Below are 72,089 nucleotides of genomic sequence, written 5' to 3' on the forward strand. Positions count from 1 at the left end.
ATGTGAGAAACCAAGACTGTCCCGCCGGAATCGGGACGGTTAGGAGGTATGCGTACAGTATAAACACTGTAGACGATAATTCACAGGGTTCCATTATGTCCTTTTAGCCTCCGTCAGGCTGGTAGACGTCGGTTTTATGCCGGAGTCCCCAGGCAGAACATTACAAGGTCTCTACCCGTGGACTTTGTCCCTGGGGAAGCTCCTGACATAACTGTCTATATATGTAAAGTGACATCAGGGGATTCTCCAGGGCCGGAATCCCTGGCCAGACGTTGCCGACGCTCCGGCCGTGTACTCAGGCTTTGCAAAGCTTCGGACGTCACTTTACGTATATGGACATCTGGAACAGAGCCATAGTCCCTGGGCAGAGCGCTAGTAGACGGCTCCAGCCCTGTTCATTGACAGCGACTTCAGGAGTTTCCCCTGGGCCATTCCCCGGGCGATGTATCCCACTCCATGCCATACAGTCGGATAAGTTTTGGCTAAATAGATCAAAGTCCAGAGCATTAACCGGTCACTGCCGGCTCCATGGTTTCCTTCACTGTAATTGACATCAGCACCAAAATCAGTGCCACACTTTCCATTGCCCACCCCCGGTAATGGAGGGGGAGGGCCCAGACATCTTGGCTATATGGGGCCCAGAAATTCCTGATGGCGGCGCTGGGCAACGGTATTTGTTTTTCTATATTGCTGTCTTAGACAAAATATATTGGTTTTATTTTAAAGCGATGGATTTGGGCTTCTCTAAGGGGCGGACCCTGGGAAGCGTGGTGCTTTATCATACCCGTGGTGATGCCGCTGTAGCGTATATGGTCACAGCTCGTGGTTTAAGGGTATTGCTTTATTTATGTTTTGGAGGTTGTCAAGGACTTAGCCACATAATGTTAATATGTTTATAATATGTTTATACTTGTTTTTATATATTCTTAGGTTCTGTAAAATAAAACATCTAATAAAGCTGTGACAAGCACCTTCCCATTTTAATTGTGTCGTTGTATATTTATTAGATAGGAGGGTGTTTGTGTGGCCCCCTTGTCGCACTTGTACCGTCATGTTCTGGAGCCCACAGGATTATAGTTACCCCCCATATCCGCAGACTACTCAACCTTACACACAGATCTCTATATGTGGATGGCTGGTTACACACACAGATACCTCCTTATAACACAATCGTCCTCCATCTCTTCTCAGATCGATGACTACACTCTACACTAGGTCAGAAAAACGAAGCCAGATCACAATCAGATCAATCGATCATTAACACATCGATTCAGATTGATCGTGATCTGATCGGTCAGAGATCTGTGTATATAGTTGCATCCAGAGCTCCTGATTGGTTTATAATCCAATAATAATAGATACAAAACAACATTGTTTGACAATTATTTTATTTTCATTTGACACGTCTATATATAAATGGACGAGGTCACTTTAAGTTTTGGGGCAGTCCTGAGGAAGGACACATCTCTCGCTGCCACTTAGTCGCACATATCCGGGTTTACATCGGCAGCCGATAATGCATATTTCGGGACACACTTTATTAGGTTTGAACACGGCCGCGCAGGATTGGTTGCAGTCAGTGTAACAGTTGGCATATGTGGTGTTTCCAATTCTGCTGCAGGATTTGCAGTTTTTGTTTGTCACACATTCACCATAACCATTGTCTATAGTGCCCTCCTTGCAGAAACATCCCCTAACACACATGTCAATGCAAGCACGTTCCGGGCAGTTGCAGGTCGGTGGACAGGCGCTACCACATTCGTTATATACTTTGCCGTCTTCACAAGATTCAGCGTCATAGCCGACTGAAAACAAACCAAAAAATTAAGAAGAAGGTTATTTCAGGCGAGGATTTCTGGGACATCATTTTCTCAGGTGGACGCCTCTTGATATCACACTATTGACTGCTGTGTCTAAGTTTCAGGATGACGTCACCTGGAGAAGTTGGGTGACAACCAATACTGCCGCCATTACATCTCCTATAGGGGTTGTCACCCAGCTTTCCCAGGCTGCTGAGTACAATCCTGTTAACGCTCTTCCATATCGCTTGGTACAGTGGCGTAGCTATAGGGGTCGCAGCGGTGGCAATTGCGACTTGGCCCCTAAGTCTGGGGGGCCATGGGGGCCCGTTTCCACACAGCGCGCTAATAACTAAATACTCGCCGGCACTTCCTGGTTATGGGCCGGGCTCCTTAGACGTCACGGACACATGGTACACTCAATATACCATGTGACCGTGATGTCATGTGAGGTGCGTTCCAGCCATGGTGGAGACCCGGTGCGGAAGGTCCCGGTTCCTGTCTAATTCAATGCTGGAGCAAGGAGCTGACGACTCCTTCCTCCAGCATTCACTGAGCCATGAGATGCTCGACGCAGACAGGCGCGATGTAGTGATGTCATCACACCAGTCTGTGCCGAGTCACTCATATCACAGGGCAAAGGAGGAGAAGGATCCTCCACCCGGCGTGGGAGCGGGGATAGGTAAGTTATTGTATTATTTTTCTGTTATGCACAAGTGGGGGCATTATACTGTATGGGGGGATGATATGTGGGGGGGCATTATACTGTATGGGGGGCTGATATGGGGGCATTATACTGTATGGGGGGCTGATATGGGGGCATTATACTGTGTGGTGCTACCCACAAGTGGCTGTGTGGCGCTACTTACAAGGGTCTGTGTGGCACTACCTACAGGGAGAATCTGTGAGTGGGGAGGCTAATGGTCATATTACTGTGAGTGGGGGGGCTGATAGTTATTTTTCTGTGAGTGGGGGACTGATGGTTATATTACTGTGAGTGGGGGGCTGATGATCATATTACTGTGAGTGGGGGGCTGATGGTCATATTACTGTGAGTGGGGGGCTGATGATCATATTACTGTGAGTGGGGGGCTGATGGTCATATTACTGTGAGTGGGGGGCTGATGGTCATATTACTGTGAGTGAGGGAAGGGAAGTGACGACTATTCTGAGCTCATTTTGTGGTCTGACCATCAGGGGTCTCCCGGGCCCATTGGGCTGGTACCTGGGGGTATGAAGACTCCTGTGTATAAATGCTCCATATGGAATAGAACAAATCAGACACTTATATAGTAACAGTCACCATACAATCTAGAAATATCACACAGACGAACCATGAAATACAATGAACACATCTTTATGGTGTCAAATAATTACCTCCTTGCACAGGTATCAGCATGAGGAGCACACCTGCAAAACAAAAATATGAATATGTATAGAGAAAAATGTACAGAATATATAGAATGAGAGGGGCTGTAAATAGTGACCTGGTAAAGTGTAATAATAGAAGATATAATGGAGGGCGGCAAGATGAAAGCCATGAGAGGGACTACTGAGGACGCGGCTGTAGTATCTGCTATGGGGATGACCCAAATGTAACCAATTACAATAATATGTCACCATTTTCTACACTCACCCAAACCCTCCTCACCAACCGAAACCTCCAATATTAATATTAATATTGACATGTCATTCTCCTACCAGACCACCAGAGATGAGACCACTGAGTATTTACAATGCCAACTGTAGACCAAACGTTGGCTGTACCAAAAACCTTAAAGGAACTGTACAGGATTAGAAAAATATCAGTACTTTTTTCCAAAACAGCACCACACCTGTCCACAGGTTGTTTGAGATATTGCAGATCATAGTCATCCACTTCAAGGGAACTGCAATACCCAACAATGCGGTCAGGTTCACCTATCTGTCATGACTTTGTGGCAGGTCCTAGCTAGCACTAAGAAGGATTCCCCAACTTTATAAACATGAAGAGAAGAGAAACCGGTTAAATGCAGCTGATTGGCTGGATGTGGTTTAGCTGTCTATTGGTGAATGAGATCGTGCTGAGACTTCCTGCTGTGAAAGGGGGGGAGAGAGCTGCTGAAGTCTGGAATCTAGACTGTTCACTTTGCTGCTGCAGAGCCCTCACTTACTATGGAATTCTAGTAAAGTAAAAATTGATGGTTTTTCACGGATATTTATTAACATATGTCATACATTAATTTTTTATTTCCTTTTTCTCGCGGAACATTCAACATATTTACAGCACATTTAAATGAATACGTTCAATAAAGTGCAACATATGTAACAACTCTTTCATTTGTAGATATATATATATTACAGTAGAACACAATAGTATACAAATAAATGCTACTCACTCAGGAATGACAGCAGCACAATAGATGCTCGCGCCATATTTAGCTATGAGGTCAACTTTTTCCTGTAAATTATGAATAAATTGGATTGGAGTGATTTTTTTGATCATAGATCAAGAATCATAATCACTGATATCAAGCTTTGTCTATTCTTATATCAAGTTGCATCCCGACCATTAGGGTACAATGAGTTAATTTATTGGCATGTTTGAGGTATGACCTAAAGGGATTGTTTCATCTAAGCAACCCCCTATCAGAAAAAAAAGCTGCTCCATATCACCTACTCAGTACGGGTCTCTAATCCCTGCGATCAGCATTTATCTCTTGGGGAAGATCTGTGTGTTTACTGAATTTCCCTGCAGTGGCCACTGTAGGAGAAATGTGGTATTACATGCTAGCCATTCAAATACATAGTCACATGGAGTCTACCAGAGACCCTATCAGCAGTGCTTCTCTGCTCTCGCTGTGACCTACATTTGGGTTATGATGTGTCACGTGAATAACCAGGGAATATGCAATAAGTGGATGTGTTAATCTCAAACCAGAAAAAACAACAATAAATGTAATTCTGTTTAGAACAATTATAAACTGGAAAGATGCTGGAACTTTATGCAAATACCTTTATTCCTGGATTCCTCTAAAATTAATGAGATTGTCTCATTATAACAGCAACCTCTGTCCTATCAGGACATATGTCATAGGAAGGGGTCCCACTTCTTGTAATTACATGTGTCCTATCTTATAATATTACATCGTAGGGAATATCCCCCTTATAAAAGCGGCAAATGACTCATGTGGAAAACAAGTGTTACTACTTGTAGTTTGGGGCAGCACCATTTTTAAAGGTGGGCAACCGGGGCATCCTCTTGGAGTGCCACTTTATTACCTTAGGGGGGCACCTGAGCAGAACTGTATTCTGCCTTTCTGTGTGAATATTTAGGGCTCAGACTGGGGGTTGTCAACCCAAAGATCCAGCAGAAGACAACCCCATACGGAGGTGACATTGTAGTAAATCACCTGCCACTAGGGTCTATTTCTTATGGGATAACTCACAAATATCCTATTAGACCTCATTGCGGATATGTCCTGTGTGTACAATGGTAACAGCAAAGTATAATCCACAATAATTACCATATATTATCATTCCTTACATTATAGTTACATCTACGGACACTCCGCACCCTCACCTCTCTATCTCCCCTCATTGTCTTCTCCGGCTTAAGCAAGTGCCCCAAGGAAGTTCTCCCAAATAAGTTCCCCCTCTTGAGCCCTACCTGGGTCTTTTCTACCCCTTGGGTGCCTACAGTTATCTGATCTCCTCCTGCTTGGAGACCCCCAGTCTTACCTTCAAGATCCAAGAAACTTTTGCTGATCAGTTTGGTCTTCCCTCACGCACAACATACAAAGGACGAATGATGGTGCCGACTTTTTAACATATCACTCAAGGATCTTTTAATTTGAGAATCCGGGTAAACAATGGGCATTGTACATGCTGATAATGTATATCTCATTCAGACATGTCACCAAACCCATGACTCTCCACCTTTACTCCACCCACATGAACCACCCGAGATTTATCATCCTATAAGGCTTTTTTTTATTGTCCTAAGTTCCATATTTCATATACTATGAAGGGAAATTTATAGAACGGCCGTGCCCCACATGGACTTTCCTTGGTCAAATAAATTTGACAATTGTAATGTTCACTTCCAATTCTGTGACTATTCTCAATATTAGAGCCATGTACAGACTTGTTGAAGAGACCTTCACTCATTTTCTGAGAGGAGACCACCAAAAACATTTCCGTCACATCCCAATCAATAGAATTGTTAAAAGGGTATTCGCAATACAGAAAGTGACCGCTAGTATAAGTCACATCTTTCTGATCACTGGGTTCCCGACTCATGGGACCCGCACTGATCCTGAGAATACCCCATTTAATGGTTTTCCTTGCACATAGGCGCTCTTGGCCAGTGGCTGTGCCGGGCTACAGCTAAAAAAACTTTGAAGGGGATGCAAGGGATACATGATTAAGGGCCATATGAGCCTAGAGCTGAAGGTTATGAGGGGCATATTGTGTGTAGTGCCGTGCCATGGGGAGAGGGGGTTTGAGTATTCTTGTGCCAGCGTGGCCAGAACCATGGGAGGGCATTGTTGTAAATTATAATGTAAGTTTGGGTGTTATCATTCTCCTTGTCAAAGGCTGTGCCCCTACAGTGTACAAATGTCAGGTCCGTATTTCACACCGAATAACCACCTCTGTAAATTGAAAGCTGAAGGCATGCCTGGAGAGAAGTACACCACACATATGTCTGAGGTACAGCTTCAATGTCAGCCAGGAGGAACTGCACTTTATTCAGAACAAAGAAACACACACAGAGAAGACACATGCCCCTCCCTATAAGTTTTCCTATACATTCTTCTGCACACTCCTCTTTGCATTCCAGGGGGCGGTGTCTTCCATAGGTGTGTCCGACATGAACAAAGAACTTGTTATATATATCAGTATATTACACAAAGAACTGAAATGTATATACATATGTGTGAGGATAATATTTTTCAGACAATATACATAGTAATGATCCTTGACAGTCCCCCCTAAAAATATTATTCTATCCCTGAGTCTTGCCTAGCAACCTACCACTGACCACTCGAACCAGGCGGGTAGGGGTTTTGGATTTCTTCACCAGCTTGAGACGAGCTACTCCTGATGAGTAACCCCCCTTTGTACCTGGACTTCCAAGGTGTCGGAGTGGTCCTAACTTTCCCTATTCTCCTCTGGATACAGGATGGTTGTCTTGATATAATCTACAAACCACTGCTGGTTGTAATATATATATATATTAATCCGGTCTACATTTTTATTAACAATAATAATTGTCGCACTGTCACTTACTGTCCTAATGGGACTTTACCCCTGCAGATATGACAGGTCATGGGCAGCACAGTGACCTTCACCTCACACCTTCACATAAAACTCCTCAGATTGTAATTTGCAGCACCGTGGCATATTTACACACATTATAATTATAAACCTCAGACATTATAAACAATAGGGTCTCAACTAATAATCATAATGCTATCACCCTCAGGTTTCGGGTCCCATCAGTTCATTGCCAGTCCTGTACACCATCGTCTTCTTCTTCTCCTGTCTTCTGCTCTTCACTGACTGTCACCCTCAGGGTAACCCACACAATTGTGGAGTCAGACTACGTTGGTGTCCAGTGGGGGAGTTATTATTACCCCCTCCTAGTCACTTACTTATCAAAACACTTGATCCTGCTGACGGATTCACTCAGGTCTTTGGTCTTTACTTTGATCTTTGCTGACGTCATCAGGACTTGGTTTGGTCCTTCTCATCTGTCCGACACCGTCTCCTTTAGTTTACGTCATCAGGCTGTACATAGCACCTCATGTTGTGAGCCTGGGGTGAGATCCCACGTAGGCGGATTAGTGGAGTTATATTGTGACTATCAAACCCTCCGCATCTGTACTCTTCCTCTGGCAAGTTACTTGTCTGGGCGGCCGCTTAGAATTGTGACACTGCCGTCAGTTCATGATAAACGCGTTGTAGTGGCTCAGGCTGCGCCTGCCGCATCTCAGTGCAGTGATGGAGTTCATCGTGTTAAAAGTCTTTTAGTTCATATTTACTGGCACTTGCTGGGGAACCCCAACTCTTGTCAATTGTTAAAATAAATACTAATCTGGTGATAACATCATCCGCATACATTATAAACGTTGTTCTAAGTACATACAATAATGTCAGGCCCTTAAACGACATCAAACACCTTTATATATATATATATATATATAAGGAAAAACTTCTCTGTTACAATGGACAGGGCACCTAGAAGATGTGTGATTACTGGGTACATTTCATTTGCACTTGGTGATACTCTTTCAGCAGGATTTGTACCTTGATCTCAGCTGATCGCCTAGAACATCTCCACCTCACAGAAACATACACAGATTCCACATGTTTATCTGACAAGTGTCTCAAACCAATTTTTCTTACTCTAATCTGGTTTGTTCTGCCTGGGAAGGCCTCTCAAGGTCTGTTCTCTTCGTGGGAGGCGGGTATGATAAGGTTGGCACCGGTCTGCCAGGACTGTTCTGTAGGCAAATCAAACAGCTCTAACAGAATTTAGCAGCGACAGCTGTAAAACCTGGGACATACCAATTAGATCTTACCAAATCGATCCTTGCAGTCTTGGGGCATATGTGAGGTCATGCACCATCAATGCAAGTGCCATCAAGAGTGCCTTGGGTGTTACTGGTTCATTTTCCCTTATCCGTCCACATTCTGTTAGAATCTGGTTCTCACGCCTTCCGCTCCCAGTTGGACTCTTCCTGTGAAGAACAAGCTTTTCATAGCCTAATCAGTAATTGATCTTAATCAGATAATTAACTTGAAGGAGAACATTAACAATGACAGATTTATTTTAAACGTTCACACTGGTCAGTAACTAAAACTTACAAACTGATTCTTCTTCTTTATATACATATCTATACTTACACATATACACTGCACAGAATTCTCTGCTCTAAAATTTCCCTTTCACAACAAAAATAAACAAATAAAAATGTTTTCTAATGGGAATATTCCGCTTCTGTACCTTTTATCTGACGCATGACTCTAATAGTCCAATTCTAAGGCTGGTCTAGAACTTTACATGAAACTTAAAGGGAATGTGTTGCCAGCAAAACATGATTTTTTTTTTTTTAGTTAAACAATTAGTGTGTAGGTGATTAAACATTGTTCTAATTTTTTTTTTTTTTTCACGAGTCAGGAAATATTATAAATTGGATTCAATTGGATTCTAATTTATAATATTTCCCATTGCTGGTCACTAGATGGAGCCATTCCCAAAATTGCAGCATTGCATGTGGTAAAGCAACCACATTGCTTTATGCTGCAAAATTGGGTAAAAAGCCCTCGCTCTAGTGAGCTCTCAGCATCCCCCCCCCCTCCTTTATCCTGGCTAGTGCCGGGAGAAACGAGGGGTTTGAACGGTCTAACCTCCTACACTGTGTGTCGCCATTTTTTGAGCTAACACACAGTGTAGAAGGTTTACATACAGTAGTAAACACACACTGAACACAAACATACATAGAAATCCCTTACCTGCTCCAGTCGCCGCCGCTCCCTCCGGTCCATCCGCTCCGTCTGCTGCCGCTGCTCCATGTGCACAAGTCCGGAAGCCGCGACCGGAAGTAGTAATCTTACTGTCCGGCCGCGACTTCCGGTCCACAGGAAAATGGCGCCGGACGGCGCGCATTTCAAATTGAACTGTGTGGGAGCGGCGCATGCGCCGTTCCCACACAGCGGCGTACATGTTAGTGGATGGAACGGGCCCCGTTCGCAGTCCCTATGGGACTGGAGCTGCCGTATTCCATGTCTGTATGTGTCGTTAATCGACACATACAGAAATGGAAAAAAAATGGCAGCCCCCATAGGGAAGAAGTGTAAAAATAAGAAAAAGTAACACACAAACACACAAATTAATCCAAACGTTTTTAATAAAGTACTAACATCTTTAACATATTAAAAAAAAATTTGTGGTAACACTGTTCCTTTAACTTCAGAATTTAATATTCCCACAACACTTCTTAAATACAATTATTAAACAAACTAACTTTGGGACAATGTCTAGGGAACTGCTGACATCTTATAATTGTACAAACACCAGTTCAATACTTGGGATAACATTGTTCCCCTGTCATTTACACACAACGTCTGCAGTGGGGAAAATACAGGCCGGGCTTCAGGCCCCCCCTGAGAACAGGTCTACACACACGAGCACATTGTCATACACGTCTACTACCTCGGGTAGTTGTATGTTCTGCAGTCGCTGGGACTGGTAATCTGGCCGGGCTGCACTTTTCACAGGTACCTTTGCAGTTTTACCTATGTCATGCCGTGCGCACATCACTCCGGCTGCTACAAACCTAGTGGTGGCATTATTGTATCCAGGGACAAGCCAATTTACTGATACCTGGCCGCACATTCCCTTGTTGTCAGTTCTGTCTTCTCTCGCTCTCTCAATTGGCTTACCCGATGATCCAATAAAGTTCCTACTACCAATGGGCCCATAATTGTGGGCGATGCCAAAAGCGTACCTAGAGCCAGTGTAGATGTCGGTCGTCTTACCTTCTGCCAGGTTACAGCCTCAGCGAGCACCTCCAGCTCCGCTCCTTGAGATGAACAGGAAGGTGAGAGTGGTTTCTGGATGATTTACCTGGTGCCTCGTGTCCTGTCTTGTACATATTGTATAATAAAATATCTCTTTATTACAAATTTACATTAAAAACCCATGTCACATATAGATAGAACATCTCAAAGGGGTGGCGTCTTCATTCTCTAAAATAAAACCAAATGTTATACACTTCTCAACACTCATCTGATAATCCAGAATACTTTGAGAATCTCACTTTTATCAGATTCTGCAAATACTTGATTAATACAAAAACAAATAAAAATAAAACATTCCTAAAAATGTTACATCAAATTAACAATGTCCAGACAATTTTTGTTTTGCCTTCTCCCTCATCTAAATCCATAAAGACTCGTGTGAGTGATGTCACCTCTGCCTCCTGTGTAACTTTCCTGGAGGGGGATGGTCTGTTACACATAAACCAAAATTGTACCTGATCAGTTCCTTCACCCTTCCCCCCTTTGTGGACTCTGCGAGAGTAATGTAGCAGAGTTCAAAACTACATCTCAACATAACACTAGTTTAACCCCCTGTAATGTACAACAGCCTGAAACAAAAATGACTTTTTCCTGACAAATACATTTGATCTTTACAATGATATAATTTATAAGTGAAATCAAAAATAAAACAATTGTAGTTAGTTATTCAATAAAAACAGAAAATATTATATCTGATAACATTAATTACTGCAAACCAATAAACTGTATATAAAAATAGGGAACGGTGGGGGCACATACATTTTCAAAACCCTGTGTCTCACAGTATCTGTAGTTTAATACATCTGAATTAACATCAAAACACATGAAATCTGATCACATCATAACACATAAATATCGTAACTTTTATAAACAACAGCGCATGCGCAAAAGAGAAGAAATTTATTTAGGTTTGTAGACATTACTGATATATATATCTAAAAGCAGTGCATATTGAAATCCTTTGCCTCATCAGCCCTGCAGACTGCACCCAGTCAGCCCCCCCCCCTGCTCCTCCTCCCAAACACAGCACACTACAGGGGGGAGGGTGGGGGGTCACACACTCATCTCTCACAGCTTCTAGTCTCACAATCTTAACACTTTCAATGCCGGCAAAACAACATACGTATCTGCAATCATTCATCACACCATTGTAAAGGAATTATCTAAACATCAAACACATAATCTTTAACAGTACAATCTGTCGGCCACCATCTCTATATTATGATGACGTGTTGTTTCATCAGTGAACTAGACTGGAACTTCTGTAAATAGAAAAAAAACACTACAAATGACAAAATTAACAAGGCGATTATTTCATACTGATTTGGTTGGGCCGGGCGTGGCCACATCAGGGGTGGGTGGTGGGGGCAGCCTCTCCCATTGGAAACACAGTGTGCAGCTGTGAAGGGGGGGTGGTTTCCCACCCACAATGAGGACACGCTCAACATGAGGTACGGACACCATTACCGGGCGTCGGCTGGTCCTGTGTTGTCTAATACATATAACATACAATACCCTTCTTATTCCTAACTTCCATTCACTTCACCAAATCATGAATAGGATCGGGTGATCCTGATGATTTGAATATGGACCGTAAACCATCCATTCTAACAGTCTATATTATACACGTAATCTATATAACAATTTTCGATCTGCAACTCTTGGTCTGGCAGGAAATATTATAATTTCACAGTCTGCAACACTAAGTCTAGCCGAAATAGTATCATCTCTAGTCTGCAATGTAATTTATTACGTCTCGCTAGGATAGAAAAATCTTTAATTAGACTCTCTGGCCTCGCTGGAAATATTAAAATTCCACAGTCTGCAGCTCTCTGGTCGGTTATATAATCTTTTATTTCGACTCTAACTACCCAGAGGATGGTTAGTCGGGCGCGACTAAGGTCTCACAGGTTTTCAACCTCACAGCGGAAAATATCACCTCTGTCGCCTGAGATAATCCAGGAAATCAACAAAAGGTTTCTACAGATCGCCACAAGACTGTCCACTAACACAGATAAGACGAAGATTTATAAAATCAATTCGCTTACCGTGTTATTGCGGAGGTGATCAAATTCCTTCAGTGGGCAACCTTGAGTTATCTGTTTCACCCTGTGATTGTCGATTGTCCGGATTTTGATATTTCCTCGAGTGAGGTCCCATCTGGGGTGCCAAATGTCAGGTCCATATTTCACACCGAATAACCACCTCTGTAAATTGAAAGCTGAAGGCATGCCTGGAGTGAAGTACACCACACATATGTCTGAGGTACAGCTTCAATGTCAGCCAGGAGGAACTGCACTTTATTCAGAACAAAGAAACACACACAGAGAAGACACATGCCCCTCCCTATAAGTTTTCCTATACATTCTTCTGCACACTCCTCTTTGCATTCCAGGGGGCGGTGTCTTCCATAGGTGTGTCCGACATGAACAAAGAACTTGTTATATATATCAGTATATTACACAAAGAACTGAAATGTATATACATATGTGTGAGGATAATATTTTTCAGACAATATACATAGTAATGATCCCTGACATAATCATCTGACAGTATCTCACTGTGTGGGCGCACATCATATTGACAAGGGGAATGGTAACACTCAGTTGTCAATGACCCCTTTATGCCCCCACATTACAGTAATGTTCATCAATATGCCCAGAACAAAGTAACTGTGACACCCATGGCCGCGGACCGTCATGATTACTCACCACCCGATAGCCACAGCCATGGATCAGTGAGTGCTGGCCCGCATCTCCTCCTCATGAGACACCAGCGCTCACTTCTGCTTCACTCTGCTGTGTCCCGTAGGGTGCTCGCCCACGCTCGTGCCCTGCCTTAAAGGGCCAGCGCACGCATCGGAATATTATATCAAATTAGCCTATGCTCACCTTGGACTATAGGAAGGGCCCTTTGTTTCGTCCTGCACGGCTAACAAGGTTGCTCACTCCAAACCTGCTCCAGCTTCTGCCTGTGCCCAATTCTCCCTGGCAGCATGTAGCAATGGCCTTTGTTATGGACCTGCCTCCCTTCTGGATGCAGTGTGGTCTGGGTAGTGGTGGACCAATTTTCGAATATGGCTCATTTCGTTCGGCTGGCTGGTCTACCTTCTGTTTCTCGAATGGCCAACCTCCTCATTCAGCACATCTTCCGCCTGCACGGCTTACCCCAGCATATAATGTCTGATCAGGGGGTTCAGTTCACCTAAAAGTTCTGGAGAGCCCTCTGTAAACTCCTCGATGTAAAGTTGGACTTTTCCTCAGCCTACCATCCTCAGTCCAATGGTCAAGTCGCGAGGATCAATCAGATCATGGGGAACTACCTACGACACTTCATCTCCAGGCAGCATGATGACTGGGTGCAGCTTCTTCCTTGGGCCGAGTTCTCGTCTAATAACCATAAAAGCGAGTCCACAAGAACCACACCAGTCTTCATCGTCTACGGCCAACACCCACAAATTCCTCTCCCCGTCCCCGTTACATCCAAGGTGCCCGCAGCTGATTCTGCTTTTAGGGACTTCCTGCAGATCTGGAAGCAATCGATCCTCCATTCTGATGGCGGTCAACCACATGAAATGAAAGGCAGACACAAGGAGAAGAGAACCTCCCAGGTTTCTTCCATGTACCAAGGTCTGGCTGTCCCCCAGTGTGCCATCATACAAGTTTGCTCCCAGGTTCCTCGGACCCTTTGAGATCTTCCAACAGATCAATCCTGTCTCCTACACGCTTCGGCTGCCTCCTACCCTCAAGATTCCAACTCCTTCCATGTCTCCCTCCTGAAGCCTGTGGTCCTAAACCGCTTTACCAAGATTCCTAGTCCTGCAGTTGTCCCCAGCGGTTCATCAGATACTTTCGAGGTTAAGAAGATCCTGGACACCAAGAGAGTAGGAGGAAGAACTTTTTATTTGGTGGATTGGAGGGGGTTTGGTCCAGAATAGAGTTCCTAGGAGCCAGCGGAGAACCTCAATGCTTCTACATTCCTGAAGAAGTTTCTCTCCCGCTCTGGTTCCAAGAGGAGAAGGCGTAAGAGGGGGATACTGTAACACCCATGGCCGCGGACCGTCGGGATTACTCACCCCCTGCCGGCCACCACTTTCTGTTTTGGGAATAACCCTTTAATGTACAAGGCAACTTTACATTTTATCAAAAAGGCTCAGAAAAAAATTGTCCAATTATTGGATATGCTTTTAGGGCCATCCTGCGCAAGGAAACATTCACAACGCCGTGGATTCATCTGTTTATGACACAGCCCCCGGCATGATGACTGTAATCTGCACATCCAGCCAAGTTCCTGCTCCTGAGTATTTGCTTAGTATCTGAGTCGTTCCTGTTCCCGTACCGTGACCATGTTTCCTCATAGCGATATGTACATGATTGCCTCTTATGTTGTTAAATATTTCCCATATCTGGCTGCTTCCTTAAATGGGTATTCCCCCCGGATATGCCATAAATGTCTCTCTAGGACCCACCCCTATCTGAAGAATGGGTGTCCCCCGACCGCCCTGGTGAAGTAAACAAGTGCTGGGCTGTTTCCATAACTCCCATAGAAGTTAATATAGAGAGCAGAACATGTGCACGGCAACCTCTCGATTCACCTGCATGGTGAGGCCGGACATTGGTAAGGGGATCCCCATTCTTCAGATAGATGCAAATCCCACCTGTATGGCTATGCCGTAAATGTCAAAGGTGGTTTCATTATATTACCATGATGCCTGACCATTTGCCAACAACTCCCCGGTGCCTGTCCTCTGCCACTAGCGCTCATCCCATCTATAGACGACTGCAGGGCCGGACTATGCACACTCGGAGATTTATTATGACGCTCCCAAAGACCCCCCCAAGCCTATTTTGGCTTTAAAGAGATTTTCTGGAGAGAGAAAATCGAAGGACTATCCTCATGATATGTAATCAATATCTGATTTTGTCCCTGGGGAAGCTCCTGACATCACTGTCCATATATATAAAGTGACATCAGGGGATTCTCCGGGGCCGGAATCCCTGGCCAGACGTTGCCGACGCTCCGGCCGTGTACTCAGGCTTTGCAAAGCTTCGGACGTCACTTTACGTATATGAACATCTGGAACAGCGCCCTAGTCCCTGGGCAGAACGCTGGTAGACGGCTCCAGCCCTGTTCATGGACAGTGACTCCAGGAGTTTCCCCAGGGCCATTCCCCAGGCGACGTATCCCACTCCATGCGATACAGTCGGATACGTTTTGGCTAAATAGATCAAAATCCAGAGCATTAACCGGTCACTGCCGGCTCCATGGTTTCCTTCACTGTAATTGACATCAGCACCAAAATCAGTGCCACACTTTCCGTTGCCCTACCCCGGTAATGGAGGGGGAGGGCTCAGACATCTTGGCTATATGGGGCCCAGAAATTCCTGATGGCGGCGCTGGGCAACGGTATTTATGTTTTTCTATATTGCTGTCTCAGACAAAATATATTGGTTTTATTTTAAAGCGATGGATTTGGGATTCTCTAAGGGGTGGACCCTGGGAAGCGCGGTGCTTTATCATACCCGTGGTGACGCCGCTGTAGATTATATGGTCACGGCTCGTGGTTTATCCCCTTCCCTCCGCAGCCATTTTTCGGATTTTTACTTTTGTTTTTTCCTCCCCACCTTCCAAAAGTCATAGCTGTTTTATTTTTCCATCAATATTGGCGTATGAGGGCTTGTTTTTTGCGGGATGAGTTGTAGATTTTCACAGTACCATTTTTTGTACCATATAATGTATTGGGAAACGAGAAAAAAAATATATGTGGTGTGGAATAGGAAATAAACTGCGATTCTTCAACATTTTGGGTGGTTTTGTTTTTACGGCGTTCATAGTACGGTAAAAATGACATGTTAACTTTATTCTGCGGGTCAATACGATTACAGCGATACCAAATTTATATTGTTTACTTTATGTTTTACTACTTTTACAAGGAAAAAACTGATTGTTAAAAATAAAATTTTAGTTTTGTGGCCACATTCTGAGAGCCAGAACGTTTTTATTTTTCTGTCGCTATTGGTACCATTTTGGTGTACGTGAGAGTTTTGATCACTTTTTATTTCATTTTTTGTGGGAGAAGAAGGGACCAAAAAAACAGCAATTCTGATGTTTTTAATTTAAAAATTTTTACGGCGTTCACCGTGCGGACTAAATAATGATATATTGTAATAGTTCAGGATTTTACGGACGCGTCGATCCCAGTTAGGTTCGCTTTTTATTTTTTTTACAATGGGAAAAGAGGGTTTTTTTAGAGCTTTTAATTTATTTTATTTTTTATATATGTTAAAAAAACTTTATTTGACTGTTTTTTACTTTTTTTACTTGTCCCCCTAGGGGACTTTAACCAGCGACCGTTAGATCGCTTACACGATATACTGCAATACTAATGCAGTATATCACGATTCTGGCAGTCTCCTATGAAGCCCTGCCGGAGGCCCCCAGGCAGCCGTGCCAACCAACGATCTCGCTGCGGGGGGGGCTGTTGGGACGTTACAGGGGGTCGCCCCTCGGTTTTTAGTCATTTAAATGCTGCGATCACTATTGAACGCGGTATTTAACGGGTTAAACAAGCGGGATCGCGCTCGAACTGGATCTTGCTCGTTACCCGGAATTGTCGGCTGTAACACACAGTCGACACACTCACTCTATGGAGCGGTCTCAGCCCGTGAGCCCGCTACATATTCCCCCACCCGGCGTGTGCCGTATATATACGGCGGATGTCGGGAAGGGCTTAAGGGTATTGCTTTATTTATGTTTTGGAGGTTGTCAAGGACTTAGCCACATAATGTTAATATGTTCATTATGTTTATAATATGTTTATACTTGTTTTTATATATTCTTAGGTTCTGTAAAAGAAAACATCTAATAAAGCTGTGACAAGCCCCTCCCAATTTTAATTGTGTCTTTGTATATTTATTAGATAGGAGGGTGTTTGTGTGGCCCCCTTGTCGCACTTGTACCGTCATGTCCTGGAGCCCACAGGATTATAGTTACCCCCCATATCCGCCTTTGTTTGGAGTAGTGATCCCACAAGTCAGACTACTCAACCTTACACACCAATCGCTATATGTGGATGGCTGGTTACACGCACAGATACCTCCTTATAACACAGTCGTCCTCCATCTCTTCTCAGATCGATGACTACACTCTACACCAGGTCAGAAAAACTAAGACAGATCACAATCAGATCAATCGATCATTAACACATCGATTCAGATTGATCATGATCTGATCGGTCAGAGATCTGTGTATATAGTTGCAGCCAGAGCTCCTGATTGGTTTATAATCCAATAATAATAGATAAAAACAACATTGCTTGCCAATTATTTTATTTTCATTTGACACGTCTATACATAAATGGACGAGGTCACTTTAAGTTTTGGGGCAGTCCTTAGGAAGGACACAGCTCCTGCTGCCACTTAGTCGCACGTATCCGGGTTTACATCGGCAGCCCTTAGAACAAGCCGTTTCACACAAATTAGGTTTGGACAATGTCGGGCAGGATTGGTTGCAGTCAGTGTAACACTTGGCATATGTGGTGTTTCCAATTCCGCTGCAGGATTTGCAGTTTTCGATTGTCACACATTCACCATAACCATTGTCTATAGTGCCCTCCTTGCAGAAACATCCCCTAACACACATTAGAATGCAAGGACGTGGCGGGCAGTTGCAGGTCGGTGGACAGGCGCTACCACATTCGTTATATACTTTGTCGTCTTCACAAGTTTCAGCGTCATAGCCGACTGAAAACAAACAAAAAAATTAAGAAGAAGGTTATTCCAGGCGAGGATTTCTGGGACATCATATTCTCAGGGTGATCGCCTCTTGATATCACACTATTGGCTGCTGTGTCTAAGTTTCAGGATGACGTCACCTGGAGAAGTTGGGTGACAACCAATACTGTCGCCATTACATCTCCTATAGGGGTTGTCATCCAGCTTTCCCAGGCTGCTGAGTACAATCCTGTTAACGCTCTTCCATATCGCTTGGTACAGTGGCGTAGCTATAGGGGTCGCAGCGGTGGCAATTGCCTGGGGAGCCATGGGGGCCCGTTTCCACACAGCGCGCTAATAATTAAATACTCGCCGGCACTTCCTGGTTATGGGCCGGGCTCCTTAGACGTCACAGACACATGGTATACTCAGAGTACCATGTGACCGTGATGTCATGTGAGGTGCGTTCCAGCCATGGTGGAGACCCGGTGCGGAAGATCCTGGAAGACGCCAGGTGAGCTGCAGCGGGGGCCCGTAATGTATTGTATTGTGCTGCTTGTGTTTGTGGTGGAGAGAGGAGAGCGGTGCCGTTAAATTACAGCCCCCCTCCTCTCTCCACTGCAAACTGCACAATACAATACACTACAAAACTGTGGGGGGTCGCAAGTCACTCACCGAGGTCCCGATTCTGGTTTAATTCAATGCTGGAGCAAGGAGCTGACGGCTCCTTCCTCCAGCATTCACTGAGCCATGAGTGGCTCGACGCAGACAGACGTGATGTAGTGATGTCATCACACCAGTCTGTGCTGAGTCACTCATATCACAGGGCAAAGGAGGAGAAGGATCCTCCACCCAGCGTGGGAACGGGGATAGGTAAGTAATTTTATTATTTTTCTGTTATGCACGTGTGGGGGCATTATACTGTATGGGGGCTGATATGGGGGCATTATACTGTGTGGGGGGCTGATATGGGGGCATTATACTGTATGGGGGGCTGATATGGGGGGCATTATACTGTATGGGGGCTGATATGGGGGCATTATACTGTATGGGGGGCTGATATGGGGGCATTATACTGTGTGGGGGGCTGATATGGGGGGCATTATACTGTATGGGGGCTGATATGGGGGCGTTATACTGTATGGGGGGCTGATATGGGGGGCGTTATACTGTATGGCTGGCTGATATGGGGGGCATTATACTGTATGGGGGGCTGATATGGGGGGCATTATACTTTATGGGGGGCTGATATGGGGGGCATTATACTGTATGGGGGCTGATATGGGGGCGTTATACTGTATGGGGGGCTGATATGGGGGGCATTATACTGTATGGGGGGCTGATATGGGGGGCATTATACTGTATGGGGGGCTGATATAGCGGCATTATACTGTATGGGGGCTGATATGGGGGCATTATACTGTATGGGGGGCTGATATGGGGAATTATACTGTATGGGGGGCTGATATGGGGGCGTTATACTGTATGGGGGGCTGATATGGGGGGCATTATACTGTATGGGGGGCTGATATGGGGGGCATTATACTGTATGGGGGGCTGATATTGGGGGCATTATACTGTATGGGGGGCTGATATGGGGGGAATTATACTGTATGGGGGGCTGATATGGGGGGCATTATACTGTATGGGGGGCTGATATGGGGGGCATTATACTGTATGAGGGTCTGATATGGGGGGCATTATACTGTATGGGGGGCTGATATGGGGGGCATTATACTGTATGGGGGGCTGATATGGGGGCATTATACTGTATGGGGGCTGATATGGGGGCATTATACTGTATGGGGGGCTGATATGGGGAATTATACTGTATGGGGGGCTGACATGGGGGACATTATACTGTATGGGGGGCTGATATGGGGGCATTATACTGTATGGGGGGCTGATATGGGGGGCATTATACTGTATGGGGGGCTGATATGGGGGGCATTATACTGTATGGGGGGCTGATATGGGGGGCATTATACTGTATGGGGGGCTGATATGGGGGGAATTATACTGTATGGGGGGCTGATATGGTGGGCATTATACTGTATGGGGGGCTGATATGGGGGGCATTATACTGTATAGGGGGCTGATATGGGGGCATTATACTGTATGGGGGGCTGATATGGGGGCATTATACTGTATGGGGGGCTGATATGGGGAATTATACTGTATGGGGGGCTGATATGGGGGCGTTATACTGTATGGGGGGCTGATATGGGGGGGCGTTATACTGTATGGGGGGCTGATATGGGGGGCATTATACTGTATGGGGGGCTGATATGGGGGGCATTATACTGTATGGGGGGCTGATATGGGGGGAATTATACTGTATGGGGGCTGATATGGGGGGCATTATACTGTATGGGGGGCTGATATGGGGGCATTATACTGTATGGGGGGCTGATATGGGGGGCATTATACTGTATGAGGGGCTGATATGGGGGGCATTATACTGTATGGGGGGCTGATATGGGGGCATTATACTGTATGGGGGGCTGATATGGGGGGAATTATACTGTATGGGGGCTGATATGGGGGGCATTATACTGTATGGGGGGCTGATATGGGGGGCATTATACTGTATGGGGGGCTGATATGGGGGGAATTATACTGTATGGGGGCTGATATGGGGGCGTTATACTGTATGGGGGGCTGATATGGGGGGAATTATACTGTATGGGGGCTGATATGGGGGCGTTATACTGTATGGGGGGCTGATATGGGGGGCCTTATACTGTATGGGGGGCTGATATGGGGGGCATTATACTGTATGGGGGGCTGATATGGGGGGCATTATACTGTATGGGGGGCTGATATAGCGGCATTATACTGTATGGGGGCTGATATGGGGGCATTATACTGTATGGGGGGCTGATATGGGGAATTATACTGTATGGGGGGCTGATATGGGGGCGTTATACTGTATGGGGGGCTGATATGGGGGGCATTATACTGTATGGGGGGCTGATATGGGGGGCATTATACTGTATGGGGGGCTGATATTGGGGGCATTATACTGTATGGGGGGCTGATATGGGGGGAATTATACTGTATGGGGGGCTGATATGGGGGGCATTATACTGTATGGGGGGCTGATATGGGGGGCATTATACTGTATGAGGGTCTGATATGGGGGGCATTATACTGTATGGGGGGCTGATATGGGGGGCATTATACTGTATGGGGGGCTGATATGGGGGCATTATACTGTATGGGGGCTGATATGGGGGCATTATACTGTATGGGGGGCTGATATGGGGAATTATACTGTATGGGGGGCTGACATGGGGGACATTATACTGTATGGGGGGCTGATATGGGGGCATTATACTGTATGGGGGGCTGATATGGGGGGCATTATACTGTATGGGGGGCTGATATGGGGGGCATTATACTGTATGGGGGGCTGATATGGGGGGCATTATACTGTATGGGGGGCTGATATGGGGGGAATTATACTGTATGGGGGGCTGATATGGTGGGCATTATACTGTATGGGGGGCTGATATGGGGGGCATTATACTGTATAGGGGGCTGATATGGGGGCATTATACTGTATGGGGGGCTGATATGGGGGCATTATACTGTATGGGGGGCTGATATGGGGAATTATACTGTATGGGGGGCTGATATGGGGGCGTTATACTGTATGGGGGGCTGATATGGGGGGGCGTTATACTGTATGGGGGGCTGATATGGGGGGCATTATACTGTATGGGGGGCTGATATGGGGGGCATTATACTGTATGGGGGGCTGATATGGGGGGAATTATACTGTATGGGGGCTGATATGGGGGGCATTATACTGTATGGGGGGCTGATATGGGGGCATTATACTGTATGGGGGGCTGATATGGGGGGCATTATACTGTATGAGGGGCTGATATGGGGGGCATTATACTGTATGGGGGGCTGATATGGGGGCATTATACTGTATGGGGGGCTGATATGGGGGGAATTATACTGTATGGGGGCTGATATGGGGGGCATTATACTGTATGGGGGGCTGATATGGGGGCATTATACTGTATGAGGGGCTGATATGGGGGGCATTATACTGTATGGGGGGCTGATATGGGGGACATTATACTGTATGGGGGGCTGATATGGGGGCATTATACTGTATGGGGGGCTGATATGGGGGCATTATACTGTACGGGGGGCTGATATGGGGAATTATACTGTATGGGGGGCTGATATGGGGGACATTATACTGTATGGGGGGCTGATATGGGGGCATTATACTGTATGGGGGGCTGATATGGGGGGCATTATACTGTATGGGGGGCTGATATGGGGGGAATTATACTGTATGGGGGGCTGATATGGGGGGCATTATACTGTATGGGGGGCTGATATGGGGGGCATTATACTGTATGAGGGGCTGATATGGGGGGCATTATACTGTATGGGGGGCTGATATGGGGGGCATTATACTGTATGGGGGGCTGATATGGGGGCATTATACTGTATGGGGGCTGATATGGGGGCATTATACTGTATGGGGGGCTGATATGGGGAATTATACTGTATGGGGGGCTGATATGGGGGGCATTATACTGTATGGGGGCTGATATGGGGGCATTATACTGTATGGGGGGCTGATATGGGGGGCATTATACTGTATGGGGGCTGATATGGGGGCATTATACTGTATGGGGGGCCGATATGGGGGCATTATACTGTATGGGGGGCTAATATGGGGGGCATTATACTATATGGGGGGCTGATATGGGGGGCATTATACTGTATGGGGGGCCGATATGGGGGCATTATACTGTATGGGGGGCTGATATGGGGGGCATTATACTGTATGGGGGGCTGATATTGGGGGCATTATACTGTATGGGGGCTGATATGGGGGGCATTATACTGTATGGGGGGCTGATATGGGGGCATTATACTGTATGGGGGCTGATATGGGGGCATTATACTGTATGGGGGGCTGATATGGGGAATTATACTGTATGGGGGGCTGATATGGTGGGCATTATACTGTATGGGGGGCTGATATGGGGGGCATTATACTGTATAGGGGGCTGATATGGGGGCATTATACTGTATGGGGGCTGATATGGGGGCATTATACTGTATGGGGGGCTGATATGGGGAATTATACTGTATGGGGGGCTGATATGGGGGCGTTATACTGTATGGGGGGCTGATATGGGGGGGCGTTATACTGTATGGGGGGCTGATATGGGGGGCATTATACTGTATGGGGGGCTGATATGGGGGGCATTATACTGTATGGGGGGCTGATATGGGGGGAATTATACTGTATGGGGGCTGATATGGGGGGCATTATACTGTATGGGGGGCTGATATGGGGGGCATTATACTGTATGAGGGGCTGATATGGGGGGCATTATACTGTATGGGGGGCTGATATGGGGGCATTATACTGTATGGGGGGCTGATATGGGGGGAATTATACTGTATGGGGGCTGATATGGGGGGCATTATACTGTATGGGGGGCTGATATGGGGGCATTATACTGTATGAGGGGCTGATATGGGGGGCATTATACTGTATGGGGGGCTGATATGGGGGACATTATACTGTATGGGGGGCTGATATGGGGGCATTATACTGTATGGGGGGCTGATATGGGGGCATTATACTGTATGGGGGGCTGATATGGGGAATTATACTGTATGGGGGGCTGATATGGGGGACATTATACTGTATGGGGGCTGATATGGGGGCATTATACTGTATGGGGGGCTGATATGGGGGGCATTATACTGTATGGGGGGCTGATATGGGGGGAATTATACTGTATGGGGGGCTGATATGGGGGGCATTATACTGTATGGGGGGCTGATATGGGGGGCATTATACTGTATGAGGGGCTGATATGGGGGGCATTATACTGTATGGGGGGCTGATATGGGGGGCATTATACTGTATGGGGGGCTGATATGGGGGCATTATACTGTATGGGGGCTGATATGGGGGCATTATACTGTATGGGGGGCTGATATGGGGAATTATACTGTATGGGGGGCTGATATGGGGGGCATTATACTGTATGGGGGCTGATATGGGGGCATTATACTGTATGGGGGGCTGATATGGGGGGCATTATACTGTATGGGGGCTGATATGGGGGCATTATACTGTATGGGGGGCCGATATGGGGGCATTATACTGTATGGGGGGCTAATATGGGGGGCATTATACTGTATGGGGGGCTGATATGGGGGGCATTATACTGTATGGGGGGCCGATATGGGGGCATTATACTGTATGGGGGGCTGATATGGGGGGCATTATACTGTATGGGGGGCTGATATTGGGGGCATTATACTGTATGGGGGCTGATATGGGGGGCATTATACTGTATGGGGGGCTGATATGGGGGCATTATACTGTATGGGGGCTGATATGGGGGCATTATACTGTATGGGGGGCTGATATGGGGAATTATACTGTATGGGGGGCTGATATGGGGGGCATTATACTGTATGGGGGGCTGATATGGGGGCTTTATACTGTATGGGGGGCTGATATGGGGGGGCAATATACTGTATGGGGGGCTGATATGGGGGGCATTATACTGTATGAGGGGCTGATATGGGGGCATTATACTGTATGGGGGGCTGATATGGGGGGCATTATACTGTATGGGGGGCTGATATGGGGGCATTATACTGTATGGGGGGCTGATATGGGGGCATTATACTGTATGGGGGGCTGATATGGGGGGCATTATACTGTATGGGGGGCTGATATGGGGGCATTATACTGTATGGGGGGCTGATATGGGGGCATTATACTGTGTGGTGCTACCCACAAGTGGCTGTGTGGCGCTACTTACAAGGGTCTGTGTGGCACTACCTACAGGGGGAATCTGTGAGTGGGGAGGCTAATGGTCATATTACTGTGAGTGAGGAGCTGATGGTCATTACTGTGAGTGGGGGGCTGATGATCATATTACTGTGAGTGGGGGGCTGATGATCATATTACTGATGAGTGGGGAAAGGGAAGTGACAACTATTCTGAGTTCATTTTGTGGTCTGACCATCAGGGGTCTCCCGGGCCCATTGGGCTGGTACCTGGGGGTATGAAGTCTCCTGTGTATAAATGCTCCATATGGATTAGTACAAATCAGACACTTATATAGTAACAGTCATGATACAATCTAGAAATATCTCACAGAACAAACATGAAATACAATGAACACATCTTTATGGTGTCACATAATTACCGCCTTGCACAGGTATCAGCATGAGGAGCACACCTGCAAAACAAAAATATGAATATGTATAGAGAAAAATGTACAGAATATATAGAATGAGAGGGGCTGTAAATAGTGACCTGGTAAAGTGTAATAATAGAAGATATAATGGAGGGCGGCAAGATGAAAGCCATGAGAGGGACTACTGAGGACGCGGCTGTAGTATCTGCTATGGGGCTGACCCTAATTTTGCCAATTACAATAATATGTCACCATTTTCAACACTCACCCAAACCCTCCTCACCAACCGAAACCTCCAATATTAATATTGACATGTCAGTCTCCTACCAGACCACCAGAGATAAGACCACTGAGTATTTACAATGCCAACTGTAGACCAAACATTGTATGGACCATTGCCCTTCAGAAGACAGACACTGTACCACAAACCTTAAAGAAGCTGCTCAGGATTAGAAAAACATGGCTACTTTTTTTCCAAAACAGCACCACACTTGTCCACAGGTTGTTTGAGGTATTGCAGCTCATAGTCATCCACTTCAAGAGAACTGCAATACCAGACACAATCCATTTACTGGTGTGTGTGAAAAACAGCAGCCAGGTTTCTCTAATATTGTACAACCCATTTAGGGACTATGGTCTTTTGTGTGGGAAAAATTGTATGGGAAAACCTGTGTTGTCACCCATTAAATGGTGGTATTCAGCTATGTGGCACTACAATGTGGATAGGTTCACCTATCTGTCATGACTTTGTGGCAGGTCCTAGCTAGCACTTAGGCTGGATTCACACGAGCATGTTCGGTCCGTAAAATACGGAACGTATTTCAGCCGCATTTCCCGGACCGAACACACTGCCGGCTCCAAGCATCATAGTTATGTACGACGCTAGGAGTCCCTGCCTCTCCCTGGAACTACTATCCCGTACTGAAAACATGATTACAGTACGGCACAGTTGTCCCGCAGCGAGGCAGGGACTCCTAGCATCGTACATAACTATGATGCTAGGAGCCCGGCTCTCGGCAGTGTGGTCGGTCTGGGAAATGCGGCCAAAATACGTTGCATACTTTACGGACCGAACATACTCGTGTGAATCCAACCTAAAGAGAAGAGGAACCGGTTACAAGCAGCTGATTGGCTGGATGTGGTTTAGCTGTCTATTGGTGAATGAGATCGTGCTGAGACTTCCTGCTGTGAAAGGGGGAGAGAGCTGCTGAAGTCTGGAATCTAGACTGTTCACTTTGCTGCTGCAGAGTCCTCACTTACTATGGAATTCTAGTAAAGTAAAAACTGATGATTTTTCATGGATATTTATTAACATATGTCATACATGAACTTTTATTTCCTTTTTCTCACGGAACACTGAACATATTTACAGCACATTTAAATTAATATGGTCAATAAAGTGTAACATATGTAACAACTCTTTCCTTTGTAGATATATATATATATATATTACAGTAGTACACAATAGTATACAGATATTTGCTACTCACTCAGGAATGACAGCAGCACAACAGATGTTCGCGCCATATTTAGCTGTGAGGTCCAAATTTTTTCCTGTAAATTCTGAATAGATTGGATTAGAGTTAATTTTTTTATCATAGATCAAGAATCATAATCACTGATATCAAGCTTTGTCTATTCTTATATCAAGTTGCATCCCGCACCATTAGGGTACACTGAGTTCATTCTTTGGCATATTTGAGGTATGACCTAAAGGGATTGTTTCATCTGAGCAGCCCCCTATCAGAATAAAGCCGCTCTATATCACCTACTCAGTACGGGTCTCTAATCCCTGCGATCAGCATTTATCTCTTGGGGAAGATCTGTGTGGTTACTGAATTTCCCTGCAGTGGCCACTGTAGGACAAATGTGGTATTACATGCTAACCATTCAAACACACAGTCACATTGAGTCTACCAGAGACCCTATCAGCAGTGTTCCTCTGATCTCGCTGTGACCTACACGGGAGTCACCAGGGAATATGCAATAAGTGGATGTGTTATGACCAAACCAAAAAAAAAACAACAACAGATTAAATTCTGTTTAGAACAATTATAAACTGGAAAGATGGTGGAACTTTATGCAAAAAAACTTTATTCCTGGATTTCTCTAACATTAAAGAGATTTTCTCATTATAATTACAACCTCTGTCCTATCAGGACATATGTCATAGAAAGGGGTCCCACCTCTGGAGGACCTAATCCATCCATTTATTACATCTACTGTCATCCATTTGAATGGTCTTCATGTAATACCACAATCCTCCTGTAACGGCCGCCATAGGGAAAAGTATGACTGACCGCTGCTGCTTCTTCTGGTGCTAACAGCTGATTGTTGAGGGTTCTGAAGCTGGACCCATGACGATAAGCAGATTGCCGGGATGGCTCCAGTCTAAAAAGCCATCATGATGAGACAGCCCCTTTAATCGTTCTGACAAGTAGTACATCGGCGTATGGAAGTTCACCCCAATATGTTGGAGTATGTGTTATGTATGTGCACAGCGACTCCACCAGCAGAATAGTGAGTGCAGCTCTGGAGTATAATACAGGATATAACTCAGGATCAGTACAGGATAAGTAATGTAATGTATGTACATAGTGACTCCACCAGCAGAATAGTGAGTGCAGCTCTGGAGTATAATACAGAATGTAACTCAGGATCAGTACAGGATAAGTAATGTAATGTATGTACACAGTGACTCCACCAGCAGAATAGTGAGTGCAGCTCTGGAGTATAATACAGGATGTAACTCAGGATCAGTACAGGATAAGTAATGTAATGTATGTGCACAGTGACTCCACCAGCAGAATAGTGAGTGCAGCTCTGGAGTATAATACAGGATGTAACTCAGGATCAGTACAGGATAAGTAATGTAATGTATGTACACAGTGACTCCACCAGCAGAATAGTGAGTGCAGCTCTGGAGTATAATACAGGATGTAACTCAGGAGCAGTACAGGATAAGTAATGTAATGTATGTACACAGTGACTCCATCAGCAGAATAGTGAGTGTAGCTCTGGAGTATAATACAGGATGTTACTCAGGAGCAGTACAGGATAAGTAACGTTTGTACACAGTGACTCCACCAGCAGAATAGTGAGTGCACAGGGCGCCAGCCGCCACACTGCAAGAGGGGCGCCAGCGAGTGTGTGTATACCCGCGCCGTTGCAACTACCAGTGGTGATACACACACTAACTGCAGTCGCCTTTCCACCCGGGCGCTTCTTCACTTAGTGGCCGTCGCTACCGCTGTAGCAGCCATAGTGGCTGCTAGCGGTAACACCGGGAATGAGGGCGATATCTCCCTGCTCTGCTGTCTACTAGCGCCACTATAGGTCCCTGAAGGAGCGGAATCCTCGTGTGGCCGGGGATTCCGCTCCTGGAGCGCTGCTTGATGTTTCTGTCCATATATGGACAGTGACATCAGGGGAAACTCCTGAAGCTGAATCCCTGGTCACAGCTTTGCAGACTCTATGACCGGGGATTCCACTCCAGGAGAAGCCAATGACGTCATGGACACAGACACAGAGATTCTCCTGGAGTGGAATCGACGGTCATAGAGTCTGCAACGCTGTGGACGGGGATTTCGCTTCAGGAGTTTCCCTGATGTCATTGTCCACACGGGGATTCCGCTCCTTCAGGGAGCTGCAGTGCCGCTATCTTCACTGGAAGGGGGGGGGGGGGTTTGCTATCTACAGGGGGGCTGTGGGCTGTGTGTCACTACCTACAAAAAAGGACAACTGTGCAGGAGCACACAAAATAGCCAGCTTTCCCGGGTATAAAAAAAAAGTGTGGAAATAAACTAAGATATAACTTTTATTTAATATAGCTAAAAGGATTAATCCTTTACTCAGACTAAATAAAAGTTATAACTTAGTTTATTTCCACACATTTATTTGATAGCTGGGAAAGCTGGGTATTTTGTGTGCTCCTGCAGTGCTGTGGGCAGTGTGGCACTACCAACCAGGGGGCTGTGGGCTGTGTGGCACAACCAACCAGGGGGCTGTGAGGTACTACCAACCAGGGGGCTGTGGGGCACTACCAACCAGGGGGCTGTGTGGCACTCCCTACCAGGGGGCTGTGGGCTGTGTGGCACTACCTACCAGGGGTCTTTGCAGCACTCCCTCCCAGGGGGCTGTGTGGCACTCCCTACCAGGGGGCTGTGGGCTGTGTGGCACTCCCTACCAGGGGGCTGTGGGCTGTGTGGCACTCCCTACCAGGGGTCTTTGCAGCACTCCCTACCAGGCAGCTTTGCGGCACTCCCTACAGGGGGCTGTGTGTGGCGCTATCTACAAGGGGGCTGTCTGGCGCTATCTACAAGGGGGCTGTCTGGCGCTACCTACAAGGGGGCTGTCTGGCGCTACAAACAAGGGGGCTGTGTGATGCTACCTACAAGGGGCTGTATGGCGCTACCTACAGGGGGAATCTGTGAGTGGGGGCTGATGGCCATTTTATTGTGAGTGGGGGGCTGATGGTCATTTTACTGTGAGTGGGGGGCTGATGGTCTTCAAGTGGTTTCCGCCTCTGACCTCCAATTGAAATTAATAGGAGGCAGAAAATACCTGCGTCTTTTGCATTCGCTTCAACAGCTTAAGAAAAAACACAAAAAAAAGGTCACCCAACGCTGTCAGTTGCTGAAGGAATTTTGAGTCAGATTTATTTTTGCCTTACAAAAAACATGTGTGTACATACCCTTCGAGTGTAGTGCTTGTTCTTAGCCGTTTTCTGTCTTTCTCAAAACAATTTTTTGTAGGGGGGCCCTGAGGAAATTTTATTTTTCCAGCGCTGCCTCAAGTCCGAAAAGGTTGGGAAACTCTGTAGTAGGCTACAGGATCCCGTCGTGGAGCAGCTAAGTTCGTCATGGGAACGCGGCCTAGGTGAGTACAATTTTTGTTTTTGTTTGAGGGCACTGTCTACAAGGGGAGGTGGGGGGCAGTATGGGACTGTCTACAAGGAGGAGGTGGGGGGCAGTATGGCACTGTCTACAAGGGGAGGTGGGGGGCTGTATGGCACTGTCTACAAGGAGGAGGTGGGGGACTGTATGGCACTGTCTACAAGGAGGAGGTGGGGGGCAGTATGGCACTGTCTACAAGGAGGAGGTGGGGGGCTGTATGGCACTGTCTACAAGGGGAGGTGGGAGACTGTATGGCACTGTCTACAAGGAGGAGGTGGGGGACTGTATGGCACTGTCTACAAGGGGAAGGTGCAGGGACTGTATGGCACTGTCTACAAGGGGGAGGTGGGGGACTGTATGGCACTGTCTACAAGGGGGAGGTGGGGACTGTATGGGACTGTCTACAAGGAGGAGGTGGGGGGCAGTATGGCACTGTCTACAAGGGGAGGTGGGAGACTGTATGGCACTGTCTACAAGGAGGAGGTGGGGGACTGTATGGCACTGTCTACAAGGGGAGGTGGGAGACTGTATGGCACTGTCTACAAGGAGGAGGTGGGGGACTGTATGGCACTGTCTACAAGGGGAGGTGGGAGACTGTATGGCACTGTCTACAAGGAGGAGGTGGGGGACTGTATGGCACTGTCTACAAGGGGAGGTGGGAGACTGTATGGCACTGTCTACAAGGAGGAGGTGGGGGACTGTATGGCACTGTCTACAAGGAGGAGGTGGGGGACTGTATGGCACTGTCTACAAGGAGGAGGTGGGGGACTGTATGGCACTGTCTACAAGGAGGAGGTGGGGGACTGTATGGCACTGTCTACAAGGAGGAGATGAGGGACCGTATGGCACTGTCTACAAGGGGAAGGTGCAGAGACTGTATGGCACTGTCTACAAGGGGGAGGTGGGGGACTGTATGGCACTGTCTACAAGGGGGAGGTGGGGGCTGTTTGGCACTGTCTACAAAAAGGAGGTGGGGGATTATGGCCCTGTCTAAAGGGAGGCTATATGGCAAAATCTACAGGGGGCACTATACTGTGTGGGGGTACTACAGGTAGCATAATACTGTGGGCAAAATTAGAGGACAAAATACTGTGTCCTTGAAGGGGTTGTAATATATTATATAATTAAATATTATTATACTGTATGGATCATAATTGGATCATAATCATGGATTACTGATAATTTTTTTATGGGGCATTTTTTTTTTTAATGATGGGGTTCCTGCTCCTGAGTTCCTGCTCCTGAGTTCCTGCTCCTGAGTTCCTGCTCCTGAGTTCCTGCTGCTGATTTCCTGCTCCTGAGCTCCTGCTCCTGAGTTCCTGCTCCTGAGTTCCTGCTCCTGAGTTCCTGCTCCTGATTTCCTGCTCCTGAGTTCCTGCTCCTGATTTCCTGCTCCTGAGTTGCTGCTCCTGAGCTCCTGCTCCTGAGTTCCTGCTCCTCAGTATTTGCTCAGTATCTGAATAGTTCCTGTCCCCGTACCTGCTAGCTACTCCTGCGCTATCAACCCAGATCAAGGACCCAAAGATCCAGCAGGGCACTAAAGGGCACTAAAGGGGCATTATAATTTTTTTATGGGGCATTTCTTTTTTTAATGATGGGGTGGGGCGCCGAAAGATCATTTCGCACAGGGCGCCATCTAGCCTAGGGCCGGCCCTGCTATGACTTACACAAAGTATATGTTGCAGTATATAGCATTGTGCAGGGTTTATAGGACTGCAACATCAGACCAGGAACTGTAATAATTTGTATTCTGTAATATTAATCTGAGATACAAAGTACAAGGCATGATGACTATAATCTGTGCATCCAGCCAAGTTCCTGCTCCTGAGTTCCTGCTCCTGAGCTCCTGCTCCTGAGTTCCTGCTCCTGATTTCCTGCTCCTGAGTTCCTGCTCCTGATTTCCTGCTCCTGAGTTCCTGCTCCTGAGTTCCTGCTCCTGAGTTCCTGCTCCTGAGTTCCTGCTCCTGAGTTCCTGCTCCTGAGTTTCTGCTCCTGATTTCCTGCTCCTGAGTTCCTGCTCCTGATTTTCTGCTCCTGAGTTCCTGCTCCTGAGCGCCTGCTCCTGAGTTCCTGCTCCTCAGTATTTGCTCAGTATCTGAATAGTTCCTGTCCCCGTACCTGCTAGCTACTCCTGCGCTATCAACCCAGATCAAGGACCCAAAGATCCAGCAGAAGACAACCCCATACGGAGGTGACATTGTAGTAAATCACCTGCCACTAGGGTCTATTTCTTATGGGATAACTCACAAATATCCTATTAGACCTCATTGGGGATATGTCCTGTGTGTACAATGGTAACAGCAAAGTATAATCCACAATAATTACCATATATTATCATTCCTTACATTATAGCTACATCTACGGACACTCCGCACCCTCACCTCTCTATCTCCCCTCATTGTCTTCTCCGGCTTAAGCAAGTGCCCCAAGGAAGTTCTCCCAAATAAGTTCCCCCTCTTGAGCCCTGCCTGGGTCTTTTCTACCCCTTTGGTGCCTACAGTTATCTGATCTCCTCCTGCTTGGAGACCCCCAGTCTTACCTTCAAGATCCAAGAAACGTTTGCTGATCAGTTTGGTCTTCCCTCTCGCACAACATACAAAGGACGAATGATGGTGCCGACTTTTTAACATTTCACTCAAGGATCTTTTAATTTGAGAATCCGGGTAAACAATGGGCATTGTACATGCTGATAATTTATATCCCATTCAGACATGTCACCAAACCCATGACTCTCCACCTTTACTCCACCCACATGAACCACCCGAGATGTATCATCCTATAAGGCTTCTTTTTTATTGTCCTATGTTCTGTATTTCGTATACTGTGAAGGAAAATATATTATAGAACGGCCGTGCCCCACATGGACTTTCCTTGGTCAAATAAATTTGACAATTGTAATGTTCACCTCGAATTCTGTGACTATTCTCAATATTAGAGCGATGTACAGACTTGATGAAGAGACCTTCACCCATTTATCACCAGACCTCTGAGAGGAGACCACCACAAACATCTCCGCCACATCCCAATCAGTAGAATTGTTAAAGGGGTATTCGCAATACAGAGAGTGACCACTAGGACAAGTCACATCTTTCTGATCACTGGGTTCCCGACTTTTCCTCACTCGATGATAAGCAGGGTGGCTTAAACCTCTTCTGGATATTTACGTCATCCCGTTACATGCATCAGGACGCTGATGTGCAGTGTGTGGCGACTTGTAAGCCAAATTTTTACAGTGGCCTTTGTCCTCCAAGACAGATAATGGCAGGGCACCTATGGCTACCGGCTCTGCCATAGACTTCGACTGTATGCGCGTCCTGAGAATGTGAATACAGTTGAAGGTGGTGCCCGTCTGGGGATCCGGCCCGGCCCACTGGGAATCTGCCTGGTTAGGAAAATTATCAGTTGGAGCCTGATTTTTCTTAGCCCATGGTTCTATTTTTGTGGGCGCCTGTAGATGTAGCTCCATTTGCGCTATCAGTAATCAGGCTCTGGCGCTAAAGCGATCCACTTCAATCTCATGATCAGAAAGTGATGGCATATTGTAGAGATAGGCCACCACTTTCTGTGTTGGGAATAACCCTTTAATGTACGAGGCCACTTTAAATTTTACCAAAATGTTCTTTTTGGCTCAGCAGAATATTGTCCAATTATTGGATATACTATTGGGGCCATCCTGCGCAAGGAAACATTAACAACGCCGTGGATTCATCTGTTTATGACACAGCCCCCGGCATGATGACTGTAATCTGTACATCCAGCCCAGTTCCTGCTCCTGAGTTCCGGCTCCTGAGTATTTGCTCAGTATCTGAGAAGTTATTTTTCTTGTACCGTGACCATTGCTTCCTTAAAGGGGTATCCCCCAGGATATGCCATTAATGTCTGTCTAGGACCCGCCCCTATCTGAAGAACGGGGGTCCCACGACTGCACTGGTGAAGTAAGCAAATGCTGGGCTGTTTCCATAACTCTCATAGAAGTAAATATGGAGAGCAGCAGAACATGTGCACGGCAACCTCTCGATTCACGCTCTGCCTGGATGTGGTAGCGGGCGAGACACGGGTCAGGGGATCCCCATTCTTTAAATAGGTGCATGTCCCACCTCTGTGGCTATGCTGTAAATGTCTAAAATGGGATGACTGTTTAGTTTTATTACCATGATGCCTGTCCATTTTTATTTGCCAACAACTCCCCGCTGCCCGTCCTCTACCAGTAGCGCTCATCCCATCTAGAGCTGACTGCAGGATCGGACTACGCACACTCAGAGATTTATTATGACGCAGCCAAGCCTATTTTGGCATTAAAGAGATTTTCTGGAGAGAAAAATATGTAAGGATTATCCCCAGAATAGGTAATCAATATCTGATTGGCGGGGGTCCGACTCTCAGCACCCCCGCCAATCGGCTGTTTTGAGGGTCTGCGGCGCTCATGCAAAGTGAATGAGAGAAGGCTGTAATACTACGAACCTCACGAACCTCCGCTCTTAGTGTCGGTATTTCCCAGTATTGAGCGGCGTGAGTGATGAAGGGTAAGCAGTATTCGCACAGGCACTGTGGCACCTTCAAAACAGCTGATCGGACCCCTACCGATCAGATATTGATGGCCGCTCCTGAGGATAGACCATCAATTTTCTCATTCCGGAAACCCCTTTAAGGCCTGTAAGAATTTTTACGTTTTTGCATCTAAAGAGAGACGTCATTTTTTTAAGTTTTCCATTGACATAGCCGTAGGAGAGATTATTTTTTTGCAGGATGAATTGTATTTTTTAGCGGTTCCATTTTGTGGCCTGATGAAGACCTAGGTCCTAGTTTGAAACGCGTCACACTTGACACTTTGTTTTACAATAAAGGAAAATTTTTATCTTTCTAAAAAAATTACTTTTATTACCATAAAAATGCACACGGACTGTGGAGTTTTCCCTCCTAGAGAGGAATAACAAGAGCCATCTACAAAGACTAAAGAAGCACCACGAGAAGGAGTGATCCCTTTTTCGAAATCCATTGGATACTATCTTTCACCAGACGACCTGTTGTTTACCAGCCGCCAGTGCGTTTGCAGACTGTTACGATATGAAGCACTAAAATTTAGTTGTGCCTTTGAATGTGCACAACCCTAGAGGGTGAGTACAATCACTATCGTTTGACTTAGTCATCTCCTAAAGAAACTCACTACTATTATCTTGCATTTGAATATCCATACGACATTACCTTAGAGTAGCGCCTGTTTCTTTTTGTCTTCCCCTCTCTACAACCCTTTTTCCTGTACCCGTTCTTTCAAGAAACTATATATGGACAGTGACATTATGGCTTCCCCCTAAGAGCAGAATCCCCTGACTATGCTCTGGCTGGGAATTCTGTTACTAGAGGTAGTCCCAATGGCGCTATGTACAGGGGATGTGGCGCTTTCTTCAAGGGGGTGTGGCCCTATCAACATGGACACTGTGGCACTATATAGGGGCACAATCTACATGGGCACTATCTGCATGGGCACCGTGGCACTATCTACAAGGTCAATGGCACTTTATATGTGGGCACTGGCACTAGGCAGCTTTGGGGGCATTATACTGTAAGAGGGCATTAAGCTGTATGGGGGAATTATACTGTATGGGGCAGCTATGGGGACATTATACTGTTTGGGGGCATCTGCGTGGGCATTATGCTGTATGAGACATTATACTGTATGGGGCAGCTATGGGGGCATTATGCTGCATGGGGAAATTTGTTTCGGCATTATACAGCATGGGGCATCTGTGTGGGCCTTATATTGTACGGGAGACTCTATGGGGCATTATACTGTATGGTGGCAGCTAGAGAGCATTATACTGTGGGTAGGAACTATGGGAGCATAATACTGTGTAGGCTGAACCGAGTGTGTATGCGCTGGGAGTGGTTGGGATTAGAGGCGTGGCGTAAAAGAAAAAAAATTGTCACATCGGTTGTCCCTCTTTGTGATACTTGAATGTTGGGAGGTATGTATAAGGGGGTTGTGTGGCGCTATGTACAAGGGGGAGGGGGTTGTGTGGCGCTATGTACAAGAGGGGGCTGTGTGTGGCGCTATCTACAGATGGCTGTGTGTGGCGCTCTCTACAGGGGTTCTGTGTGTGGCGCTATTTACAGAGGGGCTGTGTGTGGCGCTATCTACAGAGGGCTGTGTGTGGCGCTATCTACAGGGGGGCTGTGTGTGGCGCTCTCTACAGGGGTTCTGTGTGTGGCGCTATCTACAGGGGGCTGTGTGTGGAACTATCTACAGGGGGTCTGTGTGTGGCGCTATCTACAGGGGGCCTGTGTGTGGCACTATCTACAGGGGGCTGTGTATGGCGCTATCTACAGGGGGGCTGTGTGTGGAGCTATCTACAGGGGGCTGTGTATGGAGCTATCTACAGGGGGGCTGTGTCTGGCGCTATCTACAGAGGGGCTGTGTCTGGCGCTATCTACAGAGGGGCTGTGTCTGGTGCTATCTACAGGGGGCTGTGTGTGGAGCTATCTACAGGGGGCTGTGTGTGGAGCTATCTACAGGGGGGCTGTGTGTGGAGCTATCTACAGGAGGGTTGTGTGTGGAGCTATCTACAGGAGGGCTGTGTGTGGCACTATGTACAGGGGCGCTGTGTGTGGAGCTATCTACAGGGGGGCTGTGTGTGGCACTATGTACAGGGGCGCTGTGTGTGGAGCTATCTACAGGGGAGCTGTGTGTGGAGCTATGTACAGGGGGGCTGTGTCTGCCGCTATCTACAGGGGGCTGTGTGTGGCGCTATCTACAGGGGGTTGTGTGTGTAACTATCTGCAGGGGGCTGTGTGTGGAGCTATCTACAGGGGGCTATGTGTGGAGCTATCTACAGGGGGCTGTGTGTGGCGCTATCTACAGGAGGGGCTTTGTGTGGCGCTATCTACAGGAGGCTGTGTGTGGCACTATCTACAGGGGGCTGTGTCTGGTGCTATGTACAGGGGGGCTGTGTGTGGCGCTATCTACAGGGGGGCTGTGTGTGGAGCAATCTACAGGGGGCTGTGTGTGCCACTATCTACAGGGGCTGTGTGTGGCACTATCTACAGGGGGCTGTGTGTGGAGCTATCGACAGGGTGCTGTGTGTGGCGCTATATACAGGGGGGCTATGTGGGGTATTATCTACAGGAGGGCTGTGTGTGTAGCTATCTACAGGGGCGCTGTGTGTGGCACTATGTACAGGAGCACTGTGTGTGGAGCTATCTACAGGGGGGCTGTGTGTGCCGCTATCTACAGAGGGCTGTGTGTGCCGCTATCTACAGGGGGGCTGTGTGTGGAGCAATCTACAGGGGGCTGTGTGTGCCGCTATATACAGGGGGCTGTGTGTGGCGCTATTTACAGGGGGCTGTGTGTGGCGCTATCTACAGGGGGCTGTGTGTGGCGCTATCTACAGGGGGCTGTGTGCAGCGCTATTTACAGGGGGCTGTGTGTGGCGCTACCTACAGGGGGCTGTGCGTGGCGCTATCTACAGGGGGCTGTGTGTGGAGCTATCTACAGGGGGCTGTGTGTGGAGCTATCTACAGGGGGCTGTGTGTGGAGCTATCTACAGGGGGCTGTGTGTGGCGCTATTTACAGGGGGCTGTGTGTGGCGCTATCTACAGGGGGCTGTGTGTGCCACTATCTACAGGGGGCTGTGTGCGGCGCTATTTACAGGGGGCTGTGTGTGGCGCTATCTAAAGTCGGCTGTGTGTGGCGCTACCTACAGGGGGCTGTGTGTGGCGCTATCTACAGGGTGCTGTGTGTGGAGCTATCTACAGGGGGCTGTGTGTGGCGCTATCTACAGGGGGCTGTGTGTGCCACTATCTACAGGGGGCTGTGTGCGGCGCTATTTACAGGGGGCTGTGTGTGGCGCTATCTAAAGTCGGCTGTGTGTGGCGCTACCTACAGGGGGCTGTGTGTGGCGCTATCTACAGGGTGCTGTGTGTGGAGCTATCTACAGGGGGCTGTGTGTGGAGCTATCTACAGGGGGCTGTGTGTGCCGCTATCTACAGGGGGCCACATACAGCCCCCTGTAGATAGCGCCACACACAGCCCCCCTGTAGATAGCTCCACACACAGCCCCCTGTAGACAGCGGCACACACAGCCCCCTGTAGATAGCTCCACACACAGCGCCCCTGTACATAGTGCCACACACAGCCCCCCTGTAGATAGCTCCACACACAGCTCCCCTGTAGATAGCTCCACACACAGCCCCCTGTACATAGCGCCAGACACAGCCCCCTGTAGATTGCTCCACACACAGCCCCCCTGTAGATAGCGCCACACACAGCCCCCCTGTAGATAGCTCCACACACAGCCCCCTGTACATAGCTCCACACACAGCCCCCCCTGTAGATAGCTCCAGATACAGCCCAACTGTAGATATCTCCACACATCACCCATGTAGATAGCGCCACACACAGCCCCCCTGTAGATAGCTCCACACACAGCGCCCCTGTACATAGTGCCACACACAGCCCCCCTGTAGATAGCTCCACACACAGCTCCCCTGTAGATAGCTCCACACACAGCCCCCTGTACATAGCGCCAGACACAGCCCCCTGTAGATTGCTCCACACACAGCCCCCCTGTACATAGCGCCAGACACAGCCCCCTATACATAGCGCCAGATACAGCCCCCCTGTAGATAGCTCCACACACAGCCCCCTGTACATAGCTCCACACACAGCCCCCCTGTACATAGCTCCACACACAGCCCCCCTGTAGATAGTGCCACACACAGCCCCCCTGTAGATAGCTCCACACACAGCCCCCCCTGTACATAGCTCCAGATACAGCCCCCCTGTAGATAGCTCCACACACAGCCCCCCTGTAGATAGCTACACACACAGCCCCCCTGTAGATAGCTACACACACAGCCCCCCTGTAGATAGCTACACACACAGCCCCCCTGTAGAGAGTGCCACACACAGCCCCCTGTAGATAGCGCAACACACAGCCCCCCTGTAGATAGCGCCACACACAGCCCCCCTGTAGATAGCTCCACACACAGCCCCCTGTACATAGCTCCACACACAGCCCCCCCTGTAGATAGCTCCAGATACAGCCCAACTGTAGATATCTCCACACATCACCCATGTAGATAGCGCCACACACAGCCCCCCTGTAGGTAGCGCAACACAACCCCCTTATAAGAGGTAGCCGGCCCTACTGCTGCCACTCTCCGCTCTGCTTTCACTCACCTTCAGAAGAAGTCAGGAGTCTTTTGGCGGTGTTCTCACTGGTGTCGATGCCGGCCCGGGAGTGGACCAGTCCAGTCACCTGACCGGTGAGGTCAGATGACAGGTCAGGTGACTGTACTGGTCCACTCCCGTGCCGGCATCGATCCCAGTGAGAACACCGCCAAAAGACTCCTGCCTTCTTTTGATCGCTGCTGCAGTCGTCCGGCATGCAGGGCGCCTGTCAGCAGCGATCAGCTGTTTTGATACAGCTGCAGCGCCCAGCGGGACATTTTGCAGACCGCCCAGGACGGCTGGACTGCGGTGAGAAACCGGGACTGTCCCGGCGGATCCGGGACGGTTGGGAGGTATGCCTGAAATATAATATTGGTGATATCCATAGTTTTTTTTTTGTAAGTCTAGAGATCCTCTGTGAGAATATGATCTTGTTATTTGAAGAAGGATCTGGCCGTGATTTGATGTGTTGACGTGGGATATTTTTTGTGGTTAGGGGCGTGGCTTAAAAATGTCCCTCTTTTCCGAATTCAAAAGTTGGGAGGTATGCCATTATATGTATTTTATATGATATTATTTTTCAGAAACGAAAGCAGAGTAGATGGACGTATCTGAGGGAGAAAATATTTTAAAAATTGTCCGTGATACTCCATAGAGACCAATAAGAGTTCAGCTTCCACTTTGGGCTTTGTTGGGTAAGGGGGCACTTTTCTTTCTTGGTTCAGTTTTAATGAATGATTAGATCCTGTTGTTTATTCATTTATAACATACAGTGTATTTTAAATCCCTCTCCCTAGAACGGTGAAACATGGAGAATTCTGGAAAGATTCCCCTCATTTATTAAACTATTTTAGAAAATTGTCAAATTGGTCTCCAACAAAATGGCGGCGCCTCTGTACACAACTAGAGCATAGTCCACCCCTATCTCCGGGCCAGGGTTACCGGAAGTGCTTTAGTGATTGATTCTGATTGGTTGAACGAGATTCCGCCAATCGGCAGGAGAGGGCGGGCGTTCGGTGTTGGCAGCGCGCTGAGTGTGCACGGAGCGGCGGCTGAGGACCGGGGAGATGGCGAGTCTGTGGATGGGAGATGTAAGTGTGTGACCCGGGGTGATGTGGGGGTCAGCCAGTGGTCATAACAACCAGCAGACCGTCATTAGTAGGCTCTGTGAGTTGTTCCTCTCCAAAAACTACAACTCCCAGCATGCTCTTGTGGTGATATGGAGCTTCAAATTAGGTGAAGAGCCGAATTTTCAGTACAAGCTGGGAGTTGTAAGAATTCAGTGCATTCTGGTAGTTGTAGTGTCACATTAGGAGAGCAAGATTCACGGCATGCTGGTGGTGTTAGTGTCACATTAGGGGTAGTGTAAGGGCTCAGGGCATGCTGAGGGTTGTAGTGTCACAGGGGTAGTGTAAGGGCTCGGCATGCTGAGGGTTGTAGTGTCGCATTAAGGGTAGTGTAAGAATTCAGGGAATGCTGGGAGTTGTAGTGTAAGGGCTCAGGGCATGCTGGGAGTTGTAGTGTCACATTAGGGGTAGTGTAAGGATTCAGGGCATGCTGGTGGTTGTAGTGTCACATTAGGGGTACAGTAAGGATACAGGGCATGGATTTTGGTTTGTAGTTTCATGGCAGCTGGCAAGGCATCGGTTCAGGTCAAGTCATGTTGGGAGTTGTAGTATATCAGTTAGCATAAAAGTCAGGGGCACATTTAAAGGAGACCTAAAGGAAACAAAGATCTGTGTCCTGATCACGTATTCTCCTTGCCAGTTGTCATTTTAAAACGTGCGGGCCAGGGGGGGGGAGGGGGCAGAGTGCGGGCCAGGGGGGGGGAGGGGGCAGAGTGCGGGCCAGGGGGGGGGAGGGGGCAGAGTGCGGGCCAGGGGGGGGGCAGAGTGCTGCCACATGAGTCACGTGATTCGGCTGTGACCCGTGTGGCCCCCGAGACTTGCATGCAGCGGGCTTTTCCACAGTGGAGGCCGAGCGCAGTAATAAGGTGGCCGGCGTGAGCCGCACACGTTGTACACGGTCGTCCGGTTCTTCTATATCAGTCTCTGATCTTCTGATCATTTTCTTTCCTTTGACAGATCGACGAGAACATGAACGAGGGATTTATAACTCGGGCTTTCCAGACCTTGGGGGAGACCGCGCTCAGCGTGAAAGTCATCCGCAACCGCTTCACGGGGTAAGATCATGTGACGCTCGTCCCTGAGACCGGCAGCTCGAGAGCCACAACCTCGTGTTCTCCCGGGTGACAGATTCCCCTGAAGGCCAAAATTGTCTTGATCGTTAAAGGTTAAAGGTCGTGTAAACTTGTGTAACTTTTTTTTTTTTCATTTTGCCAATAAATAAAATATCTAAAAAAAAAAAGCAACTTTGCAAGTAGTGTTGATGAAAAATCTCCCGTATTGTGTCTACAGCTCCTATACAAACCTAAGCGTCTCCATGGTTACAGACTACAAACAAACCCTGTGTAGTCAGATCCTGCAGTCACATGTTACCTCTGCCCACTGATAACAAACAGACGTAGAAGAGGAGGCAGATGGGGGAGGGTAACTGCTTGTAACCAGTAAGACACCGCTCTACATGAGAGCTGTATACACAAAACGGTAAAAGATTCATAATGAGGCATAGTTGAAAAGATAGAATCGGTGGACGTCTCTGACCCTCGATCCCTCTCCTCACCCCACTGATCTGTAGAGCGGCAGATCGCTGAGCTGTTTGTGTCGGCAGGACGTCAGATCGCTGAGCTGTTTGTGTCGGCAGGACGTCTGATGCTTCGGGATATCTGATAATCCGGCAGTCCTGCTGTTGTATTTTTTGTTGCAGTATCTTTTATTATATACAGTCACGTGATTTTGTGTTTTCGTTCCTCTGTTCCAGCGCGCTCTCTGGTTACTGTTTCGTAGAGTTTCCTGACCAGGCCTCAGCCGCCAGGAGCCTGGTGAACATGAATGGAAAACTTATTCCCGGCGCCAACCCTGTAAGTACCGTCGGGAACAATGTGGGGCGCCAGAACTCAAGAGGTATCAGATGTTTTTTATGTCCTACAAGAAATCCGGACTTGCCTATTCTTTCTCCCGGCGCCCCGGCACTGACGCGGTCCTAGCGGTGCTTGTCTATATGCAGCCAATCAGAGGCCTCAGCGGTCGCGTGCCGTGTTCCTGCCATCATAGCGCCCATTCCTGAGCGTTCACACCAGGAATGTGGCCGCTGAGGCTTCTGACAGGCTGGTCGCATGTCAACAAACGCTGGGAGGACCGCCGGAGCATCCGCGCTGTGTCACCGGGGGAAAATATAGGCTACTGATTGTTGTTTTTTTTTAGGACGTTTGCAGTGGTTTCTAAAAATAGGTTGATTCGGATAACCTCTTTAACCAATTTGTCAGATTGGCTTTGGCAAATTGAAAGAAACACTCCATCAAATCTTATACTCCCTAGTGTAGATCCTGAGGGGGTGGAGCATGACACTGGGTTCAAAGAACACCAAATATAGAATCCATGTGTCATGCCCCACCCCCTCACAGCATACACTAGGTATAGTACAATGTATCAGTTTTACCCAGTGTTCCTTTTAATGGTAACTAAACTTTAAAAAAAAAAAAATTGACGTATCCTATTGACATGTCAGAAGTTTTTATGAGCGGGGGTCCGAGCCCTGAGTCCCCCTCAGATTTTCTAAAACGAAACGGCAGAAGTGCTCGGGTGATCGCTGGGCCGCTTCGTTTCCTCTGAGCGGCGTACGGACTCATAGACTTTCTATTGAGCCTGTGCAGCGCTCCAAGGAAAGCCGATCAGAAATGAACCGGCACAGCCATCACCCACGCGCTTCGCCTTAGCGATAGTTGGGGGACTCGGGGTCGGACCCCCACCCATAAAAACTGCTGACGTATCCATATGATATGTCAAAAGTTTAGTTGCCCTTAAAGAGCATAAAGGATGAAGTGATTCTCCGGTTGTATTGTTTGGACTCCGGTCAGGACCATTCGCTGGTATTAACCTCGCTGGTGCGGACCCTCCGAGAGCGTTTCCCACCAGTATGTAGAAGTCCTTGAGCGTCTTCTCTGGTCGAGTTGTTATAATGAAGAAAAAAATAATTGAGAATTATTTACCTATTTATTTTTTGTTTCGCAGCCCAAGAGATTCAAGCTGAAACACGCGCTTTATACGAAGCCGCCGGAGCCGAGGTGAATGGTCCCCCTCTCGTCACGTACACGAGGGCTGCCCTGTGTCTATAAGATCGTGGCCCTACATAGGAGGTCCAAAATGTCTCTCTGACCTTCTTAAAGGGGACACCTTTTTTGTTTTTGGGGTTACAAAGGTCCCCAACAATGTGTCACTCCCTTCCCCAACAATTGGCTGTTACCATGGAGGGGCCCCCACATGTCCCCCCATCTTGGTGAAAGCTGCTTTTTTGCAGGGCTCTTCACTTAGCTAGTAGAACCGAAAGGGGGACCCCTCTATTATCTATTGAGGGTGGTCCAGACCAGACAAGGACTTTACTGTGACAACTACAGGTCGCGGTATAATTGCGGTATTACCGCGTTTCCTTGTGGAAAAAAGTTCCAAGTGACATCACGACTGGGTTTTTAGCGAAGGTTGTAGAATTTTATTTTCCGTAAGGAAACATTGAGGTCGGTGGGATTCCGCCATTATATTATGACCTGTGGGTATTGCAGAGCCGAGACCTATTAGGAAATTTGGAGTTGGGGTCTGTTCACATCTTCGTCGGGGTTCCGTCAGACCTTTCCGTCGGAGGAAACAATAGATTCCGTTTGCGTTATCATTGATTTCAATGGTAATGTTTCCGTTGCAAATGGTTTCCATTTGTCTCCGTTCCGTAAGGTTTCCGTTTCTTTGGCGGAAACAATAGCGCAGTCGCCATTTTCAACGGAAGCATTACCATTGAAATCAATGGTAATGCAAACGGAAGCTATGGTTTCCGTTTGCCTTTCCGTTGATGGGATCCTCTGACGGAACCCTAACCCTGATGTGAACACACCCTTAAAGGGGTTTTCCACAGTCAGACAACTGATAACCTATCCACCAGATCGGTGCGGGTCCGACACCCGGACCCCGCACCGAACAGCTTCCTCCGGGCACCGGATGTTATGCAGCAGTTGGCGCCGCACATTGCATAGTGGCCATTCGGTAGAACTGCAGCTCTGCTCCTATTCACTTGAAGTACTGCAGCACCTCCATCCGCTTCCGGCAATATCGTCCGGTGCCCGGCGGCAGCTGATCGGGGTCCGGGTGTCAGACCCCCACCGATCATATACTGATGACTTATCCAGTGGATACGTCATCAGGTCTTTGAAAACCTCTTTTAATAAAGGGGGTGGGGGTCTCTCATTCAGGACCTTCATCAATCCGGAGCAGAGAATATCTACAAAGAGCGTCTGGAGAACCCATACATTATATAGACAGCCCCTTCAATTCAACTCACAACATGTAATACCACAACTTTCCTGTAGAGGCGCTGCAGGGGAACACAATCAGATGGTAGAAAGAGGACAGCCTCTAATAAATGTTTTTTTTTCTACAAACAACATTTATTACCTATTCACAGGTGATAAATGTCTGATTGCTGGGGGTCCGACCGCTAGGATCCATAGTGATCACATGAATGTGGGTCCCGGAGTCCCCTGTGTGCATGGAGCGGTACTGCGCATGTATGACCACCGCTCCATTCACTGTCTATGGGAATTACGGAGCCAGCCGAGACACCCACGTTCTCATGATAGTTTAAGGTCCTAGCAGTCGGACCCCCAATGATCAGACATGTGGATAGGTGAAAATGCTGTTTGTGGGAAACCCCTTTAAACTTGCTGCTACACTGCGACTTTTGCAATAGGATTCAGTAGGAGGGAATCAGATGTGGTGCAACTTTCCTGCCCATTAACAATCGTTTGGATCATATGATTTAGGTTTATGTTGCTCTTGTTTCCTAGTTCTTTGAATGCAGCCTGCAGTGTAAAGTATGGAGGATTTAATTATGGCTACGTCCCTACCCATTCGCCTCTAGTCTACATTAGATATACACATACGTTATATTACTAATAAAAATTGGTCACTCGCAAATCGCTGTAAAATCGCGCCATTCCTTATGCGAGAATTGTGGCGAAGTCGTTGTCAGTGATTTTTTTTCTCTCATAGGGAAACATGAATTCATTGATCGGTGGTAATACCGCCATTTTACCGCAGTAGAGAAGTCTTTTCCGGATTGTGACTACATTGTTTATTTTCAGCCCCCAAGTGAGGAACCCGGTCACCGATTACGCCCAGGCGTTCAACTACTACACCCAGCAGTTTCAGCAGATGTTCACCAACTGGAAATACGACGAGAAAAATAGCAGCTACGCCTACCAGCAGTACGGCTACACTGCAAATAACTGGCCCGTAAGTCCCATAGTGATATATCCTCCTTGACTTTGTCCTGCTCGCACAGCTGCAGTCTGTTACAGTGTATCCGTGTAAACAATGCTCTGATTTTTTAACTTCTCCCTTTTTTTTTTTTCATTTCTTAGGCTACTGAAGAGTTAGAAGAGGAGGCATTGGAAGGTAATAATCTGCTAGAACTACTCCTTATAGCTATAGACGGATGATGAAGGTGATCATTCGCCAGACAGGGCATGCTGGGAGTGTTAGTGTTGCCACAGGGTGGAGATTACTCGTGTTGGGGGTGAGTGGATGGCAAATTAAAAATCCAAGCTCCCGCCCCATCCCCCATCTGATGTGCTGAGAGCTCGTGTGCTTGGGGGGAGGACCCCAATAACTGGACTGGTCCTCAGGGGACCCTTTTAACAGCGTTTGTGAAAGGATACAGCCCCTTTAATAGGGAAGATGCTCCAAGGCTGTTGCTTTTATGTGTTTTGGTGGATGGATTTGTAATAATTATTTTAATAAATTCTTGTTCTGTTCATTCTCAGACCCCAACCCCCAGGTGGACGTGGCCGAGGCCAATAAACAGTTCATGGAGCAAAGTGAGGAGCTGTACGACTCCCTGATGAGTTGCCACTGGCAGCCGCTGGACACCGTCACTTCCAAAATACCGACCGACGCGTGACCCCCCAGGACATAACCCCTCCCCCATGGAGCTTTCTTCATCTCCTGCGCTATCACTGATACTGACGGACGCTGTTACGTGGTGGACACCGCTCGTGGTGACTGGCGGGAGATTCCTCTGTATATTTGTTCACCATTAAAATCCACCCTGTACTTTCGTAGGCGCTATGTAGGATTATTCAAACGAAGGCCGTGTGATGGCGAGAAGCAGCTGGTTAAAAAAGGGCTTTAATATTGATCGCCTACCCTTAGGATCAGTCATCAATTTCAGATTGTGGCTTTCCGACCAATCGGGTGACGGAAGGGGCCGCGGCAGCGAATGCTGCGGGCTCTTTGTCGTTTTCCAGGCACCGCGCCGTACACTTCCGTAGCCGCTGAGCCTGGGATTGCAGTTGCCGTCCCATTCAAGTGAATAGGACCGAGCCGCAGAGCACAACCGCTGCAGAAGTGTAAGTCAGCTGATCGGTGGGGGGGGGGGGGGGAGTCGGACCCCCACTGATCTGATATTAATGGCCCATCAATATATAAAAGTCTCGGAGAACCACTTTAATGTTAAGTCTTAGAAAATAAATCCGGAGGTTCAGCATGAACAGGGAGATTATAGAGTGATCTTGATGCTCGTCTGTCCAGCACATGACCGTTGTATCCTGTGATTGGCCGTGGCAGTCATGTGCCGTTACGGCGCATCATCCCGCACAGCCTGTAAACAGACCGCCGGAGCATCTGCGCTAGACGGGGGTTTGCAGAAGTGAGCGGTGACTTGTTTAATTATCGTAAGATAGGTACTGCAACTTTAATAAAGTTTGTGTGTTTCAATTCATCACTATTTTCAAGATTTTACTGATACATTGTACCTAGCCCTCAGCTGTGACCAGTATTAGGTCTGTACAGGGTTTTAGCCTCTGTATATAAACAAGAATATTTCCATTCAATGATAACAAGCAGAGATCTTAAAAGGGTAAGGAATCAAAATGCAACTTTGTGTCTCAGTTTAAAGTAACGAGTTGTGTAATTACAATGAGGATGTAGAGAAAATCACATTGTGGATAATAACATAACTTGTCATGTAATTGTCATCTGTGGGGGTCTCTGTACCCCACCCTGTATAGCGAGGTAGGGATAAGGGGGAGGGGTGGAGGCAGCGGAGTTATATAAGATCGCTGTCATCTCTATTATCTCCTATAAGTAATCGCTGTGTGGACGGTGATGGGCTGTCACAGCCGTGAGCACAATACCGGGGGCGGCCGCCCACATCAGCCATGATGGATTAACCCCTTCTCTGCTGAAGAGAACACAAAGCCTGATCTCAACCGTTCATTATAGAAAATCCACATTCTTATCTGCAAGAAGCTCCTAGATAGTGGAGACAAAGCTGTAAACTGCTGCGCCCTCATCCATACATGACCAGGGCCCCACAAGTGGCAAATGTTTGTTTTATATCCCTGCCGTCCGCTTAGGCTTCGTTCATCAGCGCTCCGTAGCGCCAGCGCTATTCATTCCGTCAAAACAACGTAAAACTGAGACAAATGGAAACCATTTACACCGGATCCGTCACCATTGAAATCAATGGTGATGTAAACGGAAACCTCTGGCTTCAGTTTGGATTTTGTTCACGGGTTCCCTTGACCGAAAGCTCCGACGGAACCCATGAACGGAGTCCTGATACAGATGTGAATGAAGCCTGATGGTAGAGGAGTCTGGGGGTCCTTTCAGGCCTAGGTGTGACTAATACCGCCACTGCAGGGGCGGGCGGGTTACTCTTCTCCATAGACATTCAAAATCTTTCGCCCCGTTTCAGGAGCGCTGCAAGGAAAGTGGGCGACGGGCCAAGGAGGCTTTAAGAAATGGAAGAAAGCAGCAAAATGTGTAAGTCTCTGCTCCCATCACAAGTGCTCCGTTTAGTACAGCGATGGCGGCACCACTGGATGTCTCTGATTTTATATTGCGGCTTGTTCCGTTATATGTGTATTACGGAGGTATTCTCCGGCATATGTCCCCAATATACAGTTTACGGTCAGAACAGCAGGGGGCAGCAGTCACTCGTCAGACTGGATGGAGGTTACATAGAGACGTTACACTTGGCATTTCCTTTATAATATCTATTAGTGAAAGGGAATTACACAATTGTGTGTTTCCTGCCCCTGGCGTCTGTGGCAGAGGTGTAAGGGCACGATCACCCACGTGGCCACAGGTTACATTGTAGGGACTGGGATTCTGACAGATCCAATCACATAACTGCATTTTTTTTTGCCTGCAGTTTTCTTTGGTCAGAAAACCGCACTGAGGCCCCATTCACATGGCGTTTGTGCTATCCGCCTGACATATACGTTTTTAAACACTAAAAAAGTATTGAAGCGAATACCTCGGCGTATACATAGACTATAATGGGTCATCCGTTTCATCTACCTTTGTCATGGTTTACGTTGGGAAACTTTTTTTGAAAGTACGGAAAAGCGGAGTCTGCTGCGCTATTCTATACTTCAAAAATAGATATAAGCGGTGTAACGTTTTTGTTTTTTTCTAGCATTGATCTCAATGTACGACGTATGCAAACGTAATGCTATACGTTTGTACCCGTTTACATACAGTAGATCTATCCGGTTTTATTTTTGTTTTTTTGCTATTAGTGTCCGCCTTAAAAAAAACTAAAATGTATACTTTTTTTAGGTAAAAAACGGACAAACGTATACCGGCGTATGAGAATTCGCTAGAAGTACACGCTATACAAAACACAGACGTAAACAGAAAAAGGTAAACGTTTACGATAAAATAGATGAAAAAATATCACATATAAGAGGTACTATATAGAGGAAATATATATATATAATATTGTGTCAATGAGAGATATCAGGAGGAAAAATGGAGAACAATAAATAAACCCCCCCATGTCTGGCCCTTTAACACCACCGATACAGTCATGTTACATTGTATCAGGAATTCTAAAGTCGGTGACGTCATCTATGCGCCTCCGGATCGGAAAGTGATGGTAACATCGTAGCCCCGCCCCTCCAGAAGACGTCACCGCTGCGCCGGAAGTAGGAGTGTTCAGTTATCGGCAGTGACACAGGAAAAGTGAATAATGGAGGAGATCGGAGTTATCATCGAGAAGAGCGGCAGCCAGGTACCGGGGAGGGGGTAATGATGGATGACGATTACCCGGCGTGCGCTGCTCCTGTGTGATATGTTATAATGGTATATAGGATGATTACCCGGCGTGCGCTGCTGTTGTGTGATATGTTATAATGGTATATAGGACAATTACCCGGCGTGCGCTGCTCCTGTGTGATATGGTATATAGGACAATTACCCGGCGTGCGCTGCTTCTGTGTGATATATGTGTAGAGATCTCATTGTCTTCAGGGTCATATATTACACCACACCCCAATATAGCGTCCCTCTGCACTGCACTCCTGTATACCGGCCTCCTGCACTGCACTCCTGTATACTGGCCTCCTGCACTGCACTCCTGTATACTGGCCTTCTACACTCCACCCCTATATACCAACCTCCTACGGCGCACCCCTGTATACCGGCCTCCTGCACTCTTATATACCAAACTCATACAGCGCACCCCTATATACCGGCCTTCTACACCACACCGATATACCGCCTCCAGCACCGCACCCTTATATACCGGCCTCCTACACCGCACCCCTACATACCAGCCCAATGATGCGTGCCCCCCCCCTCATTACATAAATGTGTGGTGCGCCCCATGAGTAAAACAGATATACGTTGCCCCCGCATACTGTGTCCCCATGTGTAAGACCGTGCCCCCCTATATTCAGCAGAATCTACTGCCTCCCCTACATCAGGCCCCCATATTATATCCTAAGTAATTGGCTCCACCTAAAACGAAATAGATTATATGAGAAATGTTGTGTTATTGAGGCCCCTCCTGGGTGAGACGTCTACGTGGCGGTAATGATGTCGCGGGGTGGAGTTTTCTTTCTATTTCAAAACGTTTTTAAGTAAATAAATCTGAATAATTTTCTAATAATAATAAAAGTTCTGCAAGTTCCTAATAAACTTAGTTTAAATTCCTCACCATTTTCAATATCTCTGCTGTCTGTCAGCAATTACTAAACATTCTTATTTACATCTGTAAGCTAAACCCCATCCTGATACTTCTCACAGCTGAGGGCTTGTTGCAGTTGTATCCAGTCTTTACAATCCTCTGTGAGCTACACAACCTGGACTCCAGACTGATACATTTTACCTGCACCGATACATTGTAACAAACTATGAGCATGGGCGAGATTTAGCAGAGGAATGTCTAGACTGGATACATTGTAACAAAATTATCAGCTGTGAGAAATATTAGGGGCAGCTTTCCAGCCTCTGGATAAAAATAAGACTGTTCCTATTCACTGACAACAAGCAGAAATGGAACACAAACTATATTAGAAAGTTGCAGAACTTTTAAAATTTTTAAGCTTTATGGATAATTCCTTTAAGGTCTGCATATTACAAAGCGGGTGGTGCACTCAGTAGAGCTCCATGTTCTAGCAGTCGTGGCGATCACAGGTTGTGGTCTGATGTGTGAAGATGAAAACTGTAGGGTCCCTTTTAAACACCCCAATACTGAACCTCTCAGAATGTTTGCAGCAGTGCAGTCCTCACGTTCCTGTTCTCTCCAGGATGAAGCCCCCTCCCTGGTCACCTCCCGTCCGGTCACGGCACTCTCGTTCCTGGGTCCGGAGCCTGAAGATTTAGAAGATCTGTACAGCCGCTATAAGGTGAGTGCGAGGCGGTAAACTCCTGCCCAAACATCGCGGCCGGTGGGGGGGGTGGTTGTTTCTCACTTCGTTTTTCCGTCATTCACAGAAACTGCAGCAGGAGTTGGAATTTCTGGAGGTTCAGGAAGAATATATCAAGGACGAGCAGAAGAACCTGAAGAAGGAGTTCCTGCACGCGCAGGAGGAGGTGAAGCGGATCCAGAGTATCCCGCTGGTCATCGGGCAGTTCCTGGAAGCCGTGGATCAGAACACTGCAATTGTCGGGTCCACCACAGGTAAGAGGTGGCGCCAGAGGAGTCACGGCTGGTCACGTTGGTTTACACGATAGCGGGTGGTCCGAGAGGGACTCTGGGAAATAGGCGCTGTCAATCCAGCGGGGACCGCATTATTTAAGGGCCAGACCTGTCGTCTGTCGCGCGGGGTTAGGGGCTGGCGCCGAGTGTCGCGCGGGGTTAGGGGCTGGCGCCGAGTGTCGCGCGGGATTAGGGGCTGGCGCCGAGTGTCGCGCGGGATTAGGGGCTGGCGCCGAGTGTCGCGCGGGATTAGGGGCTGGCGCCGAGTGTCGCGCGGGATTAGGGGCTGGCGCCGAGTGTCGCGCGGGATTAGGGGCTGGCATTTTTCGGGGGAGGGGTTTTATACATCGGGGTTGTAATATATAATTCCTGTGTTTAACCCCAGGATCAAACTACTATGTGCGGATCTTGAGCACCATCGACCGAGAGCTTCTGAAGCCCAATGCGTCCGTCGCTCTTCACAAACACAGCAACGCGCTGGTGGACGTGCTGCCCCCGGAGGCCGACAGCAGTATCATGATGCTCACGTCAGGTATGGACCAATCACAAATGTCACTTCTTCTCGTGGCCCATAAATGCCTTCAAGTTCCAACCCCATCCAGCCCGCACACATGTATTGTCATCATGGGGTATATGGTGCCCCTCTCCATTATTCTATAGCGCTGCTCATCCTGAGCCTCCTGGTGCATCCGGTGCAGAATTGTGGACTCTGTTTATTGTTCTTTAGATCAGAAGCCGGATGTTCTGTACTCGGACATCGGCGGCATGGACATCCAGAAGCAGGAGGTGCGGGAGGCCGTGGAGCTGCCACTCACACACTTTGAGCTGTATAAACAGGTGAGACGGACCCGGCATCGCCCTCTGCCCCGCAGGTCGTGGGGTGGACGCGGTGACCCTGACTCTCTATTCACATTGCAGATCGGAATTGATCCACCCCGGGGTGTCCTGATGTACGGGCCCCCCGGCTGCGGGAAGACCATGCTGGCCAAAGCCGTGGCCCATCACACCACAGGTCAGCGAATACCTCATCGTTTCCCGGTTCTGCAATTTTCTAATTTTATTTGTATTTCAATTCTAATTTATTTTAAGATCTCTGCTTCTGTCAGTGAATGGAAACACTTGTTAATATCCAGATGCTGCAAACCCCATTGTGACCTAATAATATTTCCCACGCAGCTGAGGGTTTGCTACAATGTATCAATGTAGACAATCCTCCTAATACATCAGCTGTACAAATCTTTCCCCTGTCCTGATAGTTTGTTACAATGTATCAGTGCAGGTAAAATGTCCATGCTGAGCCTGCGTTGATCTCCTTTGGTGGTGATATCCTGTCCGTCTTTTCTCGCAGCGGCTTTCATTCGCGTGGTGGGCTCGGAGTTCGTACAGAAGTATCTGGGGGAGGGTCCCCGGATGGTGCGAGACGTGTTCCGGCTCGCCAAAGAGAATGCCCCCGCCATTATCTTTATTGACGAGATCGACGCCATCGCCACAAAAAGATTTGACGCACAGACCGGAGGTGAGTGGGGGGGAGGGGGACAACTGAACCCTGGGATGTGCAGTTACAGCACATTAGACCCAGCTTTCCTACAGTCCTGAATGGTCAATCTGCCGGGTTACACAGCAGACCCATATTTTTCTGGACTCTAGGATAGCTGGGTGATGGGAACTGTACTGGCGGCCATATTTGGTTGTCGCTCCCCTTTCCTAGAGTCCTGAATGGCGCCACTACCTGGTTAGGCAGTGGTCCGTCCGCTATGCTCACAGTGCAGCCATATTGCTGGACACCCAGCTTTCCCAGAGACTGATAAGACTAAGAAACGACTGGCGAGTGTTTGTCCCCCCAGCTGACCGCGAGGTGCAGAGGATCCTCCTGGAGCTGCTCAATCAGATGGACGGGTTTGACCAGAACGTCAACGTAAAGGTAAATGCCGCTTTTCTCCGTTCCTCTCATTTATGGCGTCTCTTCCCTTTTCTCACGTTTCCCGCGTTGCGTCCTCCGCAGGTCATCATGGCCACCAACCGAGCAGACACTCTGGATCCAGCTCTCCTGCGACCCGGGCGCCTCGACCGCAAAATCGAGTTCCCCCTGCCGGACCGCAGACAGAAACGCCTCGTCTTCTCCACCATCACCAGCAAGATGAACCTGTCCGAGGAGGTGGACCTGGAGGATTGTATCCTTCCGAGCGGGCCGGTACTGGGGACGTGGGGGACCCTCCGTAGATCTAAACACTGGAGACGTCCTCGTGTCATTCCTAATATCGGTTTCTGGGAAAGTTGGGTGACAACCAACATGGCCGCCGTTACAGCTTCCACTGTGGTTGTCACTACTGTATGGGAATTCTGCCAGGTTTTACTGTTGATATCAATGCAGGATAAGGGGGACTGGGCAGATTTGCCATTCAGGAGTCTAGGAAAGCTGGGTGACAACCCCTCAGGGAGCTGTGATGGCAGCCACGTAGGTTACCACCCTGCTTTGCCATGTGCATGGCCATGACACCCCCACATTCGGTGAATACGTTCCTCGTAGGCACCCGATGAAAAGTTGTCTAGGAATGGACGGTCCTTTAATTTATTTTCAGGCTTCATAGTTGCAATTTGTCGGATTCCTTGACCATCGCTGCAGACGTCGCCCGCCCGGATAAGATCTCCGGAGCGGATATCAACTCCATCTGCCAAGAGGTAAGCGCCCGCGTGTACCCCACAGCCCCATGTAAAGGGGTGGAGCCAGTTCAGTATAGCGCGGCTCGGGCTACGTGGTGACTGGTCACGTGATACGGGGGGGGGGGGTCTGAGAAGTTTGACAATTAAAGGGCGAGTCTTCCCATCTTGGTCACACAGCTGCTGCGGTTCTTCTGATCCAGTTAAACATTGCGGTTGAGGTGCGGTCAAAAACGCACCGAAAAACCGGATGCGCTTTTATCACGATTTGGTGCGGTTTTAACCGCACCAATGTCTGAATACACCTTTACATTGTCTCTTACCTATATTGATACATTTTAACAAACCATCTGCTGTGTGAGCAGGACAAGGTCAGGATGGGATTTCCTCCTTTGAATATAAACACGAATTATCCCATCCACTGACAGCAACGAGAGCTCTTGAAAATCGCGAGAAATCAACACACAAAGTATATTAGAAAGTTTCAGAACTTTTTATCAATTGTCCAGAATAGAGAAGAGCGCCCCTCTTGTCCAGGGGCTGTGTCTGGTATTACTGCTCCACCTTGAGCTGTAATTTCACCAAAATGCGGCAACCCTTAGATGTCAGTACTCCTGTTGTAAGTGGAATACTATTATTAGGTGCAGTTCCCCCTTTTGACACCAGAGGGTCTGTTGGCTTGTGCGTAATCTGATTACAGCATGCGGCCTGCCACCTGGTGGATGAGAGCAGGCAGTGCACCACATATGAAAGTAATCCTGGTTAATGAGTGTTCCGATACCCTTAAAGGAACAGGATGTTATTCCGTTTGATGAAATGCGTCACCTGTATGACAAAATGAAGCTCCGCCCCATCAGTGATACAATTTGTGTGCGTTGGCAGGGCGGTATGCTCGCTGTGCGGGAGAACCGTTACATTGTGCTGGCCAAGGACTTCGAGAAGGCGTACAAAACCGTCATCAAGAAGGACGAGCAAGAGCATGAGTTCTACAAGTAAACTGTGGATGCCGCCGGTCACATGACCCCTGCCTGCCGCAGCCCGTTACCGTTTGATTTTTTTCTTATAGTGTATTTGGTCAGTATGTTGAATAAAAGGCTTCGGCCACCTCCTGTTACTCTGTGCTTGAAGTCTCACCTTTATTCTTCCCATACCCACAATTATCGCCCACCGCTCTTATACTTCGTCTTAAAAATGAGTCGAATAAATGTGGAACTCCCATCCCTAAAAATGTATACTTTTTTGAGGTGTTGTTAGTGGCTGCAGACCGTGGGAACAAGGTTGTCAGACCTCATTCTGTGCCAAAATTGCAGAATCTTCTGGGTTTAGCAAAATCTACCAGACTCTTCCCAACCGGGGTGCCGTGAGAATCCTCCAGGGGTGCGCGACACTCCGAACCACTGCCACGGCCGTGCTTTCTCTCCTCAAATTTCGAAGTGCTTGTGTGGAGGAGGAGATTTTTTGCAGCCCCCTTGTAAACACCCCCCCCCCCCCCAACCTCAGTAGATGGCACCCCCACCCCTTCCTGTAGATAGCGCCACTGTAGCTCCCTGAAGGAGCGGGATACCCCTGTGGCCGGGGATTCCGCTCCTGGACGGAGCACTTGAAGTCTCTCTCCGCATATGGACGGTGATATCATGGGCAACTCCTGAAGCGGAATCTCCATCCACAGCTTGCCGGCGTGGTGGCCGGTTATTTGGCTCCAGGAGAAGCCCCTGACGTCACTGTCCTTATATGGGTAGAGACATCAAGCGCTTTCCATCCAGTAGCGGAATACCCGGCCACGGAGGGATTCCGCTCCTTCACGGAGCTACAGTGGCGCTATCTACAGGAAGGGGGTGTGTGCCATCTACGGAGGTGGGGGTGCTATCTACAAGGGGGCTGTGTGGCACTACCTACAAGGGGGCTGTGTGGCACTACCTACAAGGGGGCCCGTGTGGCACTACCTACAAGGGTGCCCGTGTGGCACTACCTACAAGGGTGCCCGTGTGGCACTACCTACAAGGGGGTCTGTGTGGCACTACCTACAAGGGGGTCCGTGTGGCACTACCTACAAGGGGTCCGTGTGGCACTACCTACAAGGGGGTCCGTGTGGCACTACCTACAAGGGGGTCCGTGTGGCACTACCTACAAGGGGTCCGTGTGGCACTACCTACAAGGGGGTCCGTGTGGCACTACCTACAAGGGTCCGTGTGGCACTACCTACAAGGGGGTCCGTGGGGCACTACCTACAAGGGGCTCCGTGGGGCACTACCTACAAGGGGCTCCGTGGGGCACTACCTACAAGGGGGTCCGTGTGGCACTACCTACAAGGGGGTCCGTGTGGCACTACCTACAAGGGGGTCCGTGTGGCACTTCCTACAAGGGGGTCCGTGTGGCACTTCCTACAAGGGGGTCCGTGGGGCACTACCTACAAGGGACTCCGTGGGGCACTACCTACAAGGGGGTCCGTGTGGCACTACCTACAAGGGGGGCCGTGTGGCACTTCCTACAAGGGGGGCTGGGTGGCACTATCTACAGGGGGCATATGTGAGTGGGGGCTGATGGTCATTTTACTGTGAAGGGGGGGGGGGACTGATTCCCGCTGGTTTCCATCTGACCTCCAATTGAAATTAATAGGCGTCCGTAAATTCCTCCGGCGCCCGTTTGGTGCTTTTTTTCCTGCGTCTTTTGCATTCGCTTCAACGGCTTAAAAAAAAAAAAATTGCAAAAAAGGTCACACGCTGTCACTTCCTGAAACAAATTTAAGGCAGATTTTTTTTTCTGCCTTACAAAAAATGCTGTGTGAACAGACCCTACGAGTGTAGTGCTGGTTTTCTGTCTTTCTCTAAACAATTTTTGATAGGGGTGCTCTGAGGAAATATCTGTTTTTCCAGGGGTGCCTCAAGTTCGAAAAGGCTGGGAAACTCTTCTCTAACCTGGGCAGTCTCTAGTGTTTCTTTGTGGGGGTCTAACAACTGGTACAGCGCTCACTATACCTGGGCAGTGACTGGGTCATGTCTGCAAATCTATCTGTTACCCCCCTGGCCCTCGAATGGAAGGAACCGCTAAAGGGGGCCCTAAAAATCCTACCATGTGATTAGAATTATTATACATCTCCTTCACTTATATTTGACACTTCGCTGTAGGAATATTTCTTAGAAAAAAAAAAAAGTGAAAAACCAGATGTAAGGTGAGTGCACCTGCCTGTTACTCTGAGTGCCGGCTGCCTCCACCCTCACTCCTGTGCTGAGTCAGCGCTTCACATGAGGGACAATTGTCCTGGTTTTGTTTAAGCAGCTGCAGAGCATTTCTCTTGTTCTACTTCACCCTGAAGAATCTTCTCCGCGCTACAAGACTTTGGTACGTTGTTGAAATATATTAGTCAAATGCATATATAACCGTTCCATAACTGTATACTGACAAGAGAGGCTGCCAGAGTCCACAGCACACAACACAAGCTGTCTAAGGACATTATTGTTATATTCTTGTATATAGGGGGCAGTATTATAGTAGTTATATTCTTGAATATAGGGGCAGTATTATAGTAGTTATATTCTTGAATATAGGGGCAGTATTATAGTAGTTATATTCTTGTATATAGGGGCAGTATTATAGTAGTTATATTCTTGTATATAGGGGGCAGTATTATAGTAGTTATATTCTTGTATATAGGAGGCAGTATTATAGTAGTTATATTCTTGTATATAGGGGCAGTATTATAGTAGTTATATTCTTGTATATAGCAGCAGTATTATAGTAGTTATATCCTTGTATATAGGAGCAGTATTATAGTAGTTATATTCTTGTATATAGGAGCAGTATTATAGTAGTTATATTCTTGTATATAGGGGCAGTATTATAGTAGTTATATTCTTGTATATAGGAGCAGTATTATAGTAGTTATATTCTTGTATATAGGGAGCAGTATTATAGTAGTTATATTCTTGTATATAGCAGCAGTATTATAGTAGTTATATTCTTGTATATAGGAGCAGTATTATAGTAGTTATATTCTTGTATATAGGGGGCAGTATTATAGTAGTTATATTCTTGTATATAGGAGGCAGTATTATAGTAGTTATATTCTTGTATATAGGGAGCAGTATTATAGTAGTTATATTCTTGTATATAGCAGCAGTATTATAGTAGTTATATTCTGGTATATAGGAGCAGTATTATAGTAGTTATATTCTTGTATATAGGAGCAGTATTATAGTAGTTATATTCTTGTATATAGGGGCAGTATTATAGTAGTTATATTCTTGTATATAGGAGCAGTATTATAGTAGTTATATTCTTGTATATAGGAGCAGTATTATAGTAGTTATATTCTTGTATATAGGGGTAGTATTATAGTAGTTATATTCTTGTATATAGGAGCAGTAATATAGTAGTTATATTCTTGTATATAGGAGGCAGTATTATAGTAGTTATATTCTTGTATATAGGGGCAGTATTATAGTAGTTATATTCTTGAATATAGGGACAGTATTATAGTAGTTATATTCTTGTATATAGGGGCAGTATTATAGTAGTTATATTCTTGTATATAGGGGGCAGTATTATAGTAGTTATATTCTTGTATGTAGGGGGCAGTATTATAGTAGTTATATTCTTGTATATAGGAGCAGTATTATAGTAGTTATATTCTTGTATATAGGGGGCAGTATTATTGTAGATATATTCTTGTATATAGGAGGCAGTATTATAGTAGGTATATTCTTGTATATAGGAGGCAGTATTATAGTAGTTATATTCTTGTATATAGGGGGCAGTATTATAGTAGTTATATTCTTGTATATAGGGGGCAGTATTATAGTAGTTATATTCTTGTATATAGGGGGCAGTATTATAGTAGTTATATTCTTGTATATAGGAGGCAGTATTATAGTAGTTATATTCTTGTATATAGGGGCAGTATTATAGTAGTTATATTCTTGTATATAGGGGCAGTATTATAGTAGTTATATTCTTGTATATAGGGGCAGTATTATAGTAGTTATATTCTTGTATATAGGGGCAGTATTATAATAGTTATATTCTTGTATATAGGGGGCAGTATTATAGTTATTATATTCTTGTATACAGGGGGCAGTATTATAGTAGTTATATTCTTGTATATAGAGGCAGTATTATAGTAGTTATATTCTTGTATATAGGGACAGTATTATAGTAGTTATATTCTTGTATATAGGAGCAGTATTATAGTAGTTATATTCTTGTATATAGGGGCAGTATTATAGCAGTTATATTCTTGTATATAGGAGCAGTATTATAGTAATTATATTCTTGTATATTGGAGCAGTATTATAGTAGTTATATTCTTGTATATAGGGAGCAGTATTATAGTAGTTATGTTCTTGTATATAGGGGCAGTATTATAGTAGTTATATTCTTGTATATAGGAGGCAGTATTATAGTAGATATATTCTTGTATATAGGAGCAGTATTATAGTAGTTATATTCTTGTATATTGGAGCAGTATTATAGTAGTTATATTCTTTTATATAGGAGCAGTATTATAGTAGTTATATTCTTGTATATAGGGGGCAGTATTAGTAGTTATATTCTTGTATATAGGAGGCAGTATTATAGTAGTTATATTCTTGTATATAGGGGGCAGTATTATAGTAGTTATATTCTTGTATATAGGAGCAGTAATATAGTAGTTATATTCTTGTATATAGGGGCAGTATTATAGTAGTTATATTCTTGTATATAGGGTGCAGTATTATAGTGTTATATTCTTGTATATAGGAGCAGTATTATAGTAGTTATATTCTTGTATATAGGGGCAGTATTATAGTAGTTATATTCTTGTATATAGGAAGCAGTATTATAGTAGTTATATTCCTGTATATAGGAGCAGTATTATAGTATTTATATTCTTGTATATAGGGGTAGTATTATAGTAGTTATATTCTTGTATATAGGAGCAGTATTATAGTAGTTATATTCTTGTATATAGGAGCAGTATTATAGTAGTTATATTCTTGTATATAGGAGCAATATTATAGTAGTTATATTCTTGTATATAGGGAGTAGTATTATAGTAGTTATATTCTTGTATATAGGAGGCAGTAGTATAGTAGTTATATTCTTGTATATAGGGGCAGTATTATAGTAGATATATTCTTGTATATAGGGGGGCAGTATTATAGTAGTTATATTCTTGTATATAGGGGTAGTATTATAGTAGTTATATTCTTGTATATAGGAGCAGTATTATAGTAGTTATATTCTTGTATATAGGGGCAGTATTATAGTAGTTATATTCTTGTATATAGGGGCAGTATTATAGTAGTTATATTCTTGTATATAGGGAGTAGTATTATAGTAGTTATATTCTTGTATATAGGAAGCAGTATTATAGTAGTTATATTCTTGTATATAGGAGCAGTAATATAGTAGTTATATTCTTGTATATAGGGTGCAGTATTATAGTGTTATATTCTTGTATATAGGAGCAGTATTATAGTAGTTATATTCTTGTATATAGGGGCAGTATTATAGTAGTTATATTCTTGTATATAGGAAGCAGTATTATAGTAGTTATATTCCTGTATATAGGAGCAGTATTCTAGTATTTATATTCTTGTATATAGGGGTAGTATTATAGTAGTTATATTCTTGTATATAGGAGCAGTATTATAGTAGTTATATTCTTGTATATAGGAGCAGTATTATAGTAGTTATATTCTTGTATATAGGAGCAATATTATAGTAGTTATATTCTTGTATATAGGGAGTAGTATTATAGTAGTTATATTCTTGTATATAGGAGGCAGTAGTATAGTAGTTATATTCTTGTATATAGGGGCAGTATTATAGTAGATATATTCTTGTATATAGGGGGGCAGTATTATAGTAGTTATATTCTTGTATATAGGGGTAGTATTATAGTAGTTATATTCTTGTATATAGGAGCAGTATTATAGTAGTTATATTCTTGTATATAGGGGCAGTATTATAGTAGTTATATTCTTGTATATAGGGGCAGTATTATAGTAGTTATATTCTTGTATATAGGGAGTAGTATTATAGTAGTTATATTCTTGTATATAGGAAGCAGTATTATAGTAGTTATATTCTTGTATATAGGGGGCAGTATTATAGTAGTTATATTCTTGTATATAGGGGGCAGTATTATAGTAGTTATATTGTATATTGGAGGGAGTATTATAGTAGTTATATTCTTGTATATAGGGGCAGTATTATAGTAGTAATATTCTTGTATATAGGGGCAGTATTATAGTAGTTATATTCTTGTATATAGGGGGCAGTATTATAGTAGTTATATTCTTGTATATAGGAGCAGTATTATAGTAGTTATATTCTTGTATATAGGAGCAGTATTATAGTAGTTATATTCTTGTATATAGGGGGCAGTATTATAGTAGTTATATTCTTGTATATAGGAGCAGTATTATAGTAGTTATATTCTTGTATATAGGGGCAGTATTATAGTAGTTATATTCTTGTATATAGGGGGTAGTATTATAGTAGTTATATTCTTGTATATAGGGGCAGTATTATAGTAGTTATATTCTTGTATATAGGGGTCAGTATTATAGTAGTTATATTCCTGTATATAGGGGGCAGTATTATAGTAGTTATATTCTTGTATATAGGGGCAGTATTATAGTAGTTATATTCTTGTATATAGGGGCAGTATTATAGTAGTTATATTCTTGTATATAGGGGCAGTATTATAGTAGTTATATTCTTGTATATAGGGGCAGTATTATAGTAGTTATATTCTTGTATATAGGAGCAGTATTATAGTAGTTATATTCTTGTATATAGGGGCAGTATTATAGCAGTTATATTCTTGTATATAGGAGCAGTATTATAGTAATTATATTCTTGTATATTGGAGCAGTATTATAGTAGTTATATTCTTGTATATAGGGAGCAGTATTATAGTAGTTATGTTCTTGTATATAGGGGCAGTATTATAGTAGTTATATTCTTGTATATAGGAGGCAGTATTATAGTAGATATATTCTTGTATATAGGAGCAGTATTATAGTAGTTATATTCTTGTATATTGGAGCAGTATTATAGTAGTTATATTCTTGTATATAGGGAGCAGTATTATAGTAGTTATGTTCTTGTATATAGGGGCAGTATTATAGTAGTTATATTCTTGTATATAGGGGCAGTATTATAGTAGTTATATTCTTGTATATAGGAAGCAGTATTATAGTAGTTATATTCTTTTATATAGGAGCAGTATTATAGTAGTTATATTCTTGTATATAGGGGGCAGTATTATAGTAGTTATATTCTTGTATATAGGAGGCAGTATTATAGTAGTTATATTCTTGTATATAGGGGGCAGTATTATAGTAGTTATATTCTTGTATATAGGAGCAGTAATATAGTAGTTATATTCCTGTATATAGGGGCAGTATTATAGTAGTTATATTCTTGTATATAGGGTGCAGTATTATAGTGTTATATTCTTGTATATAGGAGCAGTATTATAGTAGTTATATTCTTGTATATAGGGGCAGTATTATAGTAGTTATATTCTTGTATATAGGGGGCAGTATTATAGTAGTTATATTCTTGTATATAGGAAGCAGTATTATAGTAGTTATATTCTTTTATATAGGAGCAGTATTATAGTAGTTATATTCTTGTATATAGGGGGCAGTATTATAGTAGTTATATTCTTGTATATAGGAGGCAGTATTATAGTAGTTATATTCTTGTATATAGGGGGCAGTATTATAGTAGTTATATTCTTGTATAGAGGAGCAGTATTATAGTAGTTATATTCTTGTATATAGGGGCAGGATTATAGTAGTTATATTCTTGTATATAGGGAGCAGTATTATAGTAGTTATATTCTTGTATATAGGGACAGTATTATAGTAGTTATATTCTTGTATATAGGGGCAGTATTATAGTAGTTATATTCTTGTATATAGGAGGCAGTATTATAGTAGTTATATTCTTGTATATAGGAGGCAGTATTATAGTAGTTATATTCTTGTATATAGGGGGCAGTATTATAGTAGTTATATTCTTGTATATAGGAGCAGTAATATAGTAGTTATATTCTTGTATATAGGGGCAGTATTATAGTAGTTATATTCTTGTATATAGGGTGCAGTATTATAGTGTTATATTCTTGTATATAGGAGCAGTATTATAGTAGTTATATTCTTGTATATAGGGGCAGTATTATAGTAGTTATATTCTTGTATATAGGGGGCAGTATTATAGTAGTTATATTCTTGTATATAGGAAGCAGTATTATAGTAGTTATATTCTTTTATATAGGAGCAGTATTATAGTAGTTATATTCTTGTATATAGGGGGCAGTATTATAGTAGTTATATTCTTGTATATAGGAGGCAGTATTATAGTAGTTATATTCTTGTATATAGGGGGCAGTATTATAGTAGTTATATTCTTGTATAGAGGAGCAGTATTATAGTAGTTATATTCTTGTATATAGGGGCAGGATTATAGTAGTTATATTCTTGTATATAGGGAGCAGTATTATAGTAGTTATATTCTTGTATATAGGGACAGTATTATAGTAGTTATATTCTTGTATATAGGGGCAGTATTATAGTAGTTATATTCTTGTATATAGGAGGCAGTATTATAGTAGTTATATTCTTGTATATAGGAGGCAGTATTATAGTAGTTATATTCTTGTATATAGGAGGCAGTATTATAGTAGTTATATTCTTGTATATAGGGGCAGTATTATAGTAGTTATATTCTTGTATATAGGGGGCAGTATTATAGTAGTTATATTCTTGTATATAGGAGCAGTATTATAGTCGTTATATTCTTGTATATAGGGGGCAGTATTATAGTAGTTATATTCTTGTATATAGAGGACAGTATTATAGTAGTTATATTCTTGTATATAGGGGGCAGTATTATAGTAGTTATATTCTTGTATATAGGAGCAGTATTATAGTAGTTATATTCTTGTATATAGGAGCAGTATTATAGTAGATATATTCTTGTATATAGGGGCAGTATTATAGTAGTTATATTCTTGTATATAGGGAGCAGTATTATAGTAGTCATGTTCTTGTATATAGGGGCAGTATTATAGTAGTTATATTCTTGTATATAGGGGGCAGTATTATAGTAGTTATATTCTTGTATATAGGAGCAGTAATATAGTAGTTATATTCTTGTATATAGGGGCAGTATTATAGTAGTTATATTCTTGTATATAGGGTGCAGTATTATAGTGTTATATTCTTGTATATAGGAGCAGTATTATAGTAGTTATATTCTTGTATATAGGGGCAGTATTATAGTAGTTATATTCTTGTATATAGGGGGCAGTATTATAGTAGTTATATTCTTGTATATAGGAAGCAGTATTATAGTAGTTATATTCTTTTATATAGGAGCAGTATTAGGGCGGGTTCACACATGGCGGAATTCCACTTAAATTCCGCTGCGGACACTCCGCAGCGTTAATCCGCAGCGGAGCCGTTTCTCCATTGACTTTCACTTTAAATTAGCAGTGTTCGTTTACACGATGCGTACAATTCCGCTGCGGAGCATAGGCTGCGGAGCGGAATTTGGTGTCCGCAGCATGCTCTGTCTGTTGCGGAGCAGTGGCGGACTCATGGCGGAATTTCTCCATTGACTTCAATGGAGATTCAAAGTTCCGCAATGAAGTCCGCAGCTGTCATGCACATGTCATGTGTGCTGCGGATACGTCTTGCTTTTTTAACTTGACATTTCTTCATTCTGGCTGGACCTATGTATTTCTAGGTCTACAGCCAGACTGAGGAAGTCAATGGGGCTCCCGTAATGACGGGAGCGTTGCTAGGAGACGTCTGTAAATAGTCACTGTCCAGGGTGCTGAAAGAGTTAAGCGATCGGCAGTAACTGTTTCTGCACCCGGGACAGTGACTACCGATCCCAATATACATGTATCTGTAAAAAAACATATAAGTTCATACTTACCGAGAACTCCCTGCGTCTGTCTCCAGTCCGGCCTCCCAGGATGACGTTTCAGTGTAAGTGACGGCTGCAGCCAATCACAGGCAAAGCACAGGCTGCAGCGGTCACATGGACTGGCGCGTCATCCAGGGAGGTCGGGCTGGATGCCGAAAGAGGGACGCGTCACCAAGACAAGGGCCGGTAAGTATGAAAATCGTTTCCTTTCACTAGGGAAAGTGCTGTCCCTTCTCTCTATCCTGCACTGATAGGGAGAAGGGAAGCACTTTTCCCGCAGTCTGCAGCAGCTAGTCCGCATCAATGTACTGCACATTTTGTGCAGATCCGCAGCAGAATCTGCAACGCAGATTCTGTGCGGCATCGATGCGGACAGTTGCGGAGGAATTCCGCCATGTGTGGTCATGCCCTTATAGTAGTTATATTCTTGTATATAGGGGGCAGTATTATAGTAGTTATATTCTTGTATATAGGAGGCAGTATTATAGTAGTTATATTCTTGTATATAGGGGGCAGTATTAGGGCGGGTTCACACGTGGCGGAATTTCACTTAAATTCCGCTGCGGACACTCCGCAGCGGTGCCGTTTGTCCATTGACTTACACTTTAATTTAGCAGTGTTCGTTTAGACGAGGCGTAAAATTCCGCTGCGGAGCATAGGCTGCGGAGCGGAATTTGGTGTCCGCAGCATGCTCTGTCTGTTGCGGAGCAGTGGCGGACTCATGGCGGAATTTCTCCATTGACTTCAATGGAGACTCAAAATTCCGCAATGAAGTCCGCAGATCTTATGTGTGCTGCGGAGCGTATTGGTTTTACTACCATGACATTTCTTCATTCTGGCTGGACCTATGTATTTCTAGGTCTACAGCCAGACTGAGGAAGTCAATGGGGCTCCCGTAATGACGGGAGCGTTGCTAGGAGACGTCAGTAAATAGTCACTGTCCAGGGTGCTGAAAGAGTTAAGCGATCGGCAGTAACTGTTTCTGCACCCGGGACAGTGACTACCGATCTCAATATACATGTATCTGTAAAAAAACATATAAGTTCATACTTACCGAGAACTCCCTGCGTCTGTCTCCAGTCCGGCCTCCCAGGATGACGTTTCAGTGTAAGTGACGGCTGCAGCCAATCACAGGCCAAGCACAGGCTGCAGCGGTCACATGGACTGGCGCGTCATCCAGGGAGGTCGGGCTGGATGCCGAAAGAGGGACGGGTCACCAAGACAACGGGCGGTAAGTATGAAATTCTTTTACTTTCACTAGGGAAAGTGCTGTCCCTTCTCTCTATCCTGCACTGATAGGGAGAAGGGAAGCACTTTTCCCGCAGTCCGCAGCAGCTAGTCCGCATCAATTTTCTGCACATTTTGTGCAGATCCGCAGCAGAATCTGCGAAGCAGATTCTGTGCGGCATTGATGCGGACAGTTGCGGAGGAAATCCGCCACGTGTGGTCATGCCCTTATAGTAGTTATATTCTTGTATAGAGGAGCAGTATTATAGTAGTTATATTCTTGTATATAGGGGCAGGATTATAGTAGTTATATTCTTGTATATAGGGAGCAGTATTATAGTAGTTATATTCTTGTATATAGGGACAGTATTATAGTAGTTATATTCTTGTATATAGGAGGCAGTATTATAGTAGTTATATTCTTGTATATAGGGGCAGTATTATAGTAGTTATATTCTTGTATATAGGAGGCAGTATTATAGTAGTTATATTCTTGTATATAGGGGCAGTATTATAGTAGTTATATTCTTGTATATAGGGGGCAGTATTATAGTAGTTATATTCTTGTATATAGGAGCAGTATTATAGTAGTTATATTCTTGTATATAGGAGCAGTATTATAGTCGTTATATTCTTGTATATAGGGGGCAGTATTATAGTAGTTATATTCTTGTATATAGGAGCAGTATTATAGTAGTTATATTCTTGTATATAGGGGGCAGTATTATAGTAGTTATATTCTTGTATATAGGGGCAGTATTATAGTAGTTATATTCTTGTATATAGAGGACAGTATTATAGTAGTTATATTCTTGTATATAGGAGCAGTATTATAGTAGATATATTCTTGTATATAGGTGCAGTATTATAGTAGTTATATTCTTGTATATAGGAGCAGTATTATAGTAGTTATATTCTTGTATATAGGGGGCAGTATTATAGTAGTTATTCCTTTATATAGGCGGCAGTATTATAGTAGTTATATTCTTGTATATAGGGGGCAGTATTATAGTAGTTATATTCTTGTATATAGGGGGCAGTATTATAGTAGTTATATTCTTGTATATAGGGGGCAGTATTATAGTAGTTATATTCTTGTATATAGGGGGCAGTATTATAGTAGTTATATTCTTGTATATAGGGGGCAGTATTATAGTAGTTATATTCTTGTATATAGGGGCAGTATTATAGTAGTTATATTCCTTTATATAGGGGGCAGTATTATAGTAGTTATATTCTTGTATATACAGGCAGTATTATAGTAGTTATATTCTTGTATATTGGGCAGTATTATAGTAGTTATATTCTTGTATATAGGGGACAGTATTATAGTAGTTATATTCTTGTATATAGGGACAGTATTATAGTAGTTATATTCTTGTATATAGGGGACAGTATTATAGTAGTTATATTCTTGTATATAGGAGGCAGTATTATAGTAGTTATATTCTTGTATATAGGGGCAGTATTATAGTAGTTATATTCTTGTATATAGGAGGCAGTATTATAGTAGTTATATTCTTGTATATAGGGGCAGTATTATAGTAGTTATATTCTTGTATATAGGGGGCAGTATTATAGTAGTTATATTCTTGTATATAGGAGGCAGTATTATAGTAGTTATATTCTTGTATATAGGGGCAGTATTATAGTAGTTATATTCTTGTATATAGGGGGCAGTATTATAGTAGTTATATTCTTGTATATAGGAGCAGTATTATAGTAGTTATATTCTTGTATATAGGAGCAGTATTATAGTCGTTATATTCTTGTATATAGGGGGCAGTATTATAGTAGTTATATTCTTGTATATAGGAGCAGTATTATAGTAGTTATATTCTTGTATATAGGAGCAGTATTATAGTAGTTATATTCTTGTATATACAGGCAGTATTATAGTAGTTATATTCTTGTATATAGGAGCAGTATTATAGTAGTTATATTCTTGTATATACGGGGTAGTATTATAGTAGTTATATTCTTGTATATAGTGGCAGTATTATAGTAGTTATATTCTTGTATATATTGGGCAGTATTATAGTAGTTATATTCTTGTATATAGGGAGCAGTATTATAGTAGTTATATTCTTGTATATAGGGGTAGTATTATAGTCGTTATATTCTTGTATATAGGGGCAGTATTATAGTAGTTATATTCTTGTATATAGGGGCAGTAATATAGTAGTTATATTCTTGTATATAGGGGGCAGTATTATAGTAGTTATATTCCTGTATATAGGAGCAGTATTATAGTAGTTATATTCTTGTATATAGGAGCAGTATTATAGTAGTTATATTCTTGTATATAGGGGCAGTATTATAGTAGTTATATTCTTGTATATAGGAGGCAGTATTATAGTAGTTATATTCTTGTATATAGGAGCAGTATTATAGTAGTTATATTCTTGTATATAGGGGCAGTATTATAGTACTTATATTCTTGTATATAGGAGGCAGTATTATAGTAGTTATATTCTTGTATATAGGAGCAGTATTATAGTAGTTATATTCCTGTATATAGGAGTAGTATTATAGTAGTTATAGTCTTGTATATAGGAGCAGTATTATAGTAGTTATATTCCTGTATATAGGAGTAGTATTATAGTAGTTATAGTCTTGTATATAGGAGCAGTATTATAGTAGTTATATTCCTGTATATAGGAGTAGTATTATAGTAGTTATAGTCTTGTATATAGGAGGCAGTATTATAGTAGTTATATTGTTGTATATAGTAGCAGTATTATAGTAGTTATATTCTTGTATATAGGGGCAGTATTATAGTAGTTATATTCTTGTATATAGGGGGCAGTATTATAGTAGTTATATTCTTGTATATAGGGGGCAGTATTATAGTAGTTATATTCTTGTATATAGGGGCAGTATTATAGTAGTTATATTCTTGTATATAGGGGTAGTATTATAGTCGTTATATTCTTGTATATAGGGGCAGTATTATAGTAGTTATATTCTTGTATATAGGGGCAGTAATATAGTAGTTATATTCTTGTATATAGGGGGCAGTATTATAGTAGTTATATTCCTGTGTATAGGAGCAGTATTATAGTAGTTATATTCTTGTATATAGGGGGCAGTATTATAGTAGTTATATTCTTGTATATAGGGGCAGTATTATAGTAGTTATATTCTTGTATATAGGGGTAGTATTATAGTCGTTATATTCTTGTATATAGGGGCAGTATTATAGTAGTTATATTCTTGTATATAGGGGCAGTAATATAGTAGTTATATTCTTGTATATAGGGGGCAGTATTATAGTAGTTATATTCCTGTATATAGGAGCAGTATTATAGTAGTTATATTCTTGTATATAGGAGCAGTATTATAGTAGTTATATTCTTGTATATAGGGGGCAGTATTATAGTAGTTATATTCTTGTATATAGGAGCAGTATTATAGTAGTTATATTCTTGTATATAGGGAGCAGTATTATAGTAGTTATATTCTTGTATATAGGGAGCAGTATTATAGTAGTTATATTCTTGTATATAGGAGCAGTATTATAGTAGTTATATTCTTGTATATAGGGGCAGTATTATAGTAGTTATATTCTTGTATATAGGAGGCAGTATTATAGTAGTTATATTCTTGTATATAGGAGCAGTATTATAGTAGTTATATTCTTGTATATAGGGGCAGTATTATAGTACTTATATTCTTGTATATAGGAGGCAGTATTATAGTAGTTATATTCTTGTATATAGGAGCAGTATTATAGTAGTTATATTCCTGTATATAGGAGTAGTATTATAGTAGTTATAATCTTGTATATAGGAGCAGTATTATAGTAGTTATATTCTTGTATATAGGGGCAGTATTATAGTAGTTATATTCTTGTATATAGGGGGCAGTATTATAGTAGTTATATTCTTGTACATAGGAGCAGTATTATAGTAGTTATATTCTTGTATATAGGAGCAGTATTATACTAGTTATATTCTTGTATATAGGGGCAGTATTATAGTAGTTATATTGTTGTATATAGTAGCAGTATTATAGTAGTTATATTCTTGTATATAGGGGCAGTATTATAGTAGTTATATTCTTGTATATAGGGGGCAGTATTATAGTAGTTATATTCTTGTATATAGGGGGCAGTATTATAGTAGTTATATTCTTGTATATAGGGGCAGTATTATAGTAGTTATATTCTTGTATATAGGAGCAGTATTATAGTAGTTATATTCTTGTATATAGGGAGCAGTATTATAGTAGTTATATTCTTGTATATAGGGAGCAGTATTATAGTAGTTATATTCTTGTATATAGGGAGGACTATTTGTAATAGTTTATTATTTTTCCACTTAAATCATTAGTGACTGGTATTCTTTTTCATTTTGTGTAATATTGGGGGCAGTAGTTATAGATGATGGTGAGCTGATCTCTTGTACTCGCACTGATAAGTGGATCTTTTCTGCACAGTTACCAGGACATATAACGGAGTCTTTTATTGAATTAACCCTATAGGATGCTCTGGAGATTTCCACTTATTACCTGTTGTAATACAATTAACATTTGCCAGGGTTTTCTTCTCAAGCTGCAATTTAGAAAATGAACTCAAACATTTAGCAGTCACCACTTAGAGGTAGAAATAACGTCTTCTCTACATGGATGTCAGTAATATGTAGGTGGCCACAGCCCATATCATCACCTGAGTCTACATGTCCTATAGAAATTCAGTTTTTACCAAAATATTTGACTTCTTTTTGTCTTTATTACATTTTATTTATTGTTTAAATATCATTTATTTGTTTATACAGAATTTTTATTTATTTATCTTTTTGTAACCTCTTTCTGCTCCACTAGAATTTTCTAGTTTTGCATGAGCAAAATTCAGCATTTTAAGCTTTTCTTCCATAAATTCAAAAAATCCTCAATAAATTGTCATCGAGTCGTCCTTTTATTGCTGGTGTTCAGAATTAAAAAACAAATGTCTGCTTTCTTCCAAAAACAGCTCCACACCTGTCCGCAGGCAGTATGTGGTATTGCAGCTCAGCCCCATTTTTACTTTAATGTTTCTGAGCTGCAATACATGACACAAAAACAATGGAAAGGTGCGGCACGGCTTTTGGGAAAAAGCCACTATGTCGTTCTAATTCTAGACAACCCCTGTAAATACTCTAGTATATATAATATATATATATATATATATATATATATAATAAAAAATGTAATTTTTTTTTTTAAATTGCCCCCATCCGCCGTAGCTTTATTACTGACCTGCGGATTATCCTGTACATGTCATATGATCTATTTCATTTGTGCTGCGTCTGTTGTGCACGCTCCCGTTTCCTCATCTAATTAAGGCGACTGAACGATAAACCGCTAATCAGCCGCTAATCACATGTGCCATGAAATCTAACACCGCTGCCTTTGTACTCGTCATCCTGCCAATAATTCTATGTACAGAATGAGGGGGGTGCTCGGATAGGAGCACGGAAGAATTGCCCCCTGACCTGACCCATGGCTCAATGTTTGTTTTTTATCATTGGGATGTCTCCAGGTTGCAGTATTGGGGGTAATAGAAACGACCCATGACTCCTCCGGTACCAGTGCTGATGCGAAAGTCATCACGTAAATAAAGCTTAATCGTATGATGGAAAGTTCTGCAAATTTCTAACAGATTTTGTGTTTCAATTCTTCACCGTTTCAAGATCTCTGCTTACTGTCAGCAAATGATAAAATCCTAATACTTCTCACAGCTGAGAGGTCGTGCCAATGGTATCCAGTCTAGACAATACTCTGTTAGCTGAATAGCCAGGAGTCCGAATTCATTCATTGTGACGAAGGAGAGAGATTTTTGCTGC

General features: G+C 44.7%; 3 protein-coding genes across 5 annotated transcripts; 2 read left to right on the forward strand and 1 right to left on the reverse strand.

Annotated features, from left to right (window-relative positions):
* Positions 1-17,686: 17,686 nt before the first annotated feature.
* On the reverse strand, positions 17,687-39,451 carry LOC142662286 (serine protease inhibitor swm-1-like). Its single transcript, XM_075840422.1, has 4 exons — positions 39,364-39,451; positions 26,784-26,856; positions 25,303-25,335; positions 17,687-18,109 (listed from the first exon to the last, which is right to left on the reverse strand). Exons 2-4 carry the CDS (start codon positions 26,818-26,820, stop codon positions 17,739-17,741), a joined length of 441 nt encoding a protein of 146 aa, XP_075696537.1. The 5' UTR covers positions 26,821-26,856; positions 39,364-39,451; the 3' UTR covers positions 17,687-17,738.
* Positions 39,452-39,559: 108 nt separating this feature from the next.
* Positions 39,560-47,235, forward strand: TRNAU1AP (tRNA selenocysteine 1 associated protein 1). Of its 2 annotated transcripts, XM_075840421.1 has the most exons (8): positions 39,560-39,707; positions 39,939-40,049; positions 41,439-41,536; positions 42,235-42,334; positions 43,485-43,537; positions 45,599-45,749; positions 45,878-45,911; positions 46,280-47,235. In XM_075840421.1, exons 3-8 carry the CDS (start codon positions 41,451-41,453, stop codon positions 46,414-46,416), a joined length of 561 nt encoding a protein of 186 aa, XP_075696536.1. In that variant the 5' UTR covers positions 39,560-39,707; positions 39,939-40,049; positions 41,439-41,450; the 3' UTR covers positions 46,417-47,235. The 2 variants fall into 2 exon arrangements, with proteins under 2 accessions (XP_075696536.1, XP_075696535.1); XM_075840420.1 differs by lacking the exons at positions 39,560-39,707; positions 39,939-40,049 and adding an exon at positions 40,318-40,445.
* Positions 47,236-49,426: 2,191 nt separating this feature from the next.
* On the forward strand, positions 49,427-55,219 carry PSMC4 (proteasome 26S subunit, ATPase 4). 2 transcript variants are annotated; one of them, XM_075840423.1, is made up of 11 exons: positions 49,427-49,536; positions 51,056-51,154; positions 51,243-51,429; positions 51,833-51,979; positions 52,175-52,284; positions 52,366-52,459; positions 52,796-52,963; positions 53,292-53,368; positions 53,450-53,618; positions 54,071-54,126; positions 54,988-55,219. In XM_075840423.1, exons 1-11 carry the CDS (start codon positions 49,495-49,497, stop codon positions 55,099-55,101), a joined length of 1,263 nt encoding a protein of 420 aa, XP_075696538.1. In that variant the 5' UTR covers positions 49,427-49,494; the 3' UTR covers positions 55,102-55,219. The 2 variants fall into 2 exon arrangements, with proteins under 2 accessions (XP_075696538.1, XP_075696539.1); XM_075840424.1 differs by having other exon boundaries at positions 49,520-49,607.
* Positions 55,220-72,089: the final 16,870 nt, after the last annotated feature.

The sequence above is a fragment of the Rhinoderma darwinii genome, chromosome 10, assembly GCF_050947455.1.
Source record: "Rhinoderma darwinii isolate aRhiDar2 chromosome 10, aRhiDar2.hap1, whole genome shotgun sequence".
NCBI classification, from domain to species: Eukaryota; Metazoa; Chordata; class Amphibia; order Anura; family Rhinodermatidae; genus Rhinoderma; species Rhinoderma darwinii.

Excerpts from the sequence above, each read along its gene's own strand:
- LOC142662286 (XM_075840422.1), bottom strand. The coding sequence starts at position 26,820 with ATGGCGCGAACATCTGTTGTGCTGCTGTCATTCCTGA. Across the intron at positions 25,336-26,783 it reads TGTGCTGCTGTCATTCCTGA|GTGTGCTCCTCATGCTGATA; the intron begins GTGAGTAGCAAA and ends TTTGTTTTGCAG. Across the intron at positions 18,110-25,302 it reads GCTGATACCTGTGCAAGGCG|TCGGCTATGACGCTGAAACT; the intron begins GTAATTATGTGA and ends GTTTGTTTTCAG.
- TRNAU1AP (XM_075840420.1), top strand. The coding sequence starts at position 40,422 with ATGGCGAGTCTGTGGATGGGAGAT. Across the intron at positions 41,537-42,234 it reads ATCCGCAACCGCTTCACGGG|CGCGCTCTCTGGTTACTGTT; the intron begins GTAAGATCATGT and ends CCTCTGTTCCAG. Across the intron at positions 42,335-43,484 it reads TTATTCCCGGCGCCAACCCT|CCCAAGAGATTCAAGCTGAA; the intron begins GTAAGTACCGTC and ends TTTGTTTCGCAG.
- PSMC4 (XM_075840423.1), top strand. The coding sequence starts at position 49,495 with ATGGAGGAGATCGGAGTTATCATCGAGAAGAGCGGCAGCCAG. Across the intron at positions 51,430-51,832 it reads AATTGTCGGGTCCACCACAG|GATCAAACTACTATGTGCGG; the intron begins GTAAGAGGTGGC and ends GTTTAACCCCAG. Across the intron at positions 52,460-52,795 it reads CGTGGCCCATCACACCACAG|CGGCTTTCATTCGCGTGGTG; the intron begins GTCAGCGAATAC and ends CTTTTCTCGCAG.